General features: G+C 38.3%; 1 protein-coding gene across 1 annotated transcript; it reads right to left on the bottom strand.

The window, feature by feature from the left end:
* Positions 1–13,868: 13,868 nt before the first annotated feature.
* Positions 13,869–45,549, bottom strand: LOC118482610 (uncharacterized abhydrolase domain-containing protein DDB_G0269086-like). The gene is made up of 7 exons (XM_035978168.1): positions 45,404–45,549; positions 45,224–45,350; positions 29,308–29,473; positions 28,061–29,241; positions 27,890–27,977; positions 14,497–14,593; positions 13,869–14,088 (listed from the first exon to the last, which is right to left on the bottom strand). The coding sequence occupies exons 1-7, from the start codon at positions 45,547–45,549 to the stop codon at positions 13,869–13,871; spliced, it is 2,025 nt and encodes a 674-aa protein (XP_035834061.1).
* Between the last annotated feature and the right edge of the window lie 26,540 nt (positions 45,550–72,089).

The raw sequence follows: 72,089 nt of genomic DNA, 5'->3' as shown, positions 1-72,089 counted from the left end.
GTGGTTGGTTTTTGGAGAAGTTGACAGATAATGTTGATGAACTTAAGGATGTTTTTGCAGTGTACTCATTCTTTTTTACCTCAAACTTTTTGAGATACACACATTCTTGAGTTTTATGGTTTGTTTTACCACAGATGGTGCAGCTTTCAGCAGGTACAATGACACTTGTTTTGTTTAGATCATATGCTTTTAGATGAAAACAGTCTTTTGTTAGATGATTCCTCTTTTCACAAAAATCACAAAACAGGTTTTTGATCTTTTCTCTTTTCTTCCTTTTCTCAGACTCCTTAGCAACAGAGTTTTGAACCACTGTTGGGATGTCTTTGATAGGAATGACCTTTGCTTTTGAAGCTGTGACACCATCAGTGGTTGTGAAATCCATGGGCTTGAAATTTTCAAGAATATCACACTCATCAGACCATGTGGGTTTAAATTGGTATTTCTCAATTTCCTCAAAAGTTGAGGACCCCACAGATGATCTTTCCAGAGTGATTTTGTTACCAAGTTTGTCAGTAATCTTAACTTCTTGGCCATTCTTGTTGGTTAGTTTTATTTCAGTTGAACCAGCTTGTTTGACAGCAGTGTTTTCAAGTTCATCGTATTTTCTAAATCCTATTCCAAACTTGACATTGCTTTCAAGCTGTTTCTCAAGCATGACCTCATAACCTTTGCAAGATTCCACCCATCTTTAACAAGTGATTTGGGTGGACTCCAACTCCTTTTTACAAACTTAGTATTTTTCAACCATAGTTTGGAGTTGAGTCTTGGTTATGCTTTGCTCTTCTTTGAGACTGCTGATTTCCTTATCCTTTCCAGCCAATTTGTTTATAAGTTCTTTCAATGACTATTCAAATTTGACTTCATCAGTTAAGATTTTATCCCTAAGGTTTTTATTTACCTCTTTAATGCTAGCAAATGCAATAATACATTTGTCTGAACACAGTATTTCAAGAACTTGAGGTGATACCTTAGCAGCAGCCATCATGGCACAATCACATTGATGATCACCTTCTTCACCAGCTCTAACTTCTTTCTCACCTGCTTTCTTCTCTTCCTTTTTTTCTTTGTCTTCTTTGGACCAGGGGTCAGACAGTGGTTCAATCAGGGTTTCTGAATTTTCTCCCAGCAGTAGTTCACCAGCAACTGCAGTAACCACTGCTTCAGCCACTTCATCCACTGTTTCAGCACTTAGTTGTTCACCTTCAGTTTCTACCCCTTCTGGTATTGACTCTAATGCCATCAAACAAAATTCATCATTAAAAGTATCATTAGAAGCATAGAGTGCAAAATTTTCATCACCAAGCTCATCAGGCATGCTGCTCCAGTCAAGAAAGCCTTGGGTGAAAAAGCTTTGCTGATCTGGTTGTACCACTATTGGAGTAGCTTGTTGAGGTGCAACAGGTTGCACTTGTGCCTGAGGGACAGGGGCTTGAACATACTGAATTTGTGGAACAATGGTTTGAACATAATGCACAGGCACAGGGGTTGCAGCATAGTGAGCAGTGTTAACATGTGCTGCAAGGGTATATTGGGTATAGTGCACAGTGCTTTGATGTTGTGGTCTAGGGTTTGAGCTGGGATGAGTTATTATTGGACCAGTGGTTTGACTCCTGCATTCCCTAGCAAAATGACCTAGCCTATTGCACTTATAACACTTCAGTTTTGATTTATCCAACCCCACTCTTAAATTCCCATGTAACCCTGGGAATTTTCTCCCTGTTCTTTTATAGAATTTCCTTGTTCTTACACTAAGCAAAGCCAATTGATGCAAAATGTCCATCTCTTCTAATTCAGTGGGATCAAAGTGTTGCAAATCATTGAGTTCAAAACACAAGTTATCTGACATCTGGTTTTCACAATTTGCATTAAAAGCATAATTTGCAGAGTGAGAATCAGAGTTGTTAAAATTTCCACCAGCAGTTGTATCAATAAAATGATCATAACTCTGATCCTTACTACTGCTACCGGATTCTTCCTGACCAAAAAGAGCTGTGCTGCCAAACGAATAATCATCAGCAACTTTGCCAGACTCTTGTAATTTCTTTTTCTGGTTTAACTCCCTTTCATAGGTTAGGAGTCTTCTATGAAGTTGGGTCAGGGTCAGATCCTTGAACTCAGCAGAATTTCTAGTTACAAATGCAATAGTATCCCATTTTTCTCGTAGTGATCTAAGAAACCTGCTAGTTTGAGTTGAATTTGGAAATGTAACTTTAACAAGTCTTAGCTCACTAATGAGACAACTGAACCGCTCAAACTGCTGAGTCAGTGATTCACCCTTGATGTGACAAAAGGTTTCATACTGCTGATTCAGAATTTCCCTATTATTTTCAATAACTTCTTCCGTTCCCCCAAACTGTTCCTTCAGTGCATCCCATAGCTCCTTGGCATCGATTTCATTCGGTAATGCAGATGCTATGATGCTAAATGCTTTGGCATCGAGTTCGAACTTTTGAAAGTCAGTTTCAGTATAGTTTTCAGGTTTTTTAGGTTCGAACTTCTTTGTATCCTCAGCACTTGGCACCATAGGAACATGGGGCCCAAAAACAACAGATCTCCAACATCCAGTGTTCTGTTGAGCAAGGATGTGACCCATCCTTCTCTCCCAGATGTTGTATTCATTACGTTTAAGGATAGGTGGTTTGAAAAGAGAACCGATGTTATTCTTATCATCTTGTGATTGTGACGTCATTCGGGTTGTTTTACAGGCAATGATTAATCAACTTTGATGGTGATTAAACCTTGCTCTGTTTTTCAACAAAATGAACAAACTATCAATATCAACGATTGTGAGCTGAACTATTTATGTCAAAATGATTGTTAAATCAAATTTGACTGTCCAAGCTCGGATACCAATTGTTAGGATTTGAGTTTGGTTTTGATTGTGATTTATGTTTGAATTAAGATGAACAATGAACAAGTAGTGCAGCGGAATATAAATGGAAACAAACTTTTCACAATCAAACAGGAGAATTACTTTCAACACACATTTTCAACAAAGAACCGAATGATTGAATTTATTTCATCAACGATTACAATTGCATGCATGTAACAAACTCCCCCCTCAGCCTGAGCTCACAGTGATTTGTTCGTACAGGAAGAAAGATGGTGAAGAGCTAATAGAACAGTACAGGGTACTGTTCTATTTATAGGCACGGACAAACCACTGAGGCATCTTTGCTGACGTCACCATGAAAGTGACATCTAACCTCATAACAAACTCAAACAACTGATCTATACAAGTACTGCTATGCTAACAACTATTATACATTACATTACATAAAGACAAACTAAACTACTGCTAAATCATTCCACTGATGTGAACCCAGCAGCACTTGATATATCCAGCAGTACTTGACCCATAGCAGCAGATTGAACAGTAGGGCTTTAGTCTTTATCAATCTTTGACTTGATCAGCAGTTGTAGGACAGCAGTCGTAACGATCAGTAGATTGGAGGTCATTAGATGTTGTAATCACTTTCAAGGGGAGAGACTTGAATACATAACATCTGCTTATTTTGGATCCACTGCCCTGATCCAGTTTTGGCTTTAATTATCTGTTCCTCTGATAGGGTTCAATCTGATGTGTGTAAAATGCAACATATAAATTACATCAAATGAGGCATAAAACTAACCCTTTTTAAGTACTAATGTTGGAAAAAGTGTGTTTTTGTCTTCCTTTTGTATTTTCAGGATTAAATGAGCTCAAATTAACAAAAGAAGCAAAAAGACAGCTAAATCTAACATAAATACAAGAAAAGGAACAAAAGTGGACTGCCCGACCCCTCGACAGTATCCTCCCAAGCAAAACAAGGAAGACAGAAGGCTGAACACGCCCCGTGCTCAGCGAGCACGGGGCCGTGCCCAAGAAGCAGCAGAAAAGACAAACCTGTAGAAGCTTCTATTGCTCACCACGGGGCCGTGCCTAGTGAACACGGGAGCGTGCCCAAAGTACTGCAGGCGCATTAATTGTAATTGCGAATTACAATTAATGAAGAGAGATAGTGTCAGACAGGCACGGGGCCGTGCTCAGCGGACACGGGGCCGTGCCCAGGCCTCTGTTCAGCCTATAAATAGGAGTGCTTGGATTCATTGCAACTCATCCCTTGGCACACCACCTCTCTCACACTTCATCCACCACCCACCACCATCACAACACTATCATCCACCACCATCATCGATTGTCCATCATAGAGTGTGTGAGTCGTCTCGGGATCGAAGATTGATCGTATGAGTTCTTGACAATCAAGGCCATGTTTGCCTAAGTCTCTTACATCACTTGGTGAAGACAAGTGTTTAGTATAATACTTTTTATTTTTAATCTTTTGCACTTCTTAATTGGTTTTGTATTAATGACTTTAATAACTAGTTGCTTATGTTGAAGGTGATTCTTCCTTATCGTTTGTCCGTGGTGTCTTGGCATTATTTTACTGTCTATATAAAATAAAAGATTTTCACCATTCATATCTCCATGGTCTATATGGAGGTATGTTGGCTACCTGGTCGGGGGTTAAGGGAACGGTTTGGTAAGAGTCTTGCCCTTGTTCAGCGTTTAGAGGTCCTGCAAGGGACCTGGGTCAAATGTAGTATGACCTCCTTCAATACCCAAAGGTATTGGATGGCGGGGGTCCAAACTCTTTGATCCCCTCATAAGTTAACTACTATTAATACTATAACCCAGCTATTTAGGACTGTATCCCTGCTGACTCAGACTACTTAGTCGAGGGTAACGTCACCTCCAAAAGAGGGGCCTACCATAATTTGCATTAATAACTTAATTAATTATCTTTCAATAATCCGACCCTTTAGGATTGTGTCCTTGCTGACTCAAACTACTGGGTTGAGGGTAACGTCGCCTTCAAAAGAGGGGCCTACTACAATAACTAAGATAATCTCTTAAACAAGTGCAAAAGTGCGAAAATAATCAAAGGTTATACTAACACACGAGTCGGATCCAAGTGATTCATCTTGTCTATCTGTTTTTATTTTTATTTTATTTTTCAGCATTTAGTTAGTTTTATTTTCTTAGTTTAAAAATCCTTTTCTAACATTTTGATTTGGGACGTTGAGAATAAACCGTTACTAAAAGCTCTTGTGTCCTTGGACGACCTCGGTATCTTACCAACACTATACTACGTCCACGATGGGTGCACTTGCCCATATGTGTGTTTAGTGTTAGTAAATATCGTGTTTTATAAATTTAAAACTTGGCTAAAAAGTGTAAAAAGGGCTTAAAATATATATCTAAAATATATTACACTACACACTCATCAAGTTTTTGGCGCCGCTGCCGGGGACACAAGGATTTTAAGAAAGTTAGGAATCAACAGCCTAATCATTTTTTTTATTTTCTTTTAATTTTTTTTTTAGGATTTTCTTAGTTTTTCAGCTTCTGCAGAGCTCAGCACGGGCCGTGCCTGCTGAACACGCCCCCGTGCTCAATCATTGGAATTGGCAATCTTGTTTTAAGTTAGACAGTAAGCTGAACACGGGGCCGTGCTCACTCAACACGCCCCCGTGCCCCAGATTCAGTTACTGAAAACAGAACCATTAGATCCCGGCGGTTGGTAATTTCTGACACAAACACGAGTGATGGTAATTCTTTTTACTTTCGGCACTCTTGTGGTACGTGGTGTCAATTACGTGGAGGCAAACATAAAGAATTAGAATGTTACTTTCTAAATTATAAGCCCCACTATATAGATCCTCTGTCTCCCTATAACCTTAAGAGAGGCGAAAGTATAAATAATCACTATCTCTCCCTCGAATGCGCCCAACCAGATATTCTAGGAGAAATGCTCCTTGACGAGTTATTTCAACTAGAAAATCTAGTCCTAATTTGGTTAAAAGAGCTTAGGAAGGATTTCATTGATCCATCCCAAGACGATGACCAAGAAGAAATGTTGGGGTCGCATGAAAACAACCTCGTTGTTCCCAATCCTACCTTCATACCTAGCAAAGACATGGACGATAGTCGTCCCTGTGCCGATTGTGCCGTGAAGGACTCTCCATCGACTTCGTTCGGTGCATACATAGACCTGAGCGATTCGGCATATACCTTCTTTAACGAGAGCCCGGAAAAGTGTTGGACTTGTCCACCTAAAATAAAAATAGGAATCACCCTCACCGACAACCTCTTGCGTTCTCGTCTTATTCTAGGGCAATTAAGGTATCTTAGGCACTTTGGGGTTGTTCCATCCAGTAAGGAACCACCCGATCCGAATAGATTCCTTAGAAATAGACGAACTTCATAATCAGCCCCTCGACACGGGGCCGTGTCCAGCCAACACGCCCCGTGTCCACCAAAAGATTCCCTTCTGACTTTTACGTCAGAATACGGACAAACTGTGTCAGGATTCTATCTGCACACGGGGCCGTGTCCAGCACGCTGTCGTTTTCTATAAATGAAGCCAAGAATTCTGCACATTTGGACCATCTAGGGACAGAGATTTGAAGGAATCTTCTCTCAACTATCCTAGGTATGTTCTAAAAGAACTTTCCAACAACCCTCTTGTCCTTTCCTCTTTTATCCATTTCCTCTTCTTCATCTTTCTCCAAAAACCTCCATTAAAGTTTGAGAATTCAAGCTTTATGGCAAGAAATATTGAGTTTTGTTCAAGGAATCTTGTTAAAAATAAGTTGTATAACATTGTTTTAAGTTACTATTGATCAAAAAGGCTTCACAAGTTAGAAAAAATAACTTAAAACTTTAAGATTCCTTGTTTCAAAATTCTGCAGAAAGGTGAACACGGGGTCGTGCTCATTGAGCACGGGGCCGTGTCCGAGATACTGTTTCATTAAATAAGCTGTTTTCGGTTTATTTTCACAGAATGTCAAGTGAAAACAGTGAAACATCGTCAGTGCATTCAAGAAACAGTAGAAGTGGAAGAAGGCCTTCAAGCTACCCTTGTACACTACGTCGTGGCACTACGGGAAGCAATCGATGAGATGACTTCGGTAGAGGAGGTCCTAATAGACCGTATAAATTATCTTACGGTGGGGCTGGAAAATAGTTTTCAAGAAATTAACCTCTTGCATCAGAGGTTAAATATTCTTGTAACACCTCCCATGGAACCCATCCTCCCTCAAGAGGATTGGAACCTAGCAGTCGGAGTCAATAACCCTACCGGATGGGATGATATTCCAGCAGAACCTCCCCTTGGAGATTTGCAAGAAGTCCAGGTGGAAGTCGCACCTCCTCAAACCGATGCCAATGAGCCCTCCTTTCTCCTCCCAAGGGAGATAGAGGAATGGCTCGCCGACATATGAGGGGCCCATAACCGGAGGAAGGAGTTCTATGAAGCCACATTCAACTGAGACTACTATCTTCTCGGAAATTTTTCTAATTAAAATAACTTGTAGGCTAGGGGCTCCTTGGGTTAAAAACTTCTTGTGCTTACTTATCTAACTACTAGTATTTTAGGACTATGTAATTCTCTATGAATTTAATGAAATGATGGTTTTAAGGTTTGAATGATGTTGAAATAAATAAAACACACTCATGGTGGTCAAGGATGACAAGGGAAACGAGAAACATAACCCCATGCACGAAAACAGGGCATCCGACAACAATTTCTCCATTACAGTAAGTTCACCACGGGCCGTGCCCAGCCAACACGGCCCCGTGCTGAACATCCTGCAGACAAATGCCCAGTTCAGGTAACTGGACACGGGCCATGTTCACCGAACACGCCCCCGTGTCCAGGCTTCTGTTTCTTTTCTTTAATTATTGTTACTGGCACCTGAACACGGGGCCGTGCCCGGTCCCCACGGGGCCGTGTCCAGACTGCCAGTAACATAAAAATTTTGCTTTTAACACCATTTTGCACATTCAATCAACCTAAAAATTTATTTTTGGGACACATTGAGGACAATGTGTAATTTAAGTATGGGGGGATACTAAAACCTTGAATTTTGCAAGTCCTAATAACAAGCCTTACACAAAACTCTATTGGAACCGCTAATCACCCAAAAAATTTTTTCAAAAATTTTCATTTTTTTTACTTGTCTAAGTTTAAGTTGGGAATTCTAAGACTAACAAGGTTATATTTTTATGAGTTTACAACCGATAGCGTCGTGATAAAAAGAACCAAGATAAGAAAATTATGAAACGGCATGACAAGCTTAGTTAAAATTCGATTATATATACTTGATCACATAAAAAAACCATTCCCACAAAAGTGAGTTTTGAGCCTTTATTGAGCATACAAATATACATCTTTATGCTAAATGCTCATTTTTCGTTTCTTGTGTGAATAGCCGCTTGGTTCTTACGACTCTAGAACTTGCCACGACAATTCATTCCCGGTCCTTACCAACTTAAACCCAAGTAAGTAAATGATGGAGGCATTAGGACTAACCCTTTTTCTTTCAACACCATTATTTTTATTTTTCTTTTCATCTACCCAAAAAATCCCCTAGTTAGCCCCTTTGAGCCTAAACCTTTTTCATTTCTTAACCCAAGACCCTTTTTACCCACCAAAAACCCTTTTTATTTTTACCTTTTATTTTAGTAACAAGCTCGGTCTTCGTGTGACAAAAAAAATAATATATATATATATATATATATATATATATATATATTACAATGAAGTTAGAAATAAACAAACAAAGCTCCTCAAACAAAAGCTTGTTTAAATAAATACTTCATTGAAAATAAAAAGTCACAAAAACAAAATGTTTTACGAAAACCGACGCTTTTTACGACTTTCGCCCTTTTTCTACTAACCACTAACCCAACCACCCACCTTTAGCCCAAGCCTAACCCTTCACCCGAAAAGTCCTCTTGATATTTACAAAGGTATAAAGTTAAAAAGAAGGAGGATTGATTGCTTGGCAAGCTTATGGTAGGAATAAGTTTCATGCCGCTCTCGAGTGATTCACTAAAAATACACCTTCGGCCGAGTGTGAGTGATTTCTCCCGTGAGGTATGTGAACTTGTATATAAATGGAATTTTAGAAAGGTATGTTATGCCTTAATAAATAATTTACCTTATGAAAATTTTTTAATAAATCATGACGAATAAGATTGTAAATAAGTAAAAAAATAAAACCTAAACAATATTGGAAAATCCCGACACTCTATGACAAGCCCAAAACTTTCTCTTCTACCCATTCCATTTGGGAGTGTAAGCCACATATTAAAGAGTTTTGCTTGAGGACAAGCAAAAATTCAAGTGTGGAGATATTTGATGTGTGTAAAATGCAACATATAAATTACATCAAATGAGGCATAAAACTAACCCTTTTTAAGTACTAATGTTGGAAAAAGTGTGTTTTTGTCTTCTTTTTGTATTTTCAGGATTAAATGAGCTCAAATTAACAAAAGAAGCAAAAAGACAGCTAAATCTAACATAAATACAAGAAAAGGAACAAAAGTGGACTGCCCGACCCCTCGACAGCATCCTCCCAAGCAAAACAAGGAAGACAGAAGGCTGAACACGCCCCGTGCTCAGCGAGCACAGGGCCATGCCCAAGAAGTAGCAGAAAAGACAAACCTGTAGAAGCTTCTATTGCTCACCACGGGGCCGTACCCAGTGAACACGGGGGCGTGCCCAAAGTACTGCAGGCGCATTAATTGTAATTGCGAATTACAATTAATGAAGAGAGATAGTGTCAGACAGGCACGGGGCCGTGCCCAGCGGACACGGGGCCGTGCCCAGGCCTCTGTTCAGCCTATAAATAGGAGTGCTTAGATTCATTGCAACTCATCCCTTGGCACACCACCTCTCTCACACTTCATCCACCACCCACCACCATCACAACACCATCATCCACCACCATCATCCATTGTCCATCATAGAGTGTGTGAGTCGTCTCGGGATCCAAGATTGATCGTAAGAGTTCTTGACAATCAAGGCCATGTTTGCCTAAGTCTCTTACATCACTTGGTGAAGACAAGTGTTTAATATAATACTTTTTATTTTTAATCTTTTGCACTTCTTAATTAGTTTTGTATTAATGACTTTAATAACTAGTTGCTTATGTTGAAGGTGATTCTTCCTTATCATTTGTCCGTGGTGTCTTGGCATTATTTTACTGTCTATATAAAATAAAAGATTTTCACCATTCATATCTCTACGGTCTATATGGAGGTATGTTGGCTACCTGGTCGGGGGTTAAGGGAACGTTTGGTAAGAGTCTTGCCCTTGTTCAGCGTTTAGAGGTCCTGTAAGGGATCTGGGTCAAATTTAGTAGGACCTCCTTCAATACCCAAAGGTATTGGATGGCGGGGGTCCAATCTCTTTGATCCCCTCATAAGTTAACTACTATTAATACTATAACCCGGCTATTTAGGACTGTATCCCTCCTGACTCAGACTACTTAGTCGAGGGTAACGTCACCTCCAAAAGAGGGACCTACCATAATTTGCATTAATAACTTAATTAATATCTTTCAATAATCCGACCCTTTAGGATTGTATCCTTGCTGACTCAAACTACTGGGTTGAGGGTAACGTCGCCTTCAAAAGAGGGGCCTACTACAATAACTAAGATAATCTCTTAAACAAGTGCAAAAGTGCTCAAATAATCAAATGTTATACTAACACACGAGTCGGATCCAAGTGATTCATCTTGTCTATCTATTTTTATTTTTATTTTATTTTTCAGCATTTAGTTAGTTTTATTTTCTTAGTTTAAAAATCTTTTTCTAACATTTTGATTTGATTAGACGTTGAGGATAAACCGGTACTAAAAGTTCTTGTGTCCTTGGACGACCTCGGTATCTTACCAACACTATACTACGTCCACGATGGATGCACTTGCCCATATGTGTGTTTAGTGTTAGTAAATATCGTGTTTTATAAATTTAAAACTTGGCTAAAAAGTGTAAAAAGGGCTTAAAATATATATCTAAAATATATTACACTACACACGCATCACAACCCCAACAAATTCTCTTCATGATTCTTAAGTTGTCTAGACGCGTAGGCTATAACCTTTTGACGTTGCATTAACATACATCCATAACCTAACTTAGAAGCGTCACAATAGACTACAAAGTCTTAAGTTCCTTCTGGCAACGCTAGTGTGGGTGCGTTGGTTAATCTTTGTTTAAGAATTCTAAAGGCTTCTTCTTGTTGGTCCCTATTCAAACTTAACAGATTTACAGGTTAGCTTAGTTAAGGGAATGGCTCTTCTAGAAAAATCTTTAATAAATCATCTATAATAACCGGCCAATCCTAGAAAACTTCTAACCTTGGTTGGTGACTCAGGGTTTTTCCATTTAGTAATTGCCTCAATCTTTGTGGGATCCGCATGAATTCCTTCATGATTAACTAAATGCCCAAGAAATTGCACTTCTTCTAACCAAATTCGCATTTTATAAATTTAGCGTAAAGCTTTTCTTTTCTCAGCAAATTTAGGAGTGCATGCAGATGCGCTGCATGTTCCTCTTTACTCTTAGAGTAAATGAGAATATCATCTATAAAGATAATTATGAATTTATCCAAATTTCGCTTACATATACGGTTCATCATGTCCATAAATACGGCTGGGGCATTGGTTAAACCAAATGGCATGACAGTAAATTCATAATGGCCAAACCTTGTTCTGAAAGCGGTCTTAGGAATGTCTTCTTCCTGTACCTTTAATTGATGATATCCTGAGCGTAAATCGATTTTAGAGAAAAATCGAGCTCCTTACAATTGATCAAACTGATCATCGATTCTCGGTAATGGGTACCGATTTTTAATCGTGACCTTATTCAATTCCCGGTAATCAATGCACATACGCATTGACCCGTCCTTCTTCTTGACGAATAAGATTGGTGCTCCCCACGGCGATGAGCTTGGCTTTATGAATCCTCTTTCTAACAGTTCGTCTAACTATTTCTTTATCTCTTGCATTTCTGCTGGTGCTAAATGGTAGGGTGCTTTGGCAATTGGTGTTGTTCCTGGTAGCAGATGAATTCTGAATTTAACTTCCCTGTCTGGCGGTAGACCTAGTAATTCTTCGGGAAACACATCTGGAAACTGAAATACTACCGGAATATCTTTCAGTTCTTTTCTTTTAGTGTTAATGATTATAGAAATCAAATACACTAATGATCCTTTTCTTACATAACTGGTCGTTTTAATCACAGAGATGAATTTCGTGGATCTAGATGGCTTATCTCCTTTAATTGTGATCTTTTCACCTTTTGGTGAATTTACTTGTATTGACTACTAACCAATCCATTCCTAATACAATATCGAATCCTGCCAGATTCATTGGATAAAGATTTGCAATAAACTTTTGATTTAAAAATTATATTCTTACTACCTGCAAGATTTCGGTAATCTTAATGGTTTCCCCATTTGCTGTCTCTACCAGACATTCTTGTTGTAGTTTATTTAATGGTTGATTGAGATGTTTGCAAAATGAAGTATTAATAAAACTTTGGTTCGCACCAGAGTCAAATAATACTTTAGCAAAAACATCATTAACTAAAAACGTACCGGCAATCACGTCCGGGATCAGCTTTGCTTCTTCTGTAGTCAGAACAAATGCTCTAGCATTTTTAGTAGTCTTGTTGTTTTTGGCCGGAGCTAGCTTTGGACAGTTTGGCTTGATATGACCTTGTTCTCCATAGTTGTAGCATATCTTATTGTTAGGTTTCTTCCTGCAGTCTTCTTCCTTGTGTCCCGATATTTTGCAAAAATTGCAATATATAGAGCATCTTCCCAAATGCTTTCTTTTGCAATATTTGCAGTAAGGAGCAGAGGTAGAACCTACATTTTTCCCACGATTGGAATTTCCGTAGCGAAATTCTTGGGTAAGCTTTTGAGCTAGGTTCCTCCTCTGGTTTTCTTCTTGCGTACGCACTAATTCATCAGTAAAGGTGTTTGCTAGTTCTACAGCTTCTTCTATAGTTTGTGGTCTAGCTGCCTTGACTACATGCCTAATTTCACTGATTAATCCCTAGATGTAACAGGAGATTAATACCGGTTCTGGTGATGCTAGGGTTGGCACTATTCTAGCATATTCAAAAAATGTGGTAGTGTAACCCTTACTATCTACTCCAGTCATTCTTAGGTTTAAGAATTTATTTGCTATCTGTTCCTTTTCATTGGGAGGACAAAATTTCTTTTCCACCATATTCTTAAACTCATTCCATTCCATATTATACACCCTGTCACTTCCCCTAGACTGGAGGATAGTGTTCCACCATTCTAATGTTGAGTTCTTAAGCACATTGTAGGCAAACATTATCTTATCCTCTTCTACGCACTTGCTTATTTTCAAGACTGCCTCAGTCTTTTCTATCCAGCGTAGAGCTGCAATGGCCCCTTCATTGCCCGAGAATTCTATTGGTTTAGAAGACCAGAATTCCTTATAAGAACAACCATAAGACATGGTTCTTCTTATTTTTGGGATGGGCACTTTAAGTATGGGTCCATTGTTTAAGCTGTGTTCAAGTTCAGTAGGTGGTCATTTACTGCCATTATTACTTTATTATCCGCTTCCTTAACCGTTTTGATAATATATGGCATTGCTCTATAATCCCTTGTGCCACTATGTGTTGAATGGCACTGTTATCCACTTGGTTTCCGTTATTATTGTTATTCTGGTTTTCTTGATTCACTTCGTTGTCCATCTGGATTTTAAACATTTACCAAGTCTTAATATCACAAAACAATATTGAATGCGAATAATCATACAACAACACATTGATCCAAAATCGTTGTCATTGCGACCTTTACTCTATTTTATATTATGCATCTATATCTATTACAAATACAACTAGAATTGAAAATACAATACTAGCATGCATTGATAACTATAAGATTATCTATTTTAGGCGATTATATATATATATATATATATATATATTTCAAACATACATACATATATTTTATTATTAAATTATTATTATTATTATTACTGTCCCTAATAGGGGTTCATCCAGTATTGCATGTTACGCTCGTCATATTTCCAGACGAGTCTTTCCCCTATCTGTCTCATCCTCTCACTTCCTTCTAATATCTCCTCACCAAAGGTGCGGAGGTCTTGCACATTCTCAGTGCTCATGGGTGGTGCGGGTGCTGTTATCGGGTCCGGGTATTGTGGCATGGGTTCTTTGTAAGGGTACGGGTTCTTTAGAATTTCCCTGATATATTGGTCATTATCAAAATAGGGGTCTAGAGGGTCAAGGTCTGGGTAGGGTGCTAGGTTCTACGTGGGTTCGTCTTGTGGGTGAAGTTCTGGGTAGCTCCTATGGTCGTCAAACCATGGGTCATAGTCTGGGGGATGAGGTGCTATGAGTTGTTCTAGGTTCGGGTCGGCGGATGTGGTTGCTAGTATGTGGAAGTTTGCCAGTCTCCTATTGATTATATCCTGAGTTTGAGAGTTCATTTCCCTATTAGCGGCTGCTAAAGCTTGCTGCTGCTGTAGTTTTCTCATCCTTTTTCTACGCTTGTGAGCTCCTCTGCTGAACCATCCTCTCTTCTTGGGAGGGAATGGCTCTTCAGATTGTGCTTTAAACACAAAAATCCCTTTTTCGGTAACAGCCGAATACCCCGAGGGGGTAGGCTGTGAAGAGGTTCCTTCGTCCCAAGGTGAGCTGGACAACTGACAGTAAGCGTCCGAAGGTCCTTGATCACTCATACTGTAAACTAACAAATTGTCAAATAACAAAACGATAATATACAGATATGCACGTAACCATGTAGATTATTTCCTAACACAATAGATAAAATTTTGGTTTCAGCAGAACACTTATGTGGCTGAATCAGTGGCTATAGCTCTAATACCACCTTCTGTCGCAACCCCCAACCCCTGCCTCGGGAGGCGGGCAGCAGCGACCTACTCAGAGATGGTGGTATCGGTAATTATCATTAATTGGCAGCGGAAATTTCATCAGGACCGTAGTTAGGAAATATTTTATCATAGTAAAACACCACATTTTATATTAATAAATATATTGGGACAAAACCCAACTTTTCATTACAAACTGATTTATAGGGATAAACGCTATTTTATTGAAATAAAACATCTTCTTTATTTTTGGTAATTTTTATAGCCACTTTTCCAAGCCTTCAGTGCTGTTCAGCTGGCTTCTATTTGGCTTTCACATTTTGTTACCTGAAACGCGTTTAAAAACATTTTGTCAGTGGGAAATACTGGTGAGTGAATCCCAATTTAATCAAGAAGAGTTTTATCAATTTACAATATTGAGAGCGATTACAATGTTTATATCTACACAATTAGGTGTTGTTTGTTTTTTCTACGGGAAAAGGTTTGCAGTCTGCGGACCACATCTGCAGGCATCTGCAGGAGAAGAGGTGGACAAAATGTCTGCAGTCTGCAAGGAGAAGAGGGTTTATTTTTTTATATATAAAACCTCTTCTAAGGTTTAAAACACACACAACACACAGTCACACACTAATCTCTCTCTACTCTCTCTCTACTCTCTCTCTCTACAATCTGCAGACCACCGCCACCGCACCACCACCACCGCACCACCTCCGCCTTCACACCACCGCCATCATCTCCGATCTGGGTTCAACCACCACCACCACCAACACCGATCTCCGTAATCTCACCAGCTTGTTTGGTTCGATTTGGGGGTTTTCTGGGTTCAACCACCACCACCGATCTCCGATCTTGGTTCGATTTGGGGGTTTTCGTCGTTCAACCACCACCACCGGTCTCCAATCTCTCTCTCTCTCTCTACGGTATCTCTCTCACACTCTCTCTCTCTCTGGGTTCGATTTGCGTTTCAATTTGTGGGTTTTGGGAGCCGCACCGTTGGCGGTGGCAGGGAAGAAGGTGGAGGTGGTGGCGGAGATGTGGTGGCGGAGATGGTGGAGGTGGAGGTGGTGGCGGAGACGTGGTGGTTTCGATTTGGGGGTTTTGGGTGGTGTTTGTTTTGTGGGGGTGCATGTGGTGGCGGTGGTGGTGGAGGTAGTGGCGGAGACGTGGTGGTGGAGGTGGTGGCGGAGATGGTGGCGGAGATGTGTGGTGGTGGAGGTGATGCAAGTTTGTGGGCAGGAGAAGAGGTGAGAAGAGGTCCGCAGACTTAAGGCCATGTCTGTGTGGGGAAGAGGTGAGGCAGACGTTTTTGGTCTGCAGATCTTCCAGAAAATAAACAAGCTGCAGAGTTCAAACATCTGCGCGCGTGTGCGCGGCGCAGACATAAGTGGCCAGAAGTATTTCTGGCCAAAAAACAAACACCACCTTACTCATTCAGTACTGTAAATCCTTACTGGTGGGTCATATTACACATTGGCTATCTCGTTGTCCAATGGTAACGTGTTCCACATTTTGTATACAAAACCCCAACATAGCGACAGTAATTGAAGAATTACAAAGACTCAATCACTGCTAATCACATTGTAAAATATTTAAGGTTATCTAAAAATAGTTCGCAAAAAGGTTTACAAAAAGGAGATTACTCACATTGCTACTTTAGGGTTTTCCTTTGTGTTTTCCTGGTTATTATCTATTAATTAAACAATGCACACGCATTAGTATAATAACCCAATATTTACATTAGTTATACTCTCACCGAGACAGAACTCCAACAACTACGTCGGGCAGAACCTCCACAGCCGTTACGGAGCACTAGATCAATCAGGCAGCGTATCTAATACGTAACCGGGGTTATAATACTTACAACGAGGCAGAACTTCGTTATATTAGTGGGTATAATGCCCGGGTATAGCTTCTACACTACAGAATTTGAGAGAGAGAGATAGAGGGAATGAGCAACGGAAAATGAAATCCGATCGATCCTATTTATAGGGTCTGATCTTGGTTTCCTCACGGCCCGCGTAAGGTTCAGCAAAGGGCTTCGCGGACCGCGATGTAGGGGTGTAGAGTCTAGCTATGTTGATTCGTCGATTCTAGCTTTGACACGAGCCTGCCACATGGCAGCTCAGGAACTCGCCTGCTGGTCTTGCTGTCATGCCCCGCGTAAGAGACCACCATGGTCTTCGCAGCCCGTGAGCGACACTAGAATTTTGATTTTATTTTATTTTTAATTATATAAAGGTATTTAGGGTTATTTTACTTATACGGGGTGTATTTTAAGACATATTGGGACATTCTAAATATATTAGGGGTGTCGGAAATATTATAGGAGGGTTTTTGTAGTATTCCACCAATTAGGCCAAAGCATATTTCTCAAATTCAAGAGAATTTTTGACCACTTTGGTTTAGTCAAAGTCCCGTTTTGGAGCAATCCAAGTTTTAATCAAACCTATGTTTTACTAGTATCGATCTTATATGATGCAATTCTCCCTTTTCAAATTCAAATTTCTTTTGAGATTGTTTTCTTATATACATATCATACTAAATCTTTCTTACATCTATACGTCATTCACATGCATGATTTCAAAAACGTCACTCAATTAGATTTACATTTCTTATAACCACAAAATGGAGACATATCATCGAGATAGGAGTGATTTCCTTACCTTGACGATTAACTCCGCTCCTTTCTTTTCTTAAAACGACCTCACCAACGAGTTAGAGGTGATTCCCTTACCTAGGTGATCGTTACCAAAATTTTCCTTCAAAATACTTTTTATGCAAGCACGATCATGTTTTACACCTAAATCGTTTATCATTCGTCAAAATCCCTACTTATATCCATTTCAAAATGCATTGTTTTATCAAACGTAGTTCTTACCCTACAATCTATTTTCACATAACTCACATACATGAAATTCTTAATCATACCTTAAAACGTTTTATTACCCGAATTTCAAAACCTTACGAAATGCTACCTATCAACTTAATCGGTCTGATGAATCTCTTGCCCATGAATTTCATACTCAACCTAATCACTGAGACACGCTCACATTATATCATTATACTTAAGACTCTTATTTTCAATCGGAAATCAAACCAACTTTTCGCACACGCTTACAAAATATTACGAATACTATTCGATCGATTACTAAAACTCTTTTCGAAAATTACTAAGTTCATTATTCTAAATTTCTTTTAAGAAGTAACGTTTTCACGAGAACCTCCAAAATTCCAATTTCTTATTTTAATGCAAGAACCTTTAAAATGATGCAAACTTATTATTTTCAAAAGCCTTTATACATACACCACTCAATACTTCCTTTCAACTTCAAAACATACGGGCAAGGACACTTCATAGGGACCGACCATTTTCGACTTACCTGAATTCTTCTAAAAAAATTAGCATTTCCGTTCTTTAACGAATACGTCACGCATAACCAGTAAATACCATATATTCTTTTTGCAGGCACAAACTAAAATTCTCATATCGTCATACACGTTTTAGTCGATATCTCGCTACAATTTCATTTATACCATTCGTTTTTACATACTCAACCTTTTGATTGTTTTTATATGCTTAAATTCGTTATGCTTCTATTAATACTATATACACAACCATTATCAATCGTACTTGCACTCATACTCATATTCATAACAAAACGTTTTATGCTTATACTTATACTCATGCTACTCATACGTTTTATGTTTATACTTATACTCACATGCATATTCATACTTAAACTTATACTTATGTTCATACTTTTATTCATACTCATATTCATACATTCGTACCTATACGTGAGCGTGACCTGAGGGATCCGCTTACGTGGGTCACATACATACTTACAAACATAAACATGCTTATATACTACATTCTTATACGCACACATTCTTATTTTCAAATTTATGTATACCCTGATTCATACACAACTAGTACAAACTATGCGGATCATGCGACGATCAATATAATCGCGGGTGCACACGGGATTATAGTGATAGGCGCATGAGAATCATAGGGTGTACTACTGTGTATGGTAAGACATGGAACGTAACATGACACCGAATAACGAAACGGACGTAACATGGTCAAAACATGGTGGATACGCCGCTGGTACTTCCTATATATAAATGTTTTCACCAAGTTACCAAATTTTCGTAAAACGTGCCATGAGAAATTCGGTCTTTTGCAGACCTATTTAGACCTGATACAAACTTTAACAACTCGCAAACGCATTGCTAAACACGTGATATCCGATTATCCACGACGAGACCCCATTCTTAACTCATCGCTTTCAATACGTATACCATTCTTATACTCGCATTCATTTATTAGGTCAATCGTTCACTCTTATACCTCCATTATTCCCCGCTATTCTCTGCCTTTTATACAAACCCCGTTTGCAATCAATCGGTTTAAACATTCGAACCCTAAAATACTTTCTTACTTTTAAAACTATTTTCCATTCTTTATTTATGCGCAAACATACTTAGTTGTCCGTTACCTCCAAAACCATTTTTTATTTAAAATACCCAACTTCCTCGTTTTTCACCGATAAATAATTCGCTACAGAACTGAGATTGTAAATGCTCTTTAAATCCAACAAAACTTTATCTTACAACCAATAGTGCGGCCACACTTTTCATCAAAATACATACCGTTTTATACGAAAGCTTCCTTCTTAGGTAACACATTTTGAAATACCTCATCATTGAGTTATTCAAACTCGTTTAAACTCGCTTGTCTAAACACACACATGCACGTTTTTACTTATGCTCAATGCCACGAATCATTTTAGACAAACGAACCTTTTTTACAAACATATCTTTTCGTTCCTCGAAACTTCATACTTTTCAACACATTTCAAAACTTCCAAGTCTCGATTTTAGACAATCATGCTTTTAGCCCAAATGCTTTTTCTCCAAGGTCTTCCTCTTGAATAAATTTCGGGACGAAATTTCCTAAACTAAGGGAGACTGTAACGCCTCGTATCTTTGTATTTCTATTTTAAAAAATGTTCGTATTCGTATTCTAATTTTAGAAACCTTACATTCGTATTTTAATTTCAATCTCACAATTCGAGGCGTTAATCATAATAAAATTCATATTTTATACATATTTTTTTATTCAAACAACTAATCATTTAAATACGTATTTATACGCAAAAAGACACAATTATACGTATAAATACTTATACGCACATCCTCAATACTTGAATTATACTTTTATACTTTTTATATACTCAATTACATATATATACTCAAGAAATACCAAGATATATACCAATCATCTTTCCACCTCATCAATCCTCTTCCACCTTCTTTAACCAATCATATTTCACCCTTTTCCACCTCATTTCTCCACCAATCATCTTTTCAATCATCTTACACCTTCTTTAACCAATCATATTTCACCCTTCTCCGCCTTATTTACCTATAAATACCAACCTCCTTCTACCATTTTTTTTCACACCATTCTTCTCTCCATCTCTCTAATTCTCTCAATCTCTCTAAATCAAGAATTCTAAGAATTCTAAAAGAACACTAAGTGTTCCAACCATTCTTCTCTCAACCTCTCTAATTCTCTCAAATCTTCAAGCAAGGAAGAGAACTCTAAGAGTTCTAAAAGAAAACACTAAGTGTTTTAAAGGAAGCTTTGAAGCTCCAACCTCCAACTCTTCACGGAATCACCAAAAGAAGACTTAGCAATTTTGTGAGTATACTTGAACCCCCTTTTTGTTTACCACCTTTTGGGGTGTAACACGTTAAACTATAAACTTACACTTCAACTTTATTCTTAAATGCACAACCATTCCTTATACATGCATGCATACTTGTTACTTGATACTTTAAACTCGGGGTTATACGTTTTGTGTTAGACTTATCATTAACTTCGTACGAGCCTATCCTTGACATATATAGCGCTATAGGATTAACGCGCCACCTGTAAACTTTGGGTTATGTTAAGAGCTTATTGCGTTTCATCATTTGTTTGATTAGTTAAACACATGCCGATTTTATTGTTTATCTCGTTTCAATAGCTTTCCATGTGGAATTATTTACAACTTAATCTTTTTATGCTATGTATGAAAACCTATATACTCGCCAATACATATTTGTATTGAACTATACTTTTTAACATGTTACAGGTTGATGATGACGATGCTATGAAACTGAAGTGGTGATGATGCCTAGATACACATATAGACGTTTTAGGCTTTAATACGTTGTATAAATTTTGTACTTGTTTCTTGTACTGTTTCTCTTGTATTGAACATGTTGTATTCCAAGTTCCATGTATTGTAACACTGTGTTATGAATGAAATCAATTTATTTTTAATTCTATTGCCACAATTAGCGTTATGTGTGATGGGCAATCTTTTTTCGTCCCACTCTGATGATTCCGCCGTTGGTTGGGGTGTGACAGTGTAGAGTCTTACATTTGGCAAGGACGAGTACTCATGCAGCAAAAAAACTAAGTATGAGGGTGGCAACCTAATCTCGCCACCAAATCACATGGAGGCAAATTACAGTTTACTCTATATTTTTTTAGCTATTATATAGTTCCTTTTTATCAAATGTTTAAGAGATACGATAGTAAATACTTACTGTAATGTTCAATCATATGTTCATACTAGTTTGTTCCTAAATATGTTTATATTAGAATTGTCCTTGGAACATGGCCAATGTAGCCCGTGAGAGCGCAGTTAGCTAATCTAGAGTCGCATGGCATAACACTGACATTAGAGAACCTTACATTTGTTGGCATCACATGTCCAGATGGGTAGTGCATTTGGTGAGGTGGTGGAGGGGATTGCTAGAAAATATTTGTTTTTGTTTTACCCCCTTAGTTTTCATACTAAACCCCAACTGTTGTTGAGAAAATTAGTATGTATCTGTTTTGCATAGATACCTCACATATACTTTGATAATTCAAATCGAATCTTGATCTTCAAAGAACAACTATGACATGTATCAATTTTCCATTGAATTTCTCAACATATCTTGATGTTTTGGCATAATTGATAACTTTATGACATAATTTTATAGTATGTGTATACTTAGTGACGTGATCATTAATAAACAAGTATACCTAGTGATTTGAGTGTATCGGGACTTTTATGTGGCATATGATTAATGTTATTAAACATTTTATACAACACGTTACTTATTTTTGATATTATCAAAATTAGGTTCAGATGTCTGGTTTGGAGGTTTATCAGGTGTTTGGTTTGAAGGTTTGTTAGTTTGAGGTTCCTTCAGGGAAATAATGTATTAGCCATAGGAGGAGGGTAAAGAGCTCATCTTTACTCCTGGTCGTACAGGCATTCTTGGTTTATTACAAAGCTTCTGATTCCGTGGCTTCGGATGGAAATTTTCTCTAAAAGGAAATAAGATAGGATATATATCTGCGGGTTCTTTGCTGTGATACATTCTCATGAAAATCATAAAATCAATAACTATATATATAGATGAGAGTATCCTTAGGTTAAGTCTAGACTCGGAATTTCTAAGGATTATGTTATTGTGATGTTTGAGATTAAACACAAAAGGCTAGTGTTTAATTCATTCAAACGTCGGCTCTAATACCAACCTGTCACACCCTGTATTTCTCAGTGGGCCCAGACTTAGGGTACATGACGAGATTGGTATAGATACACAAATAACACAGTGGAAGTCTTGGGAATTAAAATACTATTACAAATTATAAGTGTCCGAATGTTCAAAATAATATACAAACGAAATGTTTAAAAGATCCACAGGCAGATCGAAATACAAAAATTAATATGTCAACAGTCTACTAGGCTTCAATGCAAGGAGTTGCAAATTCCTCTTAAACATTTACCGGGCAACTTCCAGCCTATTTACGTATACTTGCAACCTGCGTTTAGTCTTTTGAAGATACGTCAGTTTTCACTGGTAAATACAAATAACCGACACATTTTGAAAATATTTCAGAATTATTTTATTGTACAAAATGGTACATATATTTTCTTAAATAACTTGGGATAAACTATTTCACATGTTATCAGTTTTACATACTTGTCAATACATATGGGGCCCAGAAACTATGCCGAGATCATGATGTGTCGACACACCACTTTAATACCCTTATTGGGCAAACCCATATTGGGTTATAAAAATATTTTAATAAAGCATTAATATCTGTCAGGTGTATGCCTACACCCCTTGCTTAGGTCGTGGCCGTTTGCAATTAAATGAGCCGAGGATATCCAGTACACGGTCGCATTAACCCCCAATGTTTAAGTTATCAAGCAAAACGAATTAAAACGGATTATTTGGATTCCCGACACATAGATCTTTGACCCCATACCCGACCATGTGGTAATAATATACTGTATCCCAAGCCCGTATAGGGAAAATAGGTTGCAAGCCAAGACAAATATATAAGCACAGCTGATATGACAAATAACTTAGCAAGGTTGCAATCTATTAGATGCCCTAATCTGGAATGAATGGTATAATAACCAATTAGATTGTTAACGGGTCCTATTCAAGTCATAGACTTGGACCGATTAACTTATAATTAACGAAAACGGTACGGTACGCTAGATTAAGCGGTGACCGGATAGAATGTAGCTTAAATCCTCACAAGTACTAAGACTTGTATAATATGGGTAAACATGATTACATTCTGGAATATAAAAGAAATTTGAAAGAGTTTGACCCAATTCGGTTAACTTACGTAAACTAAGTTACATATGCTAACCGTACGCGCATAGGCGGTATCAGATGATCGGATGAGCCATAAACAAGTTCATTATGCCAAAACACGTTAATTATGTTACCACGTCAATAGGTTATCCATTTCATAAGTTCATCATTGTTTAAAACCAAGTTATGCACCAAAAGGGCATTTTCGGCAAATTTAAGGCACAATATATGAACTTGGGTAAAAACCCGACAACTGATTATGATCAAGTAGTATAACCATAGAGGGTTATCCTGCACATATATATGATCATAATGAAACTCTAATTCATTAGCTAATATGGCTAATTCGGGTTAGAATCGAAAGTCAAAGCAGAAGTCAAACTGCTTGACTTTCGATTGCGAACCGAGGTGTAAACTGGAAATGACGGGCTGAACATGCTTAGACATGTTCTAATATTATTTACCAACTGATATAGTGTCAAAAACATGAGTTTAAACGTTTACAACTTCATTTTATAAGTTTTCCAAAAACTGCATTTTTGACTTTTTATTAAACATAACTTTGACCCGTCATTTGACCAACTTAACGTGATTTCCAGGAGGTGCCCTTTTAAGGGATTAACACCTACCTTATTACGATCATGTAGCCATGTTCGATTCGAACAATGGTTGGACCATAATGGCCTTAACCGAAAGTAAAAGCAAAGTCAATTTGCTTGACTTTCGGCTAAATACTTAGCCTATAAAATGAAAGAGCTAGGAAGGAATACTTGTATTCCAAAAGAAATATTGAACTCAAAGGAGGCTCCTTTTATGATCAGGAACACTCCAATAGCAGATAGAGAAGAGAAAAAAGGGAATTGAGCAAGGAACAAGTTCAACATATGGTGTTATTTATACTAGAGGATGATGCATAAGATTAATCCTGGTGTTAGGACATGATCTAGGATGTCTCCAGGTGTTAAGTGAGGTGTCAAGAGTTGCAAAAGAGCTCAAGGTCGCGAGATGGGTGGCACAAGGGTAGAATGGCTTGGCCTCCAAACAAAATCTGCCAGATACAGTCGTTACGGACTATAAGGGCCTCAGGCTTACGGTCCGTAAGCCCAGGGCCGACCCAATAGAAGAACCAGGTAAGGCTCGGTCCTAGGACGTCCAAAATAACAGGACCTCTAAATTTTTAAATGTTTTATATATTATATATGAAATGAGGATATTATGTGAACTTTCATTTTTAAAAATCATCTTATTGGCTTAATTTACTAGTAAACGTGTTGCTCTGTGTTCGTGAAAACGTCGTTTCGAATCCCACTGGCCACTTCTTAGTCTTTTTTTCTATTTGATGTTTCCCAATTTAACACATTAGACCTTGGCGGCCCTCCATAGCTTTTATTAACAACCCACTAAAGGCCCCTTTAGTTAGTAAACCCAAATCCAATCAAAATCAAAACTGCAATCCTACATTCAATTAACAACTGCAAGTACAAGTCCTAAAAATAGAAATCGGGTTTCCATTCTAAATCATTGGGTGCCATGTATCAAACCAAAATCGATTCTTATCTTATGTTAATTGATGATTGGAAGAACTTTAATTAATGTTTTTTAACTTCAATTTTAGGTGTATGTTTGTTTGTGAAGGTTATATTATAACTTTGAGTTTTGGATAATTTGTTGTTGTTTTACCGATTAGTTGTTTAGGAGATTTGCGCACAAAAACTAGAACTAAATTGTTAAGATTTGCACTTATACTAAAACATTGTACCTTTATGTATTGATGAGATATTCAGATTCTCAAATGTCAAGTTGTAAGTTTGTCGCAATTACTTAGTACCACTTCAATTTATGATAATGGTAAAATTAGAACATTATTTATTATTAATACTTAATGTATCATTTCTTTAACTTTAGTTGTCATTAAAACATTCCTTTTATACCGTAGAATCCTCATTATTTGACCCATTTATTTGTGACATATTTGACACGTTTTGATCGGCTTACTTGTGACATACTAGACCCGTTTTGAGTGGTTCATTTTTGTCTCTAGGGCCTTAATTTTTTCTTTCGCTTTGGGCCACCAAATTGGTAGGACCGGCCCTGCATAAGCCAGCTGAGCGCCCCTGGTTTTCCACTCCTTACGGACCGTAAGGACTAAAGCCTTGCGGTCCGTAACCGATTGCTAGTAACAATAATATTACATGCTTACGGTCCGTAAGCACATAAGGCTTCCGGTCGGTAAGTGTTACTCAGAGGCCAAAAAATTTGGCATGTTAACACATATGATCCCTTCACAACATTCTTCCATATAATTACACCATTAGTCCCTATCGCCAAACAACGTGGCATAAAATGAGAGTTTATTGGACACGTGTCATCATATAATTCGACACAAATATCTGAGGTGTTACATCCTCACCCCTTTAAAAGAAATCTCGCCCTCAAGATTTTATTCAAAAAGATGGGGTACTTTTGTCGCATATTGGACTCAACCTCCCATGTATACTCAGGGCCTCGACGGGCATCCCATTTAATTTTTACAATAGGAATCATCTTCCTTTGGAGCTGTTTAGCAGCTCAACTGTTTCGAAACCCAACTGTTTTTGTCAATCAAATTCAAAACCCAACTGTTTTAGTGTGTAATGGATCAATGACTTGGCTCGAATCAATAAACTAACATAATGGATTAATGAATAGGGTCTACATTTTTTATCTCACACAAAACCAACTTTATATTTTTTTGTGATTTTCGAATACGGCCCTAAATATATTATTATCATATCTTCAATTGTTTATCTTCTGGAAACCTTGTGCCTGACCTCCATGGAAGAATTTTACTCGAAACATATTAGGGTTTTCGCGTGTAACTAAATCAAATAAAAGTATGATTAACAACTTGGTACACATCAATAGTTTTGTTGCGTCTGTTAGTATACATGAGAATTTACCTTCAAATAATCTTGGAGTTGAGAAGAAGCACCCTTAAAAAATTTGGCAATAAACAATAGATTCATAACTTAATATAAATTTTGTCTAACCTATACATTGTTATTGTTCTTAAGGAACTACGCAAATTGTTAATATTATAGTAATATGTTATCGTCAGATTGAATGTTTAAAATGTTTCAGAATAAACAAAGCTCGTTAAAGTTGTGCAACACGTGAATTATAAGCAAGAAAAAGTAATTAGAATTTAAAAAAATTGACAATATAGGATTTTGTTTACTTTTGGATAATATATTTCTTTCGTACATAATATAGGAATATATTACTTTCATGTTTTCATTTTAATTTATGATAATATGATATTTCGTTTGATCATCATTAATATTAATCAGTAGACAAAAACTAGTTAACATTGTAATTTATGATTATCATGATTGTTTAATATTTATTTCTTTATCTTCGTAATGATATTGAGTTTGTGAATACTCTGAATAATCATCTTAATAAACTTTATATGGGTTTTAGAGCATTAATATCCTGGGAATCAAAATTTGTGTGTGGGTTTTTAAAATATAAAGAGTATAAAAAGTAGTTGTGAGTGGAGGAGAGAGAAAATGCTACTGTTCATCTGTATATTTAGGAGGACACTTGATGAAACAATGGTTAACCGGGCAGGGTTAACACACTGGTCTCGTCAAGAAGGGTTAATCCCTTCCTCTCGGAGATCGCTGGCTGGGTCACCGGTGGATGATCTCCTGCACAAGGAAACAAGCCGTGACTCGTAACAAGGAGGATGGGGTGGGGGGTGCTCCTTGTTACCACTCTCCGGCGTGAGAATCAGTAGTTTGCTTGGGAAGCAAAGCAAGATAATAGTAGTAGTTAGAGAGTTGTGAAGAGATAACTCAAACCTGGTTTGGGGTTGGTATTTATAGCCGAGGAGTGAAGGAGGAGATTGATGGATGGGCTGACGACGAGCTGCACCGTTGCAGGTGTGTCAGTCTCGCCGGCCGTGGGGGTTACGCCACGTCAGCCCATTGCTTTAATAGCTCTGACAGGGGACTGTCGCCGGCGCCACTTGCCTTGTGGTGTCAGCCACTTGCCTGGCGTGTCAGTCCACTTGTTGGATATGCAGGGTGCGGTGCGAGCCGCATCGCTGCATGCGGTAACGTCTGAAGTTACCGCGTCTCCTACTTGTGCTCAAGAAATACGCGAGATGCGGTGTTGGCCGCATCATCGTATGTGGAGACTATTTGCTCGCTTCCCTTGTCGTGACGAAAATGGCCATATGATGCGGTGCCAGCCGCATCGATATGTTCATCTTCTTTCGTACTTGGGTCAAGCTATTCATCTTCGAACCGAATGGGTTCGAAGGATGTGACCGCATGGGTGCGGTTTGCTTACTGGTAGGGGTTTGTTTGATGCGGGTAATGGTCGTTTTGGGACCATACCCCTTCAAGTCCCCCCAGTCTAGTGTTGCTACCTTGTGCAAGTTGCACATGGGAGGAGTACTGGACTTATGGTGTAGGAAGGTAGTTTGGTCGAACAATGTGGAGCAGCGTCAGCCCGCTTCTCCGCAGCAGACACGCGGGTAGTAAGGTCCGTAACTGCGACCTCCCGGGCCTGAACCTCAGCCTGTTACAAGAACAGCAAACAGTTCACTCGGTGAATATTTTCAAAAAAATAAAGACGAAAGCAACAACGTTAAAGAAACGTACCTGCAGGCTTTCAACAACTTTGCCTAAACGAATGCGCTCCGCATTCGCCTCTTCAAGAGCCTTAGAAGCACGGCTCTCCTTCTCTGCGGCCTCTTCATGGGCCTTTGAGGCACGAGCCCCGGCTGCTTTGGCCTCTTCAAGCGCCTTCAAGGCGTCGGCCTTCGCCTGCAGCGCCTTCACAGAAATGGCCTCAGCAGCAGCCTTCTCTTGGCTCAAGGTAGCATTCGCTGCCTTGGCATTTGTCAGCTCCTGCCGAGCATGAAACAGAATGTCATTCTGCTTAGCCCATGATGCATTCCACTTCTTGCGCTCATTGGACATTTTTTCATTCCAACTTTTGCGCTCATCAGCAAGAAGTTTAGCAAGGGTACGCACCTGTTTCAGCTGGGCAGCGGCAGCCCATTCAGAAGTCTGTTTCTGCTTTTCAAAAGCAGCCTTGTCCTTCTCGAGCTGCTCCGCACCCGCACGAGCAGCCTCGACCAACTTCTCGGCTTCCGCCCGCATACGAGCAGCCTCCTCCTCGCGGCGGCCCAGCACCTTATAATCTTCCAAAATGGCATTAGCCACAATGGAAGTCCCTACCAACATGGTCGAGAGCTGGTTTATACGCAGCTCCCGCGGTGCGGCACGAGCCCGCTCAACTTCAAATGGGGTCCCAAGACCGCCCAGGATCTCCCTGCAGGCCGCAGGGTCGTTAGCAATATCATCCCCCTGCAATACAGTCCAGGGGGGTCGATGATACAGCGTACTGCGATCCTGGGAGTAGGTGCGGTAGTAATACTCCAATTCAGACTCCCCAGGCTGAATTGGAGGCCCGTCATACCCCGCACCATCGGCCGACGAACTGGTACCCTTATCAACCGCAGACTTCTGCAGCCCAGCATCATGCTGCCGCGCTTCATCGCCAGTTTTTTGCGGTTCAGCATCAGCATGTTGCTTCCCGGTAGCAGTAAACCGCAAACTCAAATCGTCTCCCTCATTGGGAGAGATCAGGTTGTTGGACGAGTCGACAGTATCAAATATCTGGGCCGCAGCATTCTCTGCGGTACCCTCCTTCTGCACGGTTGACTCAGGTACCACCTTGACGGGAGGTGTCGATGGCACCTCCGCTCCACCCGCATCCATAGCACGCGGAGGGGACTCCGGAGCATCGAAGATAGAAAAATCTTCACCTTGACGCTCTGCAAAAAAGTCAGAGCTATCAGAACTAATTACACAACAGTTAAGACTCGATAGCCTACACTTACCAACGACAACCGCAGGTTTTTTCTGCGCCGGAGCAGACCTTTTGGTTACTAGCCTCCGACGTTTGGTTTCAACACCACCAGCAGCTTTCTGCTCTGGCCTCCTCTTCTCACCAATCACAGGGGGACCCGCAGCTGTCCCTCCCGCAGCCACCTCTTCTGCCTGCTTCTTCGCAGCACCAGAACGTGACTCCGCGGCTGTACTCAAACCCTCAAGGGTATCAGATACTATCACATAATCCTTGTGTCGACGAAAAGAGGAATGAGAGATACCTGCTGCCTGCGGCACCAGATGAGGCACAGTAGTGACCTCCTTTATCTTCTTTTGGCGAAAGCGCACGCCCTTCACAGTTTGCCTCTTAGGCACACCTTTCGCTTCAAGTAATGATGAAACAATGGTTAACCGGGCAGGGTTAACACACTGGTCTCGTCAAGAAGGGTTAATCCCTTCCTCTCGGAGATCGCTGGCTGGGTCACCGGTGGATGATCTCCTGCACAAGGAAACAAGCCGTGACTCGTAACAAGGAGGATGGGGTGGGGGGTGCTCCTTGTTACCACTCTCCGGCGTGAGAATCAGTAGTTTGCTTGGGAAGCAAAGCAAGATAATAGTAGTAGTTAGAGAGTTGTGAAGAGATACCTCAAACCTGGTTTGGGGTTGGTATTTATAGCCGAGGAGTGAAGGAGGAGATTGATGGATGGGCTGACGACGAGCTGCACCGTTGCAGGTGTGTCAGTCTCGCCGGCCGTGGGGGTTACGCCACGTCAGCCCATTGCTTTAATAGCTCTGACAGGGGACTGTCGCCGGCGCCACTTGCCTTGTGGTGTCAGCCACTTGCCTGGCGTGTCAGTCCACTTGTTGGATATGCAGGGTGCGGTGCGAGCCGCATCGCTGCATGCGGTAACGTCTGAAGTTACCGCGTCTCCTACTTGTGCTCAAGAAATACGCGAGATGCGGTGTTGGCCGCATCATCGTATGTGGAGACTATTTGCTCGCTTCCCTTGTCGTGACGAAAATGGCCATATGATGCGGTGCCAGCCGCATCGATATGTTCATCTTCTTTCGTACTTGGGTCAAGCTATTCATCTTCGAACCGAATGGGTTCGAAGGATGTGACCGCATGGGTGCGGTTTGCTTACTGGTAGGGGTTTGTTTGATGCGGGTAATGGTCGTTTTGGGACCATACCCCTTCAAGTCCCCCCAGTCTAGTGTTGCTACCTTGTGCAAGTTGCACATGGGAGGAGTACTGGACTTATGGTGTAGGAAGGTAGTGTGGCAGTCTGGAGAAAATTTTAGGCCAGATCAAACTGGTGATCAGGTAAAAAATCCGGCTATGCCTCTTCCGTACCGGTGAAGGGGTTTCGCTTGATGCGAAATTCTCAGCCGTTGCATGTCATCAGGTAGGTTGCCACCTGTTGTTGTGTTGAAGGCCTGTTAGGGACCTTCATAGTAATGCTGCACAAACTTCGAACCAACCTCTTGGATGGTGGTTCGAAGGTTTGCACATGTTTCGAACCTCTTGGAGGTGGTTTCTTCTTCGAACCATTTGCCAGAATGGTGCACGAAGAAGAAAAGAAAAACTTGTAAACCAACCTTTGCGGTCGGTTTTGAAGGTTTTGGATGTTGTGTTAGAACTTTGCTCAAGTTCTATGTTCAGCATCCTATGATGAGATGACCATCCCTTTTTTGTGGGGTGTTCATGTTCGTCTTGATAGCTCTCAAGTAACCGTACGTTCTTTGCGGTTACTTCGTTGCGTCTTGATAGCTCTCAAGTAACCGCACTAGCCCAAAAACAAGCAATGGGGAAACACCTTTCAGCCTCGTCTACGGGTCTGAAGCGGTGATACCCGCGGAAATGGGCCTCCCATCTCCTAGAATGTTGGCTATCGAAAAATGATGAAACAATGGTTAACCGGGCAGGGTTAACACACTGGTCTCGTCAAGAAGGGTTAATCCCTTCCTCTCGGAGATCGCTGGCTGGGTCACCGGTGGATGATCTCCTGCACAAGGAAACAAGCCGTGACTCGTAACAAGGAGGATGGGGTGGGGGGTGCTCCTTGTTACCACTCTCCGGCGTGAGAATCAGTAGTTTGCTTGGGAAGCAAAGCAAGATAATAGTAGTAGTTAGAGAGTTGTGAAGAGATACCTCAAACCTGGTTTGGGGTTGGTATTTATAGCCGAGGAGTGAAGGAGGAGATTGATGGATGGGCTGACGACGAGCTGCACCGTTGCAGGTGTGTCAGTCTCGCCGGCCGTGGGGGTTACGCCACGTCAGCCCATTGCTTTAATAGCTCTGACAGGGGACTGTCGCCGGCGCCACTTGCCTTGTGGTGTCAGCCACTTGCCTGGCGTGTCAGTCCACTTGTTGGATATGCAGGGTGCGGTGCGAGCCGCATCGCTGCATGCGGTAACGTCTGAAGTTACCGCGTCTCCTACTTGTGCTCAAGAAATACGCGAGATGCGGTGTTGGCCGCATCATCGTATGTGGAGACTATTTGCTCGCTTCCCTTGTCGTGACGAAAATGGCCATATGATGCGGTGCCAGCCGCATCGATATGTTCATCTTCTTTCGTACTTGGGTCAAGCTATTCATCTTCGAACCGAATGGGTTCGAAGGATGTGACCGCATGGGTGCGGTTTGCTTACTGGTAGGGGTTTGTTTGATGCGGGTAATGGTCGTTTTGGGACCATACCCCTTCAACACTGTTCACCCATTATAATTTTTTAATATATATTGAAAGTGGTTGTGAGTAAAGGAGAGAAAAAAATTTAATGATAAAGCCATAAAGGTATAAAAATATTATTTAATAAAGTATTTGTTTTTAATAGAAATATATTGATATATGAGTTGTTTTTTAGTGGAATGTATGTATAATTTTAGAGAGCTGGATGTGAATGCTCTTATATAATTTGTGTTTGTTTTTAATTTTGTCTTCTCTATTATGCGTTAGGATATTATTATCCGTTTTTTTGGTTTAATATATTTGCTTTTAGAAAAACTAATGAGTTGACAATTGACGTTAATGTGTCATTTATTTTTAATATATGCAATTTACTATTATTAAATATTGATAAATAGTTAAAAAAATATTTTTGTGAACAACATGGTTATTAAAAAAAACAATCAAAACAGACACATCTTCCCCATGTGCTCATCAAGTCTCCTACCAAACAAATCTAACAAGGAGCATTTCTCTCAGGTTGATAAAAATAACCTAGACTTTGCAAAACCAAATGATCTTTTTGATAGTTTTTACTACTGGAAAACACTTTAAACACATTTATATATACTTTGATACACAATTTAAAAAAATAAACTTGATATAGAAAAATAATTTATTTTGGTGGGGCATATGTCATTTTCCTTTTTATAATCCCATCATAACCAAAGTCCAGGCCTAAGTTTGAAAATTTGTCCATGCCCATTACTTTTTCAGACCAGAATTTCTTACAACATTGAAAACTGAATCCAACAATACACTTTTGTCCCCATGCATTATCACTTGTACCCCCTCTGCTTTTCATCACTTTGTCTCTTCCTTTATTTCTATTTCCTTCTACATCTTCTCTTCTAATTTTCCCTTATCTCATCACATTACTTTACTTTCGTACAAATGAACCAAATTATTTTACACTAGATAGGGTAAATGGATATCACATTTAAATATTCACGTTGTGGCGGGGGCGTAACATGCTAAGTAGCTCTAATGTTATACCACTGATCAATACCAGAAAGGTTCGTGTAAAAAAATAAAAATGTAATATAAAACCGAACGAAAAGTAGAGGATGAAACAATGTTGAAACACACACTCTAAACGTAAAACATAGAAAACAATAACTAAGTTGTTTTAGAACCGCGCGCTGCGACAGGGTGTTAAACAGGAAAACTACGCACTAAAACATTGAATCACAGTATGATCACACACGTACGTTGCAGCATGTTAACTCACAAATTTGACAAAAACGTAATACAAAAAATCTGTATGGGGTTAAAAGTGATTGGTTAAAATGTAAAAAATATAAAAGTATGGAGTTAAGAGTAAAAATGTAACGCCCCAAAACCGAATTATTAAATTTGTTAGTAAGGCCCCATGTCTAATAAAATAGAATGTAGTAACTAGGTTATTGAACCTAGTTAAATGCTTAGTCAAAACAAACAAGGACATGAAATTGGATTAATTATGAGCAAGTGTCAAACATGAGGGGGTGGTTTTGAATAAATGGAAATATTAAATATAAAACAAAAATAAAAACCACAAACACACACACCTGGACGTGTGTGTGTGTGTGTTCGATCAGAGAGGAGAAAGAAAAGGGGGAAACCCCTCATGAACCCTAATCAACAAATTGGATGCGAATTGGGCTGAATTCGAACTTGCATGAGCCCTAAAAGTGATTATCTAAGCAAGCTTTAGCCAAGGTATGCCTTAATTTCTAGTTTTGATGAACAACCATGAAGTGGGTTTTGATGAATGTGTGAGTTTGATCCAAATTAGGATGAAAGTTTACTATTGCTATCATGTTTGAGTGAATCATGGCTAAATTTCGGTTGTCATAGTGATTTGGAATGGAACCTATGTCAATAAGCATGAGAATAGTCATGATGAATATGTGTATGTTGATGATTATGTTGATGCATGGGATATGTGGTAGGTTTTGATGATAACATGATGCAAAATTTATGACAAAGTGATCTTGCTTGAATATGGAAAGAATATGCTTGAATTACTTGTACATTATGCATAAATGTTAGTACGCACGCCTAGTGTTTGATGAAATGTCTAGGCGAAGCTAGAAAGTAAAATTATTGCAAGAATTTGGTAATTTGGTGTAGAATGTGATAATGTTATGTTAGATAGTTAAGTTAGCATGAGATACGTGTTTTGGACGGAATACATGTGAGTAGTTAGTTGATGAGATGGTTCCGTGAAAGTATGCATTAGGAATAAGTATCTGATGCTTGAAAAGGGTGCACACCATGAGACGGACTAGTGGCTTAATGGTAATTTAGGATGAGCATGTACTAAGTGAAGAAGTTGTGAGCTACTAGTTAAGTATGATGTTACGTTTCATTAAAATGGTTAACTTGGTATGTAGTTGTCAAATGTAGGATTATGGAAATGTAAGTATGTGTAAATTGATTTTGTATAACTAGGTGATTGTGTGTTTCATGTGTCATATAACATCATATAAGTTGGAGGTTATATGCTAGAAGGTTGACTTCCTGAAAGTCAACCGATAATTTATAACATGGTAAAGTATTTGACACAAATATAGGAGGTTAAGTCGAAAGTTCATATATAAACCATTGACTTCTGAAAGTCAACTATGCACAAGAAGCATAACTAGACTTGTTGCCATAATTGTAAGATTTTAGAAAGTCATATGGTCTATGTTATATCAATACATGCTATATAGAATGACATGATGAATTATATGAGCTTAAAAGGATGTGATTTTGAATATATGCCTTATGTTTGTTAGAATTGACTAATGAAGGTCAAATGTGAGATATGCATTTGTTATGATTGTTGATATGTAATATCTCGTATGCTAACAAGAATGTAAATGTGGTGACATGTATGGATAAGCATTTAGTCAAGGTGATGTAAGCACGGAAGGCACAAGGGTCAAAAGGACACAAGAAAGCGAACACGGATACGGACGCAAAAAGGTAAGTGAAATCCGACTCACTTCTTAGTATACATAAGAACTTATTCTGGATATTAAATGAAGGGAAGTCATGTATGGTGTGAAATGATTGAAAGTAATAAGATAACTATTGATCTAGATAGTCGAAGGTAGTTTATGGGACCAAACGGGTCGAATAAATAAGAATAAGCGAGGTAATGGTAATAATACGGGTAATGATTAAGGACCCGGGGAAAGAATCTTAGTCTAATATGTGAGGAATTGTTTTACGGATGTTTAGGAACAAGTTTCAAGTGAAACGGATGCAAAACGAGCAAGTTATGCATATTTTAGTTCTTAAAAAGGAAGGCTGATTCAGGGGCCACCGTAAGCTACGGTAGCCACCGTAGCTTACGGTGGGAGCTGGGGACTTCTTTCTGCCGTAAGGCAGTATAAGGCTGCCGTAAGACATCAGGGGCCACCGTAAGCTACGGTAGCCACCGTAGCTTACGGTGGAGGTCAGGTACAAATGTATAGTTTGAGGTTTTCTTTGTTTTTCCTTCGAATTCGGACCCCGTGAACCCATTCCAAGCCTTGTTAAGCTTCTATAATGATCCTTAACCCTACTAAATGGCTTGGTAAGTTATGGATGAGTATGAAACTCATTTTTAAGAACCGAAACATACCCGATAGATATTTTGAAGACGTTTAAGATGTGCGAGCAAGATCGGGGTATGTAAGCGTGTATGCGGGGTAACGAATTAAGTACGTGGGTATGTAGGTATGTATGTATGTATGTATGTATGTATGTATGTATGTATGTATGTATGTATGTATGTATGTATGTATGTATGTATGTATGTATGTATGTATGTATGTATGTATGTATGTATGTATGTATGTATGTATGTATGTATGTATGTATGTATGTATGTATGTATGTATGTATGTATGTATGTATGTGTGCATGTATGGATTTCACTATTGAATGTATGTATGTGTATAATTATGTTTCGATTTTAAGTATGGGTGTAAGTATGTAGATATGTACATAGGTAAGTATATATGAAGGTGCATATGCCTGTAGGTGTGAATATATATATATATATATATATATATATATATATGCGGATGCTAGTATGCATGTATAACCGAATGCAAGAAGGTAAGCACGTATGTTCATACGATTTCAATATAATCGTGTATTGATGCAAATAACAGTGTACCTTGAGTATGAACAATAATACAGGTACAATGATGAAGTCTCTTTGGAGAATGGATACTCAGATGGAAATGCCTAGTTACAAAGGGATAATGGAGTAGAAAGTAAGAGTGTATGAAACTTGTTACGTTCATGTTGTGTACTAATGCTCGAAATTGTATGGTAAGTGTAGGTCGTACAAGCCACCGTGGATCATTGAGGAGAGGAGATCGAAGGCGAGTCACAAGATAGATTGTACGGGAATACTTGACTATGTAAAATGATAGTTTCAAGTTATGCTTTTATTTTGTAATTATATACAAAAGATAGTTTTATTGTAAGAAATTTTATAGTACGAATTTCCGCTGCGTCTTTTCAGTAAAAGCGTGTTAGGGTGTTACAAGTTGGTATCAGAGCCCTGGTTTGAGAGAATCAAGTAGAAGGAGGTAAATGCTTGAACTCAAACCGGTGTGCTCTCGTGACTAAGGACCCGTACAATCTAAGACTCGATCAAGATCTAGGGGCAGAAGCCAAGGTAAGTATGTGCTTAAGTATGTGTTTGAAGATAACTAACAGTATGTTATGTGTAAGGTCAGCATGATTGCTTGGAAAGGATGAATCGTAAATGCGGTCTAACGATGGCACCAAGGTATATAATATGACATATTGACCGAGGTACGTAAATTTAACTTATTGGTGCATGAAATGGTATGTTTAAGCAAGTAAAAGAAAATTTCAAATGAAATATAATAATGACAGAGTAAGGAAGTTTTGAAAATGTTACACGTGCCGAAACTTAATTCTGCGGACATAAGGTGGCGATTACGCGAAGGCACGAAACTAGTATGTGGATTGTGTACCTGGCCAGTACACAAGAAACATATGACGTTCGTGAGACCGTGATAATTGTTACAGGTATGTCCGTTAGAATTAGGTAGTAGGTGGACGTGGGGGGGGGGGGGGGATGAAAGGAAATGTAAGACTTTCAGGAATGAAATATGAATGATCTGTTGAATCCGCGAGACGGATTCAACGCGTGTAGGAATGAAAGATATGAATAGAATGTTTGAATCCGTGAGACGGATTCAAGAAATAAAAGGCTCGAATGGAATGTTTGAATCCGCAAGACGGATTCAAGGAATGAAATGCTGAAATGACATGCTTGAATCTGCGAGACAGATTCAAATCATAGAAAGAAGAAAATGAATGAATAGTAGGTTAGAAGCCGCAGGACAGATTTAAAAACATATGAAGGATAAAATTTACCCACATTAGAATTATGTCAATAATTGACCGTAGTTATGTTAAACGAGTTCTATGAGTAAATGTAAAGTAAATGAACAAAGGAATGATCGTAATGGGCACGCAAAGCTAAGTTTTAAAATGAAAGAAAGAAGTTTTAAACCCGTTATGTGTAGATGTTCTAGAAATCCACTCTTAGGAGTCAGAATGAATGACGGGCTATGACCCAGACAAAGAATTAAGTATGAACAGGAGGGGCAAGTTTGTTAAGAATATCAAAATGATGTAATGGATGTTTCTGTAAGTAAGCATGAATGGAAGGAAGTACGAATGTGTACCTCGATGCATCTATGATGGGTAAGAAAATCCAGTTTAACCTTAAAAGGGTCAAACTGCGAAGGCTGACGAAATAAGTAACTAAAATGAAAGAATTGCGTGTAAGAAATGGAATGTAAAATATGTATAGCATGTACGCAGGAAATATGTAACAGAATTTTAGGTGACTAATCACCTAGTAGACTCAGTATTTGAATGAGATATGCTAACCGCCAATTTTGTAGGTGGTGATGTTAAGATCTTTGGTGTGATGAAACCAACAGAATTGGTGAAGGGATGTGTTCGAATGGAGGCACATTACATGGATGAATGGAATCTAGCCTGGTCTGGCTAGTACTCGTGAAGAAGGTGGACAGATCTGATTTACAGATCGTTGTAGTATGGAATGAAATCGAGGTAAATAAAGTGTTTTAATTTATGACGGATAAGTATGAATTAACAAATCGAAATCGCCCTGCAAATTGAGTGGTGAAAGGAGTATGGTATAGTATGGAATGGTTAATTCCTTATAATTAACATAAGGAGAGAACCATGTCATTGAGAATTACGTTTTATAAATTATGAGCGAAACCTTCGGGTATGGGTTAGACTCTCGTATGAAGAACCTATATGATGCGTTTGTGTAGACAACTATAATGATGCATGAATTGAGAAGAATAGTAATGTAGGACAAATGAGGTAAGTTGAAGACAAAGTATGAGAAACATGAACTTACTAGTAAGGAATGGTGTTGAGATTATGTCAAATTTTTAGTTTTTGAGTATGATTGTCAACTATAGTATTTCGAATATGTTAGTGTGAGTTGAAATGGTGATACATGTGCATATATGTAATTAGTTGATCATGTACTTAAGTACATGTGTGTCTTTCACCATGATTATGAAATGTAAATAGTATCATTGGTGTGGCCGACTAGGTTTAGATGAGTACATGATCATATGATGAGGGTATGTAGGCAAGATGATTGACTTTCTGAAAAGTCAACAATGTATGAATTTGTACGACATGTTTACTTAAGTAGATTAAACAATGCAGGAATTAAGGGTAGTTGTAATGTCAAGATGAATGGGATAATCTGAAGGTAACGTATAGATACGTGTGATACAAGTAACTATAGAAATATAAAATGATGTCAAGCTGGTAGCTAAAATATGTATAGGTGACTATGACTTAATAGTTTTGTTGCGATAACAAAACAAGAACTAAACGTTATAGGATATACGAATAGAATGTAATTTTAAGAAATGAAATGAAGGTATTAGACCCGTCATAAACGGATCATATGAATGAAAGTGTTAGTACAAGTTTGTGTAAATATGAATATTGACCTGTTGCAAACGGTCATGGAAATGAGAATGTTATGTGAAAGTATAGTATGGATAGTAAGAGCTTATTAGGAATAAGTCAGTTATATGAATGATTTATGAAACAAGGACGGGTAGTTACCTATCATGATAAGGTACCAGTCAAAGTTAGACATATATGTGTATGTATAGATTTCGAAATAAGGATTGTGTAGTTGACGAAAATAATAAGAATGTTGTGGTAAACAAAAAGATATATAATGCACATGATATATGGGTATTAGAATGATGAATGAACCAATAGCTAAGAAATGGGTTAGAAGCTAGCGCTATTAGTGTCTAATAGAAGTGAGAAAGGTTTCGGGGACGAAACCTCTTTTAAGGAGGGTAGATTTGTAACGCCCCAAAACCGAATTATTAAATTTGTTAGTAAGGCCCCATGTCTAATAAAATAGAATGTAGTAACTAGGTTATTGAACCTAGTTAAATGCTTAGTCAAAACAAACAAGGACATGAAATTGGATTAATTATGAGCAAGTGTCAAACATTAGGGGGTGGTTTTGAATAAATGGAAATACTAAATATAAAACAAAAATAAAAACCACAAACACACACACCTGGACGTGTGTGTGTGTGTGTTCGATCAGAGAGGAGAAAGAAAAGGGGGAAACCCCTCATGAACCCTAATCAACAAATTGGATGCGAATTGGGCTGAATTCGAACTTGCATGAGCCCTAAAAGTGATTATCTAAGCAAGCTTTAGCCAAGGTATGCCTTAATTTCTAGTTTTGATGAACAACCATGAAGTGGGTTTTGATGAATGTGTGAGTTTGATCCAAATTAGGATGAAAGTTTACTATTGCTATCATGTTTGAGTGAATCATGGCTAAATTTCGGTTGTCATAGTGATTTGGAATGAAACCTATGTCAATAAGCATGAGAATAGTCATGATGAATATGTGTATGTTGATGATTATGTTGATGCATGGGATATGTGGTAGGTTTTGATGATAACATGATGCAAAATTTATGACAAAGTGATCTTGCTTGAATATGGAAAGAATATGCTTGAATTACTTGTACATTATGCATAAATGTTAGTACGCACGCCTAGTGTTTGATGAAATGTCTAGGCGAAGCTAGAAAGTAAAATTATTGCAAGAATTTGGTAATTTGATGTAGAATGTGATAATGTTATGTTAGATAGTTAAGTTAGCATGAGATACGTGTTTTGGACGGAATACATGTGAGTAGTTAGTTGATGAGATGGTTCCGTGAAAGTATACATTAGGAATAAGTATCCGATGCTTGAAAAGGGTGCACACCATGAGACGGACTAGTGGCTTAATGGTAATTTAGGATGAGCATGTACTAAGTGAAGAAGTTGTGAGCTACTAGTTAAGTATGATGTTACGTTTCATTAAAATGGTTAACTTGGTATGTAGTTGTCAAATGTAGGATTATGGAAATGTAAGTATGTGTAAATTGATTTTGTATAACTAGGTGATTGTGTGTTTCATGTGTCATATAACATCATATAAGTTGGAGGTTATATGCTAGAAGGTTGACTTCCTGAAAGTCAACCGATAATTTATAACATGGTAAAGTATTTGACACAAATATAGGAGGTTAAGTCGAAAGTTCATATATAAACCATTGACTTCTGAAAGTCAACTATGCACAAGAAGCATAACTAGACTTGTTGCCATAATTGTAAGATTTTAGAAAGTCATATGGTCTATGTTATATCAATACATGCTATATAGAATGACATGATGAATTATATGAGCTTAAAAGGATGTGATTTTGAATATATGCCTTATGTTTGTTAGAATTGACTAATGAAGGTCAAATGTGAGATATGCATTTGTTATGATTGTTGATATGTAATATCTCGTATGCTAACAAGAATGTAAATGTGGTGACATGTATGGATAAGCATTTAGTCAAGGTGACGTAAGCACGGAAGGCACAAGGGTCAAAAGGACATAAGAAAGCGAACACGGATACGGACGCAAAAAGGTAAGTGAAATCCGACTCACTTCTTAGTATACATAAGAACTTATTCTGGATATTAAATGAAGGGAAGTCATGTATGGTGTGAAATGATTGAAAGTAATAAGATAACTATTGATCTAGATAGTCGAAGGTAGTTTATGGGACCAAACGGGTCGAATAAATAAGAATAAGCGAGGTAATGGTAATAATACGGGTAATGATTAAGGACCCGGGGAAAGAATCTTAGTCTAATATGTGAGGAATTGTTTTACGGATGTTTAGGAACAAGTTTCAAGTGAAACGGATGCAAAACGAGCAAGTTATGCATATTTTAGTTCTTAAAAAGGAAGGCTGATTCAGGGGCCACCGTAAGCTACGGTGGCCACCGTAGCTTACGGTGGGAGCTGGGGACTTCTTTCTGCCGTAAGGCAGTATAAGGCTGCCGTAAGACATCAGGGGCCACCGTAAGCTACGGTAGCCACCGTAGCTTACGGTGGAGGTCAGGTACAAATGTATAGTTTGAGGTTTTCTTTGTTTTTCCTTCGAATTCGGACCCCGTGAACCCATTCCAAGCCTTGTTAAGCTTCTATAATGATCCTTAACCCTACTAAATGGCTTGGTAAGTTATGGATGAGTATGAAACTCATTTTTAAGAACCGAAACATACCCGATAGATATTTTGAAGACGTTTAAGATGTGCGAGCAAGATCGGGGTATGTAAGAGTGTATGCGGGGTAACGAATTAAGTACGTGGGTATGTAGGTATGTATGTATGTATGTATGTATGTATGTATGTATGTATGTATGTATGTATGTATGTATGTATGTATGTATGTATGTATGTATGTATGTATGTATGTATGTATGTATGTATGTATGTATGTATGTATGTATGTATGTATGTATGTATGTATGTATGTATGTATGTATGTATGTATGTATGTATGTATGTATGTATGTATGTGTATAATTATGTTTCGATTTTAAGTATGGGTGTAAGTATGTAGATATGTACATAGGTAAGTATATATGAAGGTGCATATGCCTGTAGGTGTGAATATATATATATATATATGCGGATGCTAGTATGCATGTATAACCGAATGCAAGAAGGTAAGCACGTATGTTCATACGATTTCAATATAATCGTGTATTGATGCAAATAACAGTGTACCTTGAGTATGAACAATAATACAGGTACAATGATGAAGTCTCTTTGGAGAATGGATACTCAGATGGAAATGCCTAGTTACAAAGGGATAATGGAGTAGAAAGTAAGAGTGTATGAAACTTGTTACGTTCATGTTGTGTACTAATGCTCGAAATTGTATGGTAAGTGTAGGTCGTACAAGCCACCGTGGATCATTGAGGAGAGGAGATCGAAGGCGAGTCACAAGATAGATTGTACGGGAATACTTGACTATGTAAAATGATAGTTTCAAGTTATGCTTTTATTTTGTAATTATATACAAAAGATAGTTTTATTGTAAGAAATTTTATAGTACGAATTTCCGCTGCGTCTTTTCAGTAAAAGCGTGTTAGGGTGTTACAAAAAAAATTAGGATAAAAAAGATAAAAAATTAAAAACCAAAAGTGAGTACAACCCACCAAACATATAAGTACAACCCCTTATTCCTACAAGTGTTAATTTGTAGTTTAAAAGTAATTTATGATTAAAAATGAAAAAAACAAAGATAAAAAAAAACCTAAATATGAGTACAACCCACCAAACATATGGGCATAATCCTCCATGCCTACAAATGTTACAAATTGATAGTATATAAATGCTTAAAAAATCACATAACGAGTCATATAACTCATGTTTCATAGTAAAGTAAAATCATCGAGTTGTGCATAGTTTTGGTATCAAACTACTTTGAAATGTTCACTTAATTGGTTTGTAATTTATAAGAAGGTGATGTTCGGGTTTCAGATTTGATCAAAAGTTATAGAAATGACTATGATAAACTGTAACTATTTAGGTCATATACACATAAAAGCATTCACAATTGAGTCTCCATCTTTATATTGATCTCTAAAATTTGAAGATTTCTTACATTTAGTTGGTTTGTAACTTATAAGCAAGTGATGTTCGGGTTTCTGATTTGATCAAAAGTTACGAAAATGACTACAAGAAACTGTAACTCTTTAGGTCATATAGTGTTTACATTTGAGTCTCCATCTTTATATTTGATCTCTAAAATTTAAAGAATTCTTACATTTTGCATCTCCATCTTCAATAAGTTAAAGTTTTATGAATAGTGATTCTTCAAATATTGATATCCACTATTCATCATCTATATAAATGTTTGTAAGTATCTGAAAAAATAAAAACAATAATAAAATAAGTGTTTGTTAGTGATACAAAAATAGAGTTGTAGAGTAAGATATGATAGGTTAAACAAAATTTAGAGAAAAATGATATTTAGTTAAATTATGAAAATGAATATTCTGTTGTGAATGCTCTAACTCCTAACAACTTCGTGTACATATTATGCACTATCACGCTATGTTAATATCCTTAAACTATCTCCAATGTTATGTGTGCCTTTGGCGTCCTTAGATGCCCCCGCGTCATCTATCACATAATAATATCCTTACAAATCTTTAAAAATTTTAATTTCATCTCTAACCTTACAAATATCCTTACCATCCTTAATTTTTATCTCATCACCTACTATTACACTCAATACTTAAATAAAACCTTTTTCTTTTTACTTTGGGCCCGTCTTATCCCATGAACTAGGGCAAACCCATGCCCTTCTGTAAGGGTATCTCACCTAAAGACTTCTTAGAGCGTATACAACAATAAACTAAATCCAAACTCCAAATTGTCTAGTCAGCATACCACATAAAATCCAAAGCACCACTATCCAAACCCTCACGTTTTCCTCCAACAATAAACCATTTCAAACCTCCACTTCATCACTTACTTTTCTTTGTATTTAAACTTATATATATTTTCTGTAGATTTCGAAGAGGGCGAGCTTGTCAAACGGCTTCCGCTCCTTGCCCCGGAACTCGATGTTGGCCACCGCCACCCGGTTTTCGTGACGTAATAGGCTTTAAAACGGTCAAGCTTCGGTCGTAGCTCGCATCACTTGTGTTGGCACGCGTTTAAATTGTGCCGGTCATTCCCCACGTTGTGCCGATAGCTAGCGAAAGCTTCCGGCCAGTAACGGGTCTCACCGGGTTGGCGGCCCTTCATCGCGTTGTGCCGGTATCAAGTGTGGGTAGCGGGTTCGGGTAGGTGGAGTGAAGGGTTGGGGTAGCGATGTGGACATGAGTTGGGGTTGGGTTTTATAGTGAGTTGCCAAACGGTTATTTTTTAAAATTTTAACCTAGCCGCTATGGCCTAGCCAACCAAGCCAATGAGAGCCGGCCATGGAGGACCTAGCGCCAAACGGTTATTTTTTAAAATTTAAACCTAGCCGCTATGGCCTAGCCAACCCAGCCAATGAGAGCCGGCCACGGAGGACCGCTAGGCATGCCCAACGCCCGGGCTGAAACTCCAGCCCAAGGGGTGACGCCGAAACTCAAACCCACCCGCGGTGGTGACTTGGGCATTTGTACCCAAATCACGGCCCAACCCTCGCCCCATACCTCATAGTCTAATAAATGAATATAAGGTATTGCTCAATATTAAAATTTTAACCTAGCCGCTATGGCCTAGCCAACCAAGCCAATGAGAGTCGGCCATGGAGGACCTAGCGCCAAACGGTTATTTTTTAAAATTTAAACCTAGCCGCTATGGCCTAGCCAATGAGAGCCGACCACGGAGGACCGCTAGGCATGCCCAACGCCTGGGCTGAAACTCCCGCCGAATGGGCGACGCGGAAACCCAAACCCACCCGGGGTGGTGACTTGGGCATTTGTACCCAAACCACGACCCAACCCTCACCCCATACCTCATAGTCTAATAAATGAATATAAGATATATTTAAAAAATGAAAACTGAATGACACTGTTCATTCAGTTTTCATTTTATCATATAGTAATAATAGTAATAGTAATAGTAATAATTGTCCAAATCATTAAGGGTTTTTTATTTAAATCAACTTTTTTAATTAATACAAAGTCACACACACAAGGGCCCACCCTCTCCCCACTAGACTAGTCCGTTTACCGGACTCCACCTCCACCGAACAGGCCCAACTCAGCCCCTTTAATGCCACACCACGTCTGCTTTGATGGTTTGAAGAACATACAGCATCTTCAAAATGCGTTGGAGATGCCCTTAAAATGAATGAACTCCAATTGTAAGGGTTTCCAAGGACTTGATTTCCCCTGATTTGTGATGACCCATTAGAGATAGCTTTTAGTAGTGGCATCAACCTTTTCTCACAATAATTAAAAGTTACGTTACGTAGAGGTTTTCCATTTTTAACCAAGCAACTCTCTCTCCCTCGTGACCTTTCTTCTTCCGGCCGCCGGGTGGCTCGACGGAGAAGAAGATTCTCTGGTTAGCGAATAAGGTCGCCCTCTTCGGCTGGACCTTTCTCTCTAACCCGATTTCGACTCTCCCATTCGCCATTTGGGACCGGTTCTTCTTGTGGTTTCTTTTGTCTGGTGGCTCGACGAAGAGTAGGCGATCGGCATAGAGTGTGAGGATCCTTGGTCTTTTGTGTTCTATTTGGACCTCTTCGTCCTTCCTCTCTATTCTGTTTTTCCCGTCTCTTCCATTCGCTAGCTGGAAAAAGGAACCATACCCCCGCTTTCTGTTTCACATGGAGGGCGACGATGGGCCGTGGGAGGTCCAGAACAGTAATCGAAGAAGAAAAGGTGGTAAAGTTGGGTTTAAGCAGGATATCTCAAAGTTCTTTGTGACTAATATTCCTCAAGGATGTCGTCCGTGGGACTTGGCTAATGCCTTTAGAGCCTTTGGGGAAATCGCGGGAGCATTCATTGCTAAGAAGAAAGACAAAGACGGCAGAACGTTCGGCTTTGTGAGTTTTAAAGGTGTCAGGGATTTGGAGGAATTAAAGAACTCGTTATCTAAGGTCAAGCTGGGTGGGAACAAACTCGTGATCAACGTGGCTCGCTATGCTAAAGAAAACGGCTTTCCCCGGGCTGTGGACGGGAAAGGAGGCAATGGAGGTTCGGAGAAGACGTTGGGAGGTAGTCAGCTAAATGGTCAGGTGGGGGTCTCTCACTTAGTTGGTCTCAGGTCTGTCAAAGCCGGTACCTCTTTTCTGGATGCCCTAACCAATAAGACTCATGTTGAAAAGGAAGACGATGTTTTGTTACTGGACCCTGCGATGTCCGCCCTTGCTAATCTCCCCGGGAGTAGAGTGGTTGGTAGAACGTTGGGCCTTCGTGAGCTTAATTCTCTTAAAACCTCGATGTCGGAAGCCGGTATCGGGGGAGTCTCTTTCCAATATCTGGGAGGTTTGTATGTTCTTTTAACTTTTGATAACGAGGAGATGGTGTCCAAATTGCTTTCTGAGAAGGATTCTTGGAGCCGGTGGTTCTCGATGCTCCAACCTTGGATCGGGCAGGCGCTTCCTTTTGAGAGAGTCGCTTTGGTAAATGTTCATGGCGTTCCTCCTCATCTTGTTTCTAGAGGTGTTTTTGATCTGATCGGAAAAAGATACGGCAAAGTTGTTCAATCCTCTCAGTTCCTTGAATCGGACGGGGATCTTTCGGTTGACCGGTTGGGGATTCTGGTGGATTCGGGGAACAAGGTCAATGGTCTCCTCAAGCTCAGTTGGCAAGACAAGAAATATAAAGTATGGGTGATCGAGGATTCCGATCAATGGATCCCGGAATTCCTTGAAGATGAGGAGGAATCATCGGTAGCTTCATCGGAATTTGGTGACGCTTCGGAACCTCCGGCGGTCGGTGATGGATTCGAAAAGGAAGACGAAGAGGTGTTGGCGTCCCCAGTCGAGGAAACCGAGGAGCCTTCGGGAAATCGGGAAGGGACTTTAGACGTGGACGTGCATGTTCCCATGCAGAATGGAAGTATGGGCGGCGATGTGGATTCCGAGATGAGGGGAGATCAGCTGCATGGGGAACAGGAACAAATCAATATTGATTTAAATTTTTTAAATAAAGGCGTTGGTCAGGTGGGGGGTGGGGCCCAAGTTGATTCGGGTTCTTTTAACATTGGCAAGCCCAATCCTTTTAAGCCCATAAAGAAAATAAGGAGATCTTCATTAATGAGCAGGCCTAGTCAGGTTAGTGGGGAGAAAGCCCACGCCAGTGAGGAAAAAAGACCAAGGAAGAGGCCCAGGTCCGTTGCAGAAGGAATCGATCAATCTGGTAATACCGTGAATAATGGGAGTTCTGGGGGCGACAATAGCATCAGAGGTTTTGACCAATTCTTCTTAGATCTAAATAATTTGGCCACTGTCGAGGCTAGTACGGAGGCCGCTCCGGCCGCTTCTCTTGGGGGTGACCCCTGTTTAGATTCTGGGGAAGATGAAGGAGGAGGATTGGAGGGTATCGGAGCCGACGAGGGATCGGGAGTGGAGAAGGAGGTTTTGGAAACTATTAAGGTTGGTGCGAAGATCGGAAGTAACGTTGCTGATTTTCTGGATTTGGTCAGGAAATCTATTAACTCAGGTATTAATGTGGTTCGCCCATGAATTTTCTCTCTCTGAATATAAGGGGAATCGGGGGTTCTAACAAACCAGGTTGGGTCAAAAACATGGTCTTCACCCATGGCATCTCGTTTTTATCTCTCCAAGAATCTAAGTGTTCCAGTTTATCTCGGTCCGAGTTGGCTCTGATGTGGGGAAAAAAGGATTTTGGGCTGGATTTCGTCGATTCTGTGGGCTTGTCTGGAGGCCTTATATGTATTTGGGATGACAAACTTTTTAGACAAACTGGAGGCTCCAAGGATAGGCACTTTCTGCATGTTAGAGGGACTTTAGTGGGGTGCGGTGATGTCGTCAATGTTCTTATTGTTTATGCTCCGCAGGGGGCTTCGGCAAAACAGGCTTTATGGGGCGTTTTGAAGAACATTATTGATTTGAATGATGGGTTATGGGTAGTCGCAGGTGATTTTAATGCTGTCAGGTTCAGAGAGGAGAGACGCAACTGTGCTTTTAAGCAGACCTGTGCAAATCATTTCAATGAGTTTATTTTCGATACGGGGTTAATAGAGTACAGCATGAGTGGAAGGAAATTTACGTTTTTCTCCGATAACGGTAACAAGTGCAGCAAACTAGATCGATTTTTAGTAAACTCTGAATTCTTTAATTCGTGGCCGGCGGCTAGTTGTCGTGTTCTGTCGAGACTTTGGTCGGATCACAATCCGATTATATTGGTGTGCCGGGCGAGTAACTTTGGTCCGCGCCCGTTTCGATTTTTTAATTCTTGGATTGAAAAAACGGGCTTCGAAGATGTTGTGATCAATGCCATCTCCGAGTTTGATAGGGGTGACGTTAACCCCGATGTTACTCTTATTCGTAAGTTATGTTTTATTAGAGACCGCTTGAGAACTTGGAAAGAAGATTTGGTCCGTAGGGAGGGTGAGGAGTTGGAGGGGGCTGTTAATGAACTGGAATCTTTAGAAGAGCTTCTGGATCATAGAGACCTGTCTGAGGAGGAGGAATGGATGTACTACGAGAACAAGAAAATTATTTGTGAAGCGGAAAGATCTAAAGTGTTGGATCTAAAACAGAAATCTCGGATCAGGTGGGCGAAAGACGGAGACGAAAATTCTAAATTTTTTCACGCCATGATCAATAACAGGAAAGCCACCAACACCATCCATGGCCTAGAAGTGAATGGGGTTTGGATCTCCAAGCCGTCTCTAGTGAAGAAGGAAGTTTTTCGGTTCTTTAGAGATAAATTCGTGGAGGAGGCTGTTAGTAGGCCTCCCTTTGTGTGCTCCCTTTTTAAGAAGATCTCGTCTTCGTCAGCAGCCAGTCTTGAGGTCCGGTTCTCTATGGAGGAGATTAAAGCGGCGGTTTTTGGGTGCGGTAAAGACCGTGCGCCTGGTCCTGACGGGTTCAATTTTAGATTTTTCACTCATTTTTGGGACCTTTTTGCTTCGGACTTTTACAGTATTTTGGATTCTTTCTTTATGTCGGGGAAGTTAAGTACGGGGTGCGGATCGGCCTTCATTGCTCTAATCCCTAAATTAAGAGATCCTCTCGGGTTGAATGATTATCGGCCCATTAGCTTGGTCGGTGTTGTTAATAAAGTGGTTTCCAAAGTGATGGCAAACAGGTTGAAACCGGTTCTTAATGAGGTGGTGTCTAATTCTCAATCTGCTTTTCTCGGGGGAAGATTCATTCTGGACGGTCCCATGATCATTAACGAGATCTTCGCTTGGGCTAAAAATAAGAAAAAACAAGTCTTCTTTCTTAAGGTAGATTTCGAGAAAGCTTATGATAATGTGAACTGGGGATTCCTCATCAATACCCTTCATCAGATGGGATTTGGGAAGAAGTGGTGTAGCTGGGTTTCAGGCATTTTATCTTCGGCCAGGGCGTCTGTGTTGGTTAACGGATCGCCTACCTTCGAGTTTGGATGCAGTAAGGGTATGAGACAAGGGGATCCTATCTCCCCATTCCTTTTTGTTGTGGCGATGGAGGCTCTTTCTTGTCTTTTCAACAGGGCGTGCGAGGAGAATGTCTTTAAAGGTATCACCCTTCCTGACAATAACACCAATGTCTCTCACTTACTTTTTGCCGATGACGCTATGATTATGGGGATTTGGGATAGGGAGAACATCTCTAATGTCATTAGGATCTTGAGGTGTTTCCACGTGTGCTCGGGCTTGAAGATTAATCTTAATAAATCAAGTATTTTTGGCATTGGTGTTTCAACCGAGGATATAATAGAGACTGCGAGCTGGATTGGGTGTAGGGTTGACTCCATCCCCTTCAAGTATCTGGGGTTAACGGTCGGTGCAAACATGAACCGCATTAATAACTGGAGGCCGGTTTATGATATTTTCGAGAAACGGTTATCCCTTTGGAAGGCTGCCCTTCTGTCCATCGGCGGTAGGGTCACCTTAATTCGTTCTGTACTCGAAAGTTTGCCAACTTACTTTATGTCTCTTTACAAAGCTCCGAAGAAGGTTATCAAAGATTTGGAAAGTATTATTAAGAAATTTTTATGGGGTGGGTCGAGTAATGTTAGAAAAACGCATTGGGTGGCGTGGGATAGGGTGACGTTGCCTAGAAAAGCGGGAGGATTGGGCTTGAGCAAATTAGCGGACATTAATGCGGCGTTGCTTTGTAAGTGGGTTTGGAGATTCAAGAACGAACCGGATAGTCTATGGGTTAGTGTCATCAACGCCATCCACTCGGGAAGATCGGAATGGGTTCTTCTGCCGTTCAATAAAGCGATAAGAGGAACTTGGTCTAACATCTGCAACATTATTAACAAAGTGTTTATCGATAATAAGCCTCTGCGTAGGTTTTTCAAAGGAGAGGTTGGTTCGGGAGTGGATATCTATTTTTGGTTGGATCCGTGGATCGCTGAGGAGCCGTTAAAAGATCTTTTCCCTCTTCTTTTCCGATTGGAAACTGTTAAAAACTGCTCGGTCTCCGATCGGTTAGCTGGAGGAATTTGTTGGCTTTGGAGTAGCGATCCGGAGGGGGTCGAAGAGATTCAGGAGCTGGCGTCTCTCTCGGGTTTGATCTCTTCAGTCGTCCTTCGTTCCAGTAGGGATAAATGGAGGTGGTCGGGTGATGCTTCGGGTTTGTTCACGGTTAAGTCGGTAAAACATCTCCTGGTTCGTGGCAGATGCGATCCTGAATTTTTTGTTCTCGATTGGAGTAATTGGATCCCTATTAAGCACAATATTCTGGCCTGGAGGATTGTGCTGAATCGAATTCCGACGTATGATGCTTTGCTGGCTAGGAGCATTGTTAGCCAGCCGGGGACCTGTCCGTTGTGTGGCGACGAAGACGAGTCTGTTTCCCATCTTTTCATTTCTTGTCGCATTGCGGATCTGGTGTGGCATAAGGTCAGTCGGTGGTGCCGTATCCCGACCATCTATGCGTTCTCGACTAAAGACCTTTTCGAAGTTCATAAATTTAGCCATATGAGCCGAACGGATTCAAAAGTTTTACAAGGCATCATCATCATCGCTTGTTGGTGCATTTGGCTGGCAAGAAATAAAGCGGTGTTTGAGGGCTATCAGGCGAAAGCGGAGGAGATTTTTGGTAATGTTAGATCCATGGGTTTTTTCCTGTTTAAACATAGGTCTCTCTTTCAGTCGATAAGTTGGAGTGACTGGTGTAAATTTGTAATTATGTAATCTTGTTTTTGTTTTTGGTGGCCGGCTCGGTTTTCGGGTTGGTTTGGTGTGAATGAAAGTTTAGTTTCAAAAAAAAAAAAAAACCTTTTCTCACAATACTAGTATGATAAGATCAAAAATCAAAATCACCAACATGATAACTCTAGATTATTATATATGATTTAGGGTTGATAGTACTATAACCCATGTACTCTCTACTTCTCTGGCTGTTACCATTGGTGAAGTATTTAAAGTCTTTTAAAATATTTGAACTTTAGAGATACTTAAAACAAGACATTAAGTTTAAAAATAATGGCTGGCGCGAAACAGGGCAATATTCTCGGCTGCGGAGGTTAAGGTAGACACCATTTTTAGCGACATTAGATCTTTTGGTTTTTTATGGTATAAGCATAGAGTTAGGGGCAACGTTATCTCTTGGTCGGATTGGTGTAGATTTGTAATTATGCGAGTTTGTTTGTGTTTTTCCGGCTCGGTCTTCGGGCTTGGGTGTTCTCTAATGAAGTTTTCCTTTCAAAAAAAAAAAGTTTAAAAATAATGACACGTAACCGGTAAGATTAAAGCGTGCTAGAGTGAATCAATTCCGACCCTACAATCTCTTTAGGTATAATTTGCCTTTGAGGTTAAAATGGACACTAACTTTAATACCGACTTTAGCTTTTTAATCTTCCTGCTACTTTTGACTTTGTCCATAACATTTACCACTTTAATAATTACATCATTTCTAATCTAAAAATATTAATAATTAAGTTAATGATAGTTAAACCTTACGATAAAATTTTTCTGGTTATATGTGCATATTTATAGATGTTAATCATCCGCAAAAATGTAGAATGTGTTTCTTTTGATTTTATCATATTTAATAAAGGTTAAAGATACCTTAAATCAGCTTTTTTTTTCTTTTCTTTTTCTCCTGTTTGTATTTTATCTTTTAGAGGATTAAAATTATTTCGATCATTACTATTTATTAGTACTTTTAAACTTTAGACCTTTAGTGTTATCTCTAATGGGAAGAGGAAGTTTGAGACATTTTTTGAGGTATTACGGATGGACGGAGTCGTCTCGGCTCAAACAAATTTCAGTTTTTCATTATGTGGCAAAACCAAGGGAACGTTATTTCTGTGTTCCCTAGACAATTTTCCCTGAGCTTCTTTTCCCGTTCACTGCTTTTCCTTATTTGCTACTTCTAAAACGGTGAACGTTCCCACGCTCTTTGGTGGTTTCCCCTTCCAGCTCATCTCTCTTCCGCCTCCACATCATCCTTGGATTTTCTCATCCCCCTCTCCCCGATTGATTCCGTCTGTGACCTGTGGTGAGCGTGGATTCTTTCACGTACGTGGTGATGTAGTCAACGGTCAAAGACTGGTAAAATCCAAAAAAATAAAAATAAATAAATAAGCCTTTTCTTAAATTGGGTTGTTCAATTTTATTTTAGTGGAAGGTTGTTCTTTGAAGAAGTAACAAGTTTTTCATGGATACGCAATTCTCCTTTTGTTTTTTACCTTTATGTTTTTACACAAATAGCCGCTCCATTCTAAAAAGATCTTTTGTTTTTTCTTTTATCATTTTTATATTTTTTTAAAACATACTTGTTTTTTTATTATTTTTATATTTTTTCAAAACATACAACTGTTTATGTCATAAAATTTTTAAAAGCTCTTTTGTTTATGAAATCATAACATTTCTATGTTTATATCATTTTTTGTTTTTTTTACACTTTTATTTTTTTTATAAAATATAAAATTAAACCATTATATGTTTATAATATTTTTTTCTCAATACTTTCTTTTATTTATTTCTTATTTATGTTTAACCTTATGTAATAAAAAAAGTTGTTTTTAATTTAATTTTAATTTTATATTTATATTTTTAAACAATTCTAGTGATGGAATGTGATAGTGTGATGGGTATTAAGTGTGATGGTATGTGTAATGCCCTGCTTCTTCGTACTTCTATAATTAAACAACAACATCGCTTGTATTTGTATTTTTGGTAATCTTGTAGTTTTGTAATCATCCTTTCGTTGTAATCGTTGTAAAATCGGAGACTTGGATCAAGAATAAAATTCGTATTTCTTTAAATTCGTGTTATACATATTTCATACATGTTCGTACGTTTAAATTCGTGAAACAATTGATGCTTTATTCGTAATTCGTGGAAACTATGCGTTAAACTTGCAAATTAGTGGATTACATGAATAATACGTCTTTTTGAATGCATATGATACTTAAATACGACATTCATACGCTTAAACATACTTCATTATACTTGTTTTATGTTAATATTACTTGTTTTATCCTTATAATATGCTTTTATATCATATTACACCCTTAAAACACCTTAAAACCCTAAATAAGAAACATGAGGGGCCAAATATGACAACAATTAAAACACAAACCTCACCAGACAAAGGTCTGGCGGGCCGCGATTCGACCAGCAAAGATCTTCGCTGGCCGCGAGCCAGTTGAATCCGAGACAGCTCAAATCAGCGCGACAATTGGTCCTTTTTGTGGTTTTGTTGCATTCTAAGTTGTGTTTCTTGCATTTAAACCTCACCAACCCAACCCTAATCCACCCCTATATAACCCAAGTGTCACACCCCGATATTTCCACATATTACCGGTGGGCCTGGTGAGGAGTATCGTGACGTAGTTGATTTTATCATGGTCAAACATACACAGAATAGCACAACGGAAGTCTTGGAATATAAAATTTTATTACAAACTCAAATGTCTGAAAATACCAAGGTATTTATTATAGACGAGCCTGTAATATTAAATCCACAGGTGGATCATTACATAATGTATAAAATGAAGCTTAGCAGACTTTATGGCATCTTTAAGGACTTGCAAGATCCTCTTTTTCGACACCGAGCAACTCCCAGCCTATTACGAGTAGTACCTGCCACTTAGTCTTTTGAAAATATGTCAGTGGCCATTTTCAAATGAAATGAGCCGAGGATATCCAGGACACGGTCGAATTAACCCCCAATGTTTATGTTATCAAACAAGACAGATTATAACGGTTTATGTATTTTATTAATCACAATCCGATTAAATAATTTCATACCCGACCAAGTGGTATTTTTTATAATACCATATCCCAAGCCCGTATAAGGGAAAATAAGTTAAGAGTATTTACCTGAGCTAATACTTGATTCACAGCACAATAACTCAGTCGTATCCAATCTATCTAAATGCAGGTAGCTTTTACCGGGTGGCTCTAGTCTGGAGTGATGGTAATATGTAACCAATTCAGAATGCTAATGGTCTTATTTAAGTCGTAGACTTAGACCGGCTAGCTTAAAGTATCTAAAGCGGTACGATATGCTAGATTAAGCGATGACCGGAATAGAATGTTATTTAGACCCAACAAGTACAAAGACTTGTATAATATGGGTAAACTAAGTACATTCTGGATTTTGAAGTAAAAACGATAAGGTTAAACCCGTTTCGCCAAACTTACGTAAACTAGTTACATAACCGATCCGAACACGTAAATGCCCCAAATGAATCATATACAAGTCCCATATGTTATTATGCTTAAAATATGTTAATACATCAGTAGGATGTTAACATATATGCCCAAAAAGTATTTAAAACTAAATTAAGTCCCGTAGGGGCATTTTGGTCATTTTACCCTTTATAAAAGAGGTTTTATAAACAAACTGAGGTTCTGGTCTTTGGTAATCAGTAAAAATATTTATTTTATCCCATTACATCAGTAAGATATTATATATATGTGAGGTCTACCAATTATGGCCAAACTATGCCCCGAAAGGGCATTTTGGTCATTTCATATATGCTTTTAAGGACATTTTCGGAAGTTTGAGTTCATGACTCATACCTAATGTAATGATATTAAAATTTGTTTAAAAATTCAGTAGGTAACAAGTCTTAGGTGTTAATTATGGTTTAAAACCATACTATGCACCTAAATAACATAAAAATCGCTAATTGACGATAATTATGGGGTTATATGGAAATATGAGATTTTGATCAGTTTTGAATGCTCAAAATAATTTATTTAATATATGAAATCAGTAGGAAAAGGTTGGGCATTCAAATCATTCGTTAATCTCATTTTATGCATGAAAAGGGTATTATCGTCATTTACCGAATTACACAAGAACTCTATGATACGATCAGTTTATAATCTGATCAAAAATTCCAAAAATCCCTAAAAATAATATCTTAACAGTAGGTAATGAGTTTTGGATCAAAATCCGAGTTTAAACATGTCTTATGCAAGATATCGCAATTTAATTAATAAGAAGCTTCTATTTACGATATCGAGCATAACTCTTGTTTGAGACCAAGAATTGATGTGAAATTTTCGGGACATACTTATATATCAGAAATGAAGGTTTTGTCCTCTCACATTTTCAAAATTCTCATTTATGTGTCAAAAAGCGAAATGGGCATTTATAAGCATAATAACGGAGATTAGCATATAATTCAAACTACTAAGGACTAGGTAGTATAACCTTAGGGGGTTATACTATAACATAATACGGTCCTAATGGGAGCTTAAAACATAATGGATTTAAGCTAGATTGGGTCAGAACTGAAAGTCAAAGCAAAAGTCAAGCTTTTACGACTTTCGGGTGCGAACCGACTCTAAACTCAGAATTGTCGGCTTGAACCTGCTTAGACATGTTCTAATAATAATTACCAAGTTATTAGAGTGTTAAAATATAATTTATAACCTCTGCATCTATGGTTTTAATTATTATTCATAAATCTACCAAGTTTGACTTTTTATCTAAATGGTTTGACCCGACAATTAACTAAGCAAACGAACCCTTTTAAGGGTTAATCACCCACCTAACTATGGTCATATAACCACATTCATCTCGAACAGTGGCTGGACCATTTGAGTTTAAACCGGAAGTCAAAGTTAATTTACGATAACTTGACTTTTCGGTTTTTAAATTATGAAACTAAACTAATGAGAGGGCTATGACACTTACAAAGGGTCCTTGCTATCTTTTCTACTAAAAATAAGTTCCCATTCAGATTAGGAAGCTCCAGGTTTGAGATATAGAATGATAGAATGAAATGTGAGCCAAAAATGAATGAAAGCTTCAACTATTTATAGGTTTTGGGTATGAATTGGATCAAGATATGTGTTTGGAGGGTCCCTAGGATCACTACATGTGTTACCACAGCTGTCCTACTTGGTTTGGAGCCCAAGAGTTCGATCATAATTGGCTGAGAAGGGATTTGAGTGGGCTACAAGCAAGAAACAAATATAAAAAAAAATATATTTGCTGTAGATACAGGCCACGCGGCCCGCGTAAGAGGCGGCCCAAGCCTACGCGGCCCGTCTGGAGGTCAGGCCCAGACAACAAGTTTGGCTGTACTACGGATTTGGTCCCTGTTCTTTGTATATCTTCAAAACATCATATAAATGTTGCTGTTTGTTTAAGTTGGCCCACGGAAAAATGCAGCCCTATGGGCTCATGGCCCGTGGTTAGTCCCAACCAGCCTAAGCAGGTTTCAGATGTTTACAACATCAGTCCCTGTCTCTTTCTGAATCATTGTTACACTTCCAAATGTGACGTAAATGGCCCAAAACTTCATGTATATTATGTTTTATGATAATGTAAGGTATAATTATCATAAGCGACAAATCTTAGGCGTGCCCCTAAGTACGATTAATCATTGCGGAGTTCCTGGTTCCTTTAAAAGACCTTCAAACGCGTGGTTTCACCCGTTGATGCGTTTAGTCCTTTTTACGCATAAAGTTGTGCTTAATACCATTTATCGATATTAAAGCCTTCCAGAGCCTATACTAGGCATTCCCGAGTGTATGCTCAAATATTATGATGCTCCAGTTCGCATAAAAGGTCACTCAAAGGTGTATTATCCGATGTTGACGCTTTTGGTCCCTTTAACGCGTAAACTTACGTGTATCGTCGTTTAATAGCATCAAAGCTCTATGTAGCACATATTAGGCATTCTAGAGAGTATGATTGCACATCGTAATGCTTCGGGTTCATTAAAAGGTCATTCAGAGGTATAATTAAACATGTTGACGCTTTCAACCCCTCTAATTTACAAACTTGCGTGTAACTTCACTTATTGGCATAAAAGCCTTGAATGGTCAATATTTGGCATTCCCGAGAATATAATCAATCATTGTGAAGCTCTCGGTTTGTTAAAAGGTCACTTAGAGGTAAGAATTAACATGTTGACACTTTTAACCCTTCGACGCGCAAACTTTCACATAATTACGCAAACGGCTCCTCTCGTCCAACAAGTGGCTCATTTGAGAATACGGACACCGTATAAGATCACTCACAGGCCTAGTTTAGGCATGTTGACACTTTCAGTCCTTCTATATTCATAGTTTTCGTTTTTGTCGAAATTAGTCCCTTAGAGTCAACGTTTGACTTTATTAGGGTTCATTACATGTGTCAACACATCATTGGACACGATTTTACAAGGTGTTACACCAAGCCTCCTCCAAGCCTTTTTCGCTTTCCTAACACTCTCTAATCACTCTCAAACACTCTAAAAATGCAGCTGAATCCAGAAGATAATTAGATTTACTTCAACTCACAAAAGTAAGCATATCTCACTCATTTCTTAACCTTTTTCCTTGATTCTTCTTCCTACTTGCTTGGAACAACCTTAGATATGTTTCCAACAGGTTTTCCATGGAAAACCAAGGCTGGAAATCACCATATAAGGCTCCAAACTTTCTGTTTTGATTAAACTTTACTAAATTAGCTTGAACTTGAGTTATCTCATGCACATTCCTATGTTCTTATGCTCATAATCACTTCTATGGTTAGTTGGGCTTAAAAACAAGGTTCTGACACTTAAAGTTAGAGGTTAAAACCTTATAAACTTTCTGTTTTGGTTAGGGTTTAACCCACAAGTAATGAACAAGAATAAAGCTTGATGTTTGTGTGATTATAGGACTAGCTTGGGCTATCCTACTTGAAAAATCCACACATTACTTGATGATTTCTTAGATTAGTTGTAGTTAACTTATTCTTTATTGTATGTTCATGACCCTCCTTGATTATTTATAACAACACGTGTAGTGGTGAACACCAAAGAGGTACCTAAATGGAAGACTTATTCTTCCTACCTCCTACATGACTTATATGATATACAAAGAGGTTCCCAAATGGGGGATTTATCCTCCTACCTCATGCTTGACCTATATGACATAATGAAAATTATATAATACTTATATATTACCTAAGTAATCGAACCTTTGATGATGAATTAATGGTCATTTGTCAAAGTACTAGATTACATCATCTAAGACTTAATAATTTGTTATAATTCTAATGGGTATTTGACCCATGAAAACATTCTAACCCTTGGGGTTTCATAGTGTCAAACAAGTATTATATGACTAGATTACTTGCTCATATGTTATTTTCATGTATTTTAAAATCCGAATCTTAATCTTCCAATGAACTCTCCATACTTACCCACCTATGTTTCTTCGTGTAGAAGGACAAGGTGCTCCAAACTAATCTACCAACAACTTTCGCGAGATTAACAAGTGGAAAACTTGCAAAACCGTGAGTATACTCGAACCCCCTCTTTACGTTTACCACTTTTTGGGGTATAACATGTTACTTATGAAACTTACACCTAAACATTATTCATAAATGCACAAACATTCCTATTACATGCTTGCATACTTGATTACTTGATACATTGAACTTGGGGTTATTCGTTTTATGTTAGACTTATCATTAGCTTCGATCGAGCCTATCCTTGACATATATAGCGCTTTAGGATTAACGCATCACCCGTAGACTTGAGGTTATGTCATGAGCTTATTGCATTTCATCATTGGTTTGATTTGTTAAACACATGGGTCAAAACGGGTTCGGGTCAAAACAGGTTCACATCGAAATGGTTCGTTTCGAAACGGTTCGGGTCAAAACGGGTTCGCATCGAAACGGTTCGATTCGAAATGGTTCGGGTCGAAATGGTTTGGTTCGAAATGGTACTGGTCGAAACGGACAGTAGAGCCAATGCGCATACCGACCATGACAGTGATGTTGAGGTGATGGTTATCGCCAAGTTGAGACCCGATTTAGTATGCAATTGGACCTTTTGAATACGGACAGTAGAACCAATACGCATGCCTACCGTGCCACTTGCGCAACGCGCGGCGATGAATAACACTAGTTTTCTTAAAAAGTCAGTCTTCTTCTGGTAAAAAAAGGTTAGTTACAACTTTTCCATATCTCATTTAGGTTTTCAGTTTATGGATTTCTTGTTAATACTGTTGATTATAGAGGCATATAAACCTTAAAAGAAATCTCACGCCAAACAGATACTATTAAAATTTTATTTTAATGCAACTCCATTGATATCTGTACCTTGTTGCTGCTATATGTTTTTCTTGCTGTCATGAGAGGGACAACTAATGTGGTGCTTAGTGTGGCCCGTATTCGTGTTATTTGGCTGCTGTTGTGTAAAACTTATTGCTGGTTTCATTGGGCTATTTGTTTGGTAACTTGCTGGAGTACCCCTGCATTTATCGTTCACTGGCTGGTGTATGTTTGGCCGTCCCGATATATGATGTCTCGGGCTCTTGGGAGGTGGTATATGTACATCACATGGACCTACAAGAGCTGGAAACATCATGATTAGAAAAATCCTTGAAGCATGCATCTCTGGGGAAGTGTTTTATTGCAGAATTTACTTCCTGTTTGTAGGGGTATATTGGTAAAAGCGGTTGCCAATGTTAAAACTCCAGCAAAAGTTAAGAGTTTGGACCAAAATGCTGAAGAGCTGTTTATTCAGGCTGCTGTTATCGGAGTTTTTGGATACTACAGGTTGATTCCGAGTTTAGTGTTCATTTTATGGATCCGGGCGATGCCCTTTATCCAAAAAAAAAAAAAAAACTCTACAAGATAAGATTTCTAATTTTTTTTTGGCAAACTGAGAAAGCTTTCATTAGAAACCAAACACACAACTGACCTTAGCAAGAAACTAAGGCAGCAGGTATACCAAGCACAACCAAAACCAAAAAAATACACCAGAAACTCATCCAAAATCTAAATTGTCAAAATCGCTCCAGTTCACCATGCTTAGGCCACCAATTCTGCATCTCTTTGCCATCCACTAGTAGGATCCGCTCTTAATTTCCTCCAGTAACATGTTGATTGACTTGTGCTTCTGATTAAACACTTTATCGTTTCGGTTGACCCATAGTCTCCAAACCGTCTTCATAAAGATTGCTTGAGTTACCAGCTTCCTCTTAGGCATAATCTGTAAGTTGCTGCTGTGCTGAAACATCGCTTCTATGCTATCGAAGTTAACCAGAATCGGAATCCTCATCCAAACACACACTTTCCACCACACTACTTTCGCAAATAAGCAGTTAGCTAATAAGTGGTCTGCCGTCTCTTGATCTAGGCTGCATATCCGACACATCCCATCCCAAACATTCACATTCCTTTTCTGCAGCGCCTCTGCGGTTGGGATTTTGCCTTGAATAGATCTCATAGCAATTTTTAATTTATTTACATTGCCTTAGCTGCTGAAAACGCAATCCAACCAGTTTTAAAGCATGCCTTTTTGTGGCTGGAATGGGATTTTAGCTTCTTAAATCCGATTATGCTCATTAACCACCACCCACCGTCGCCGTCGCCACCACCCATCGCCACTACCATCGACCACCATCTCCGCCACCCGCCACCGCTGACCACCGCCACCCGGACCACTACCGCCATCCTCCGCCGACCACCACTACCATCTTCCGCGGCCACCACCCGCTACCGTCGACCACCACCACCCACTGTCGTCGCCACGACCACCAACCGTCACCACCACCATCGTCGCCACCCGCCACTGCAGACCACCGCTAACCCCGACGATCGCCGCCGCCATCGCTAACAACCGTCACCCACTGACCACCGCCGCTACCACCAACCACCGCCACCCATCGTTGCCACCGCCACTAGCCGCCACCGATCACCGCCACCACCCGTCGCCGATTTAGTTCATTCCTCTTTTCTTACCTACCAAACAACACAAGGTAATGATTTATTCCATTGCCTCGTCCATTCCATTACCTCATCTATTCCATTACGTCATACCAAAAAGACCCCAAGGGATTCTTTAAACGTCATTATCGTCTTATATCTTGTTTCATGTTTTAAAACACAAAACTTCTACTATAATCGTATGTAAGACGTGTGAAGAAACATTTTTGGAAAAAGTGTTATATTAAGTAAGTTAAAATTAATATTACCTTAATATCTTATCAAATAACTTTCTAAAAATTTTAAACAGCTATGATTTTGTATTATAAAATGGATATACGTATATCACAATTTATTTCATTGTTATTTATGTTTTTTCAATTTATGTGTACAATACATCTACAGGTGTAAATAAGTAAAGTCGAGCCCAATCTCATTTGGGCTCAATCTTGGCGTGTTTTAACTTAAGAGGGCTTGAGCGTGAGCTCAGCTTGTGAATAGTTTTACAAGCTCAAGCTCGAATTGAACTCGAGTTATTTATTATTGATTAATTTTGTAATTATTTTAATAACTTGCTTGTATAACTATATATAATTATAATTTTTATTGTTTTATATCATAAGTTTATATATAATTCATAATAACTATTAAATACATAAATTAAATATATTTCATTGAAACTATATAAGTAAAAGCTTGTTAAGGCTCGCGAACCGGTTTGAACTCGATATATGAACCTAGGTTGGTTGCCTTTGATTAACCATTATTTAACCTAGGTCGGTTGCCTTTGATTAGAAGTCAAAATGTTTGACCATGATTATGTTGTTTGCACATATTTAATTGGTAACAAACGATTTATAAGGCGCAAAGCTTAAATTTAAATGAAACATTGAAGAAGGTGTTATTGTTGATTATGTATCCTGTTAAGCCTAGTAGATCTTAATTGACGAATACATCAAACTTACACCAATTAACCAATAATGGCCCTAATTGGTCCTAATTGCTCCTAACTAGGACCATTGACCATTATTAACATGATTTGCCCCTTATTGTCCAAGTGACCATTTTGACCATCTTTCACTCTCATTGACAAATATTGACACTAATTGCAATAACTCATCATAATCTATGACTATTGATTAAGGTTAGTTGAAACCAACCTATTGATTAATATAGTCAATCCTTGACCAATAGTGATTGTGATTACTCTAATTGGTGTATGTTGACCAATATTGACCCTTGTTTGCCCTAATTACCTCTAAAAACTAATTGACCTTGCCTGCCCTTATTTAGCATACTTGATGAATACTAACCCTCATTGACCATAGTTGTCGAACAATAACAGTAATTGATCCTAATTGTCGACGTAGACTAACAATGACCCTAGTTCTTGCCACTTACTCATACTTGACACTATGTGCCCCTACTTGACTAATAGAGGCACACTATGTAACCCAAATTGAATAATTGATCATCAATGACCAATATTAGTTCTAATTGGAAATAATTAATTAATGACGATCTTAATTGATCATTACAAGCCAATATTAATCCCAATTCACATAATTTCCTTTAATCTATAATTATTATCCCCAATTTGTATACATTTATGATTTTCCATAAATATATCCATGATTGTCCACGAGTGATTGATGGAGGTGATACTAAGTTTTATTTAGGCATGCATGTCTTAATGAGTCGTATTCTTTTAATAGGTCATAAGGCATGTGTTATCGGGCATGGAAGGGGCGTGATTAGGCCCATGTCAGCAGGGCGCCACTGCTGAAAATCACCACACACTGGTGTTGTTGGGGCGCGGGGCGTGGCTTTGATTAACCAAGTTTGACTTCATAATTGAGTTTTCAAATATGTATTTCCCTTCTAGATTCAAGAAAAAACGAATCAAGATGGATTGTTTAACTATGGATTGCTCTAGATTTTTGCTAAAGGTTTTACTAAAACACTACTATTTAATTTTTAAACATTAGCTTATTAATGTTATTATTGTCTTAAGTCTAACTACAAGTTAAAGACTTAGACCACCCGTAATGGAGGTGGAATTGGGCGTGGATTGCCCTAAAAACGCCCACCACATTGATTATGTATCCTTTTTTAATGGTGTTTCCTCAAACACGCCCGAAATAAATTTGAATGGCCAAACATATTCCCCCACATCTTCTCAAATCTCCACTATACCCCTTTTTAACTTTAATAAAATGAAACTAAAAATGGTAAATTACAATTTTCGTTTTTTATGTTTGTATAAGATTGCAATGGATACCCTTTAAATTTAATAATTACAGTCACACTCCTTTATTTGGAAAACTCATTACATCTTTCGTCCTTTAGCCCTAACCAAGTTAAAATTTTCAGTTAAATCTAACCAATTAAGGGTACTTTTGTAATTTTACCTATTTACTTAAAAAATATATTTAAAAAGAACATAAAAAACAAAAAATATATATTTATTTATATTTCTAAATCAAACACTCTTTTTTCTCTATTTCTCTCTCCCCTCCCTCATGTACTCTCTCTTTCTCCCTCCTTCTTCTTCTACAACCATCATCAAGCCACAACCACCTATACCACCGACCAACACCGTCAACCACTGATCATTTCTAACAAACCAATTTTGGAGTGAAACAGGTTGATGAATCGACTTCCAAGCGAACCTACCTGGTTATTTCCATTTCCCATAAATTTTTCAACTTGTATTTGTGGACTTGTTTAATTAGAGAAATCGAAAATGGGAGCGACTGTACTTTTAGGTAGTGGATGGGGGAAAGAGGGGTGATTATTGTGCGTTAGTCAGATCTGTGAGCTCCGCCACTTCCACCGTACTTGTCGGTCAGATCTGTGGGAAAGTGGGCGGTGGAAATTAGGGACCCAACCGGCAGTCAGATCTGTGGGGCTATTAAACTACGATGTCCTGACGCCTTGACAAATTTTGTCACGCCAACGGCCATTTTGTCACATGAGGTGCACATGATATAACTTAAAGTTTAAAATTAACCTGGTCAGTGCCAAAGGACCTAAGGTGTGATGAGTTTTTCAAATAAAGGATTGTGGCTGTAATTATTGAAGTTAAAGGTCATCCATTGCCACCTGCTACATACATGAACGACGAAAAATGTAATTTACCCAACTAAAAATTTGATTCCTCCATATCTTTACAAATCTTCACTACACTCATTTTTAACTTCACCCCCCAGATGCCACATCATGACACGTCATGCCTAAGGAAGGGCATTATGTCACTTCCCCACGACACATGGTCTTAAGTTTTTATTTAAAGGTATGTATTATAAACAAACGCCTATCCCCAACAGGGGCGGCCAAACCAACACAACAAATGATTACATCAAAACAAAATTACACCAATCCTCTGAAGAAATAATTCTAGTTTTAGACCTATTTTTGTAAAAAAAAAACCCAACGATTTGATACTATCTTTTTAGAATCACTAAACATGTGTTTATTACATATCTACTCATTGGAACTAGGAGCTTAGAGATATTTGGTGCAATCACCTAAAAATGATTAGTATTTTATTTTATTAAAATAAAAAAGATAAAAAAGGAGCTTAGAGATATTTGGTGCAATCACCAAAAAAAAAAAAAAACAATTGGTATTTTATTAAAATGAAAAAGATAAAAAGAGCTTAGAGATATTTGGTGTAATCACCAAAAAACGATTGGTATTCTTTTAATTTCAAAGTCAAATCATCACAAGACCTAAATAAAACTTTGGAGACCCCTTCAAAACAAATAATTAAATAAAATGTTTTCACCATGTATTCTTGCAAAAAATAGCTTTTTGTTTACCTTTAAAACACATATAAATTCATAAGGAAAATTTTCTTGTCGATTAATCTTGTGAGATTTAGATACTTTTAACAAATATATAAAAACATATTTATTAAAATAAAAAAGATAAAAACGCCTAATGAAGCCCATCTGAGGAACCAGTTTATGTGGGAAAACCCTAGTCTTCTTCAACTCCTTACAGAATACAATTAACCCACTACGCACTACACCGAGACGATCGGACCTCAAGACCACGTTCCCCTCACAACCACTCTGTCGCACAATGTATATATCTCAGCAATCGCAAGTTGTTTTTGCTGGAAACAGTTTCCAAGAAGACTTTGGCACAAACCTGCTGGTAAGATTCAACTTTGTTAATTAGTTGTTTCCATTTACTATCTATGTTACGCTGGAATCGAAATCACATTGTGGTTTTGTATATGCTCGAATTACTTGAGTATGATCTGTTCGATTCTTGAATTGATTACTCCAATTGGAATTTTGAGACCTAATAGTATAACCTCTGCACAACCTCTTCATTTAATATATTAATGTGTAGTTTATAATTATAAGTGTTTGTTTATTTTGTAATCGTATGCTTCTTTGTTACATTTAGAAGCCCAAACCTGGAAAGGGGTAAAAGAGTTAATATTAAATGCCTAGTATGTTGTTGGTTATATGGAAAACCTGTAGAATATTAGGTCAATTTTTTTATCCATTTAAGTCCCTGATAGAAGGCTGCATTACTTATTGGATAACAATGGTCACCAAATATGTGATTAGGTTCATTGCCTGCTATTGAGGTGTAAATGCTTACATTAGGTGTAAGTTAGTGTAAACATGAATCAAAGTTTCCTTATCTTGTCAGAGGTTGTTATTTTTTTTGGAGTGCGGTAAGATTTCCTCTTTAATGTAGACTGTGAATTTATGGAAATCCAAGATTAGTGATGGTGACGAAAAACGATACATGACTCAACTAACTTCGATACTCACTTCAAAAAATAAGAATTGTATAAATATTATTGATTTCTACTGCTTCATCATAACAATCCCTGTGAATAGTAATATGTTTCTCTTCATTGTAGAAAATATGGGACGCAGTACAGCAGGAGGTGGTAGGGGTCAAGGTGGTGGGCGAGGTAACGGTACGCATAATAATGAAAATGGTGGTAGACCAACTCCGGAGACATATCAGTTGCATGATGAGTCTAATGATGGTGATAATGATGAGCGGGTCGCTACTGTCGGGTGTGGACCGGTTATCCCAGCTCCATTACCAACACCTGAAAATCGCATTGTGCTTTGGGTTGAAAAAAATGAGTAAGTAGTATATATATGTTTTTATATTCTCTTTATTGGTGATTAACATATATTTGGTTTTTGTAATCATAGTTGACACACTAACTGGTAATTAGTTGTATACAATTTGGACAGGTGTTTCGGATCAACCCACTGACCCGGGAAGCGGGTACATGTTTTGATCTGTTACACAACTTGCCCATATTGTCACAACTACATCAACTTATTGGTGATAATCTCGAACCATTTACATCAACTTGTCTATTTACTTGTGACAAACTGTAAAAAAGACATGAGAGCGGAAAATATGTTTTTCTGTCAATCTAAGGATTTCCTTTCTTTATTTTCCCAATCTTAGGGCACATGTTATGGTCTTTACTTGTGACAAACTGACCCGTTTCAATGGGTACATGTTTTGTCCCGTTACACAACTTGCCCATATTGTCACAACTACATCAAACTAGTGAATATCTAATCATTACTAACGTTAATTGTGGTGAATTGCTTTCATTTTGTAGATTTAATAATCATGATGATGTTTCCCGGACCATTGGTTCCAATTTGAAGGCTATGTGGTCAGGTCCGTGGCAAGGATGGAAAGATGTTCCTTCTCATCATCGTGAACGCTTGTTTGAGCGTTTTCAGGTATATACTTATGACACATTTTTATATGATAACGCATATAGCTTAATAGAGAATATACACGTTATTAATAAGTGTTCTTATGTAGCAATACTATCATTGGAAAGACGAGTGGAAATCCCAAATTCACTCTTGCTGGGAGAAGTGCATCAAAGGAAAGTTTCCTGATTTGTTGAAGAGAGCTCGGCAGAAAGCAAAGGCTCTTGCGTGCGAAGAGGGTATAGAAGTTGGAGATGATCTGACTCGCATTATTCCGTTTAAGCCATTCTGGATCAATCAAGAGTCTTGGGAGACACTAGTTGCAGCTTGGAATACTAATTCGTGGAAGAAAAAGTCTTCTCAAAATAGTAAAAATAGGGGAAAAGCAGTTGGCGGTAGACATACACTAGGCTTGAAGAGCTATGTCACGGTTAGAAAAAAACATGGTAAGAATTTTTTTTTCATCTTTAACATACACACACTGTGCAGATTCATATTTCCTGCAAATTCATACATTTAGTGGTGCAAACGAGCTGGGCTGAGCTTGGCTCGTTATGTTTTATGAAGCTCGAGCTCGGCTCGGTTCGAGCCTACTTCTTTGAGCTCGAGCAAACACATAGTGATATATGTTAAATCAGAGAACAAAACACTATAAATATTGCAGAATTTGAACCTGGATGTGAATAATACGAACTGATATATATATATATATATTTTGAAAGGCTGATATTTTAGTGATATAGTCAGTTGCCATTAGTCCTATAAATGCTGCAGTTAAAAAGGAATTACTCAGTTGACATATTATTTCTGTTCATTAAATGCTTATTTTGATGTATAGGAGAAGACATTGAAGCGGCGTGCTACATTTGGTGAGTTCTGGTTGCAAACACATGCAAAGAAAGGGTCGAGACCCCTAGATAAATTGGTTGGGAGTAGCAGGTCAGTTGAGAATGGTTCGGGAGAAGATGATGAGTGGAAGACACCATTCAACAGCAAAATGTGACTTGGGTTGACACGAGGGCGAGTGAAGCTTATGTAAGTCTTATTGTTTTGTAAATATATGTTTTTAGCACTTACTAATACGGTTATAAAATATAAAGTAGTAATTGTTCTATTTTTTTATCGCAGAGCACATATGATAAATATGTTGTTGATAAATATGGAGAGGATACTAGTTTACACCCTGAATTTGATATGGAATTGTGGTCACAAATGGTCGGTGGAAATAAAAAGGGTAGATTGTGTGGCATTGGCAACATTGCTGACCCGCATAACGTGATTCCGGGAGCATCGTCAATGCCGATTACCCATAGTTCAAATCCGCAAGAGAGAAGTCACAGTGACGAGGTTCGTAATACTTTAGTAAAAAAACTACATTTTTATGTGATAAAAGACTAATAGTAGGTTATTTAAATGTATCGGCTTATATTGAGTTAGGTTTGTTTGTAATGTGCTATAACATCCCCCATTTAGATGTAATGAACTTCATATAATGTGTCATGTTATAAGGCTTGACAATGGATTTTAATGGGTCATTTTTGCTTTGGATGTTATAGGTGCAACATTTGAAGGAAAAAATTGTGGAGTTGGAACAAGATAAGATAGAGAAGCATGCGGTGATGGAGAAAATCAAAGAAAGTGCGAGGTTGTATGCCGAAATGAATGAGAGAATTCAATTGCTGTCACAAAACCCACTACCAACTTAGATATGTTGAACTTTATTGTATTTCTTTTGGATCTTTATCGCTGCTTTGGGTTAATTTAGATCTTTATTTTTGCGTTGGGATAACTTGGATCTTTATCATGTTACTTTGGTTATGTTTGAAACATTGAATTATTATTCTATTTGGTTTTGAGTTTTAATCTTTGGTATAGTTTTTTATGTTTATTGAGATTTGATTATAATGTTTAGTGGCAAAAAGTAGTATACAATATACAAAAAGAAAATGTTTGGAAAATTGAAGACCAAATGTGTAGCTAAATCTGCTTCAAAAACCTTGCAAACCCATAGCTATACTCAGAGCAAAATTGAAACGAAATTCGTAGCTAAATTCGGTAACAAAATGAGTAGCAAAAGATAGCAAATTTCCGTAGCCAATCCCTAGCATATATGTAGCAAATTTCATAGCTAAATTGCAACAAATCCGTGGTAAAAATAGTATCAAAGTCGTAGCAAATTTTCATCGCCAAAGCGTAGCTAGCATCCATAGCGAAAACAGCTCCGTAGCTAATAATCCGTAGCCAAAAAATGGTAGCAAAGTTCCGTAACTAAAAATCCATAGCAAAAAGACTCCGTAGCTAATAATCTGTAGCAAAAAATGGTAGCAAAGTTCCGTAGCTAAAAAACCATAGCAAACTTTTTCGTAGCGAATCTGTAGCTAAAATAGCGACATCACTTTTTGTAGTTAAACCCGTCGCAAATATAATTTTCGTAGCAAAAGTTCGTAGCAAATAAATTCGCGACAAGACTTGTAGCTACGGACCAAATCCGTAGCAAAATGGGTGTTAGCTACGGATTTGACCGTAGCAAATACCTATTTTGTAGTAGTGAAGATGAAGACCAAGAGGAGGAAAAGAAGACAACAATAAATGGGTACCTTGTACGGAAGATGAAGAGTGTGCCTTGGTGAAGGCTTACTTACATATTTCCGAGAACAAAAAGGTCGGGAATCAACAACAAAACATGACAAGGGTACGATAATGATCCGTTTCTTTTCTCTATCTATTTTATTCCCATATTCATTCCATTATGTCATACAAAACAAACTCTTAGTTGTACATTACGGTCTCTCTTAATGGCCCACCTTAAAACACGCTTTCTAACAAATAATACAAATAGAGATTTTATGTAACACTCCATAATTTGCAAGATAGAATATTTTGATGTCTAAATGTTTTATATAATTAGTTAAGTTTTTAAAATATAAAGAAAGTTTATAAAACTTGAAAAAGTTACAAAGTGACAACAAAAGATAACTTGGCGGTTGAATGTGTAAGATTTGATAATTAACTTGATAAAAATAAAAACCCAGTATTTGGGTGTGGGTGTGGATCGCGACCAGAGGGAAGAGGAGGGGAAAAACCCTACTTCATCAATTGAACTCCAAATTTCATCAAATTAGTAGTGATTCTTGACACAATTCGAATGCATGTTCTTAATTACTCTATAATCCAAGTGCCTTGAACTTAAAGTGAGTTAGAATTTTATGTTTTTATGCATTTTGATGAAGTGGGTTTTACCAATCCGTGAAATAGTATGAAATTGAGTTTATATATGAGTTGGAATCATCAGTTAGAAGGTGTATTATGCTTGAAATTGATTTTACTAAAGATTTGGGGGAAAACCCACTTGTTCTAGTAGGATGATGATTTTGTAATTTGAATAAGTAGAGTAATTTCTATGAATAAATGTATGTATACTAGAACATAGATAGATTATTATGTGTAGGATGAGTGATTTGCGCAAGAATGGTTGATTGTGTGAATTGTGATGATACCTAGTGAAATTATGCATAGGATACATGTACATAATGCTTAATATGTTGTACGCACACTATGTGTTTGATGAAATGCCTCAATGACAATCTAAGTAGTTTTGAATAGGATATGAACAAATGGTTTTGTATAAGGAAATTGATATATTGTCAATTGTGATATAAAATAGGAATGGTACTTGAATGTTAGTGTTATAGGTGCAAGTGATGTAATCTAAATAAGAATGAATTATGTGTAGGATTGAAAGAAGAAGGAGCAAGTTTCTGTTCACAACCAAAGGCTCAAGAACGAGGTAAGTTTGTTTACTTACAAGCTTATGTAATGTTAGTAGTTGTATAATTATTGTTACAAATCCATGATTATTGCTAGTCTTATAATCCATCAATTTCTAGTTGAACTATAGAAGGTATGTTCCAAATTGAATGTGTAGCCAAGAATAAGGTTCCATATTGATTCGTATTGAACGGGTCAATTGGGATTTGAATAGGAATGTTCATGATTTGGTTTATGATGATGGTCGTTATGAACGGGTTAATTAGTATGGAATAAGAATGTAAAAGGATGATAGCTTTCTGAACCGTATCTAAACGGATCGACCGCTTAAAAGAAAGATAAGAAGGAAGGTCTTAATATATGTTGACCCATTCATTGGGGTTTACATATTGATGATGATGTATGTAAAAGAATGGACATTAGAAAGTTAAATGTTATTGTTGGTAGAATTTAACATTATAATATGTAAACTTACTAACAAGTTTCTTTGTTGCAATAATAGGTAAATCTCAAGTTTAGGTGCTATTGCCTCGCTCGGATCGAACATACCACATCATCCATATTTGCGCTTGGTTTTGTATAAGGAAATTGATATATTGTCAATTGTGATATAAAATAGGAATGGTACTTGAATGTTAGTGTTATGGGTGCAAGTGATGTAATCTAAATAAGAATGAATTATGTGTAGGATTGAAAGAAGAAGGAGCTAGTTTCTGTTCACAACCAAAGGCTCAAGAACGAGGTAAGTTTGTTTACTTACAAGCTTATGTAATGTTAGTAGTTGTATAATTATTGTTACAAATCCATGATTATTGCTAGTCTTATAATCCATCAATTTCTAGTTGAACTATAGAAGGTATGTTCCAAATTGAATGTGTAGCCAAGAATAAGGTTCCATATTGATTCGTATTGAACGGGTCAATTGGGATTTGAATAGGAATGTTCATGATTTGGTTTATGATGATGGTCCGTTATGAACGGGTTGATTAGTATGGAATAAGAATGTAAAAGGATGATAGCTTTCTGAACCGTATCTAAACGGATCGACCGCTTAAAAGAAAGATAAGAAGGAAGGTCTTAATATATGTTGACCCATTCATTGGGGTTTACATATTGATGATGATGTATGTAAAAGAATGGACATTAGAAAGTTAAATGTTATTGTTGGTAGAATTTAACATTATAATATGTAAACTTACTGACAAGTTTCTTTGTTGCAATAATAGGTAAATCTCAAGTTTAGGTGCTGTTGCCTCGCTCGGATCGAACATACCACATCATCCATATTTGCGCTTCCGGTTAAAGTCGCTTACTTGAAAAGGGTCCAAATGGTTTTGTAATGTAATGTTAAACTTAAGATTAGGATGTTTATAGTAGCTTGGGCA

This window comes from Helianthus annuus, chromosome 10 (assembly GCF_002127325.2).
Source record: "Helianthus annuus cultivar XRQ/B chromosome 10, HanXRQr2.0-SUNRISE, whole genome shotgun sequence".
NCBI lineage: Eukaryota > Viridiplantae > Streptophyta > Magnoliopsida > Asterales > Asteraceae > Helianthus > Helianthus annuus.
Note: the sequence above shows the minus strand (reverse complement) of the source record. Positions and strands in the feature narration are given on the sequence as shown.

Coding starts and splice junctions, on each gene's coding strand:
- LOC118482610 (XM_035978168.1), bottom strand. CDS start 45,549: ATGGCGAATGGGAGAGTCGAAATCGGGTTAGAGAGAAAGGTCCAGCCG. Junction 45,351..45,403: donor GAGGGAGAGAGAGTTGCTTG/GTTAAAAATGGA, acceptor TTGTGAGAAAAG/GTTGATGCCACTACTAAAAG. Junction 29,474..45,223: donor CAACGCATTTTGAAGATGCT/GTATGTTCTTCA, acceptor GGTGCTGCGAAG/AAGCAGGCAGAAGAGGTGGC.